The sequence below is a fragment of the Oncorhynchus clarkii genome, chromosome 32 (assembly GCF_045791955.1).
Source record: "Oncorhynchus clarkii lewisi isolate Uvic-CL-2024 chromosome 32, UVic_Ocla_1.0, whole genome shotgun sequence".
In the NCBI taxonomy this organism is placed as follows: Eukaryota; Metazoa; Chordata; class Actinopteri; order Salmoniformes; family Salmonidae; genus Oncorhynchus; species Oncorhynchus clarkii.
Genome location: NC_092178.1, coordinates 29772252 through 29831253, shown reverse-complemented (window position 1 = coordinate 29831253; position 59002 = coordinate 29772252). Strand labels below are relative to the sequence as shown.

Below are 59002 nucleotides of genomic sequence, written 5' to 3'. Positions count from 1 at the left end.
CTGTCGTCACAGACTCCATTGGGCCTGTAACTGGCCGTAATGTTTGTTCCTCCTTGATTCCAACTACTTGAGAAGGAACAATTACCATCTGGGCTGTTTTTTTCTGGAAAAGTACTGTCTGGTCAGATGCATTCTGGACAAGTTCGGCCTGGCTGGTCTCATTCTGGACAAAGTCTGGCTGGGCAGTTTTATTATGGACAATGTCTATCTCCGTGGATTCTTCCATGACAAAGACTGTTGGATTTGGGTCTGCCTGGATGAGGTCAACATCTGACTTGGAAATGTCCATTTGTACAGAGTCTGCCTGGGCATTAGCGGTGTGTACGAGGAGAGTAGAGGCGGCTTCATCCTTTCTGCACAATCCTGACTGAGCAGTGCCATTCTGGGTGGGCTGCTTAGTGTCCTGGACTGTTGAAATATTCTTTACCCGTTGAAAAATTCTGATGGGATATATTGGACCAGTGGACTGGGACTGAGGAGCTTCCTGTTGAAAGGGTGTGATAGTGTCTTATTAATAAGATTAAGACTATCAAAGGCCAGAGGTGTGATCTTAATTCAATTGAAAAAAAAAACAGGCTTCAAAAAGTTTCCAATTACATTGCATAATGCGGATATGATGAATTATTGAATTATGAATTATTCATAGCTGATCTACAATTTTTATACTTCAGATAAACGCAACACAGTAGTCATTCCAAAGTTTCCCAAAATTGTGATTTAGCAAAACGTTTAACTTTCCATTATTTACTCAACCTCCCAAGACCTAACTGAGGATACAAAACAGGACAATTGACAAACTAGCATAAAATGAGATTTGGGACACCAACAGACAGAAGATGGATTTGAGAGGAAGTAAAGAGATGGGAGGCAAAAGAGGACACATGAACTATTATGGGATAGGAACTACTAGGAGATACTATAGATAAGAGGGAAATTAACAGTAAAGACCTTTCTTCACAACTAACCATAGGGCTCTTTGGAGAGGTGGGGTCTGGCAGACATGGTGGGCGGAGTCCTCCTGGGACAGAACCAGCTAGCACTTGGTTTTGACCTCCTCTAACATGGCTCAAGATGTTGAAAAAGGGCACTTCATTACAAATGAAGACCAGGCTTCCATTGTCAAGCCTGCCCACAGCGCCAGTGGGACCAGAAACTGGAGCGCTGTTGGACAAAACCAAGTATGGGGGGACAGCCCTTACACATCCAAAGCTGGGGGGAGTGTTCACAGTACCAGGAAAAAGAGTGGCATTAGCTGGTGACATGCCCCAAGTGACGGAGTTCCCGGTGACAGGGAGTGTGAAGGGAGCTAAAACCACCTGATTGGCCGTCTTCACACTCCTGCCAACAACCAGATTTGATTGACGGCTGCCTGAAGCCTTAGTAGCTTCTTGTCCATACACTGGAGCCGTTGCATTCTGGTCTGTAATGTTGGGTGTAGCTTCTCTTTCTATGACAATGGTAGCAGCCACATCCCCAGCCTGCTTTTCAGTACCTATAGGGGGAACCCTCTCACAGGAGGAGTCCGCTGGTACCTTCAAGGGCTGCAAACAACTTCGTTTAATTTGAGGACCCACATTTTCATCCCCTGCTTTCCTTTTGACATGAAAGGCCCGGGAAACAAGTTCCACCATCAGGTCAGACTTTGAGGAGCCACCCTGATACCACCCGTGATATGGGACAGGGGTGTCCAGTGCAATCCCTGATAATGACGAGCAGTCTTTGTTTTCCGTGTTTACAGCACATCGCTGGGGACCTGTTGCATTCACAGCAGACGTAGAGGACAAGGACAGAGGGCTGTCAGAGCGGGAAGAGGATAGTGCCTGTAAAGAGGGTCCGCGAGAGTCAGGGGAAAAGTGGTAAAATGACAGTCTCTCTGGTTCATGGGGATAGGGGGAGGACCGGGGGCAGGAAAGCGAGCGCATTAGTGTTGGTTGACATTGGGAGAGGGGAGCATTTCCCGCTGACATACTGGATGTTTCCTGGGATGAAGGGGACAATGTTGAGGATGCTCTGCCGTTTCTCTGCTGTTCCAGAGAACATTTGGGAGGATTGATTTGAGTCTCTCTCAGATTTAGCCGAGCAAACGGGACCTCCTTAGTCACAATTTCCCCTGAACGAAAACAGAATGACATACACATTAATTAAGAGTGCAACTTCCACCATCTTCTACTATTTTTCTCTAAGCTGTAACAAAATCTTTCTGGCAGCATCAAGCCAACAAAAAAGCAATATCACTGCATAGAGATGTCATTATTCACAAGTGTGACAAATCTAGACGCATCACAAAAATCACATTGCTTTGATACGTACCGAAACATCCAAGGGTTTGGTGGATGTCCTGGCCACAATGGAGCTTCAGCTCCTTCATTGTAGACACTGCACTGGGGTTTTTGCCTAGAACGCCTTGCAGCTCAGAGTGGATCTATAAGGGGAAAGAAAAGGACGGTAGGAAACAAGATGGTGAGACAACTTGAGCAACTTAGACAATATGGTTGTCTTTTCCATATTTTATTGAGCAAAAGCTGTGTGCATTAAGGAAATAGACGCCTGGCTCAAATACTGAAGATGCCGGTCTTTAATAATCTAATAATGTTCAGTGATGCAAATAAATGCTGGGCTATTAATCTAAGTTTTACGGTAACAGATGAGGGCAGTAGCATGTATTCGCTCTAATGTTACCTATATATTTACCAGAGTGTTTCTTTAGTGTAATTCTAAGTTACCTTTGATCTTAGATTAGACTTTTTATCTACCCATCTTTTGCAGGATAGCAGCGAGGTGTGATCCTCACTCTTCAGGGCTTTCTCCGTGAAGGCCAGCACATACTTCTGCCTCTCCCCCAGCTTCCTAAGATGGGCCTGTCTCTCTGTGACACACTCACTCTCCTTCCAACAGTGATCCTAGGCAACAAACAATGAGACAATTACCAATCATTCAAATATAGAATGCAGCATCAAGTTATCTACACAGCTGGCTGGACACTGTGGACAAAACAGTGATTTTTCATTGGCAGGACTGGGTTGACTCAGGGAATTAAGTTGACTTGTAAATTGCATGAGGAGTAACCTCATATGAGACCTGAAGATACCTGGGCTTTAGCTCAGCAGTCTAAACATCATCTTCAGTCCCTCAGACTAATTTGGTCTACAACTTGGTTGGATCAGCAGTGAGAAAATATGAACAAAACACAAACTGGTAAAAAAAAAAGGTGCTTTACTGGTAGAGCATGTGGGTAAGGTTGCCATCTCCATACTAAAGCTAATTCGGCTTTGAGGTTTATAATTAACACCTAATTCTGAATTGTCGTCAAATAGACAAAAATGTTTAGAATATTTCTCCTATAGCTGCCGTTTCCATTACATGTCTGTTTTTTGGGGGGGGCGACGTAGCTTTTGTCGAATTAACCTGCATCAATGGAAACCTGCCAACTGACAAGAGGAATGATGTCCAATACACAGCCTAACAGGGTGAGACCCCACAAGAGCAATTAGCACAGCAAATGGTCCATCACAATGCATTGCATTATTGACATCTGTGATTTACATAATTTACATTTTAGTCATGCTGGGAGGTGCTGTGGGATTATTTAAGAAACTCTGAAGATGTAGGGTTTCAGATGTTTTCGGAAGATGGGCAGGGAATCTGCTGTCCTAGCTTCAGGGAGAAGCTGGTTCCACTATTGGAGTATGAGGACAGAAGAGTTTTGACTGGGCTGAGCATGAACCACCCTTCCGTATGGGTGGAAGGGCCAAGAGACCAGATTCTGACAATCTGATGTGTGAAATGTTACCTGCATTTCCTTGGAAAGCTGCATGGCCCTCTTCACCAGGACACTCCAGATGCCCTTGAGGATATCCTTGACCTCTGTTCTCACACTCTCCTGCATATCCTCCAAGTCAGACAGCCTGGGGGCAAAGTTCACACAGCTAGCTATGAGATTTATTAATTATTTCATGAGACTAAATGACCACAAATGAACCGATCAACAATGATAGACCCAGTAAGACTTGGATACTGTCTTTGATACAGCAGACTCCTGAACAATTGGTGTGCCGCCATCATCATTTTCATTCACGCACACCCAGACACAAACGCGTTAACAACTGACCGTCCATCCAGGTCCTGTAGGTTCTGTTGCACAGTCCCCCTCTGCATCCTCACAGTCTCGATTAGATACTGTAAGCATTTCCTCTGCTCTGGTAAAGCATCCTGGGCAAACTGGTACCTAGAGGAAATAAACAGAAATTACAGAAAGAGAGAAGATCAAGTAGTAAGTAAGTAGTAAGGTAAGGCATGAGGGAACTGATGACATCTATGGTCTCCATATGTATATTTAGAATGCCGCAGGAAGAGATGGCTGCCGTTTTACGGGCTCCTAACCAATTGTGCACTATGGGACTTCTTTTGTACATAATGTTTTTGCTACCGTCTCTTATGACCGAAAAGAGCTTCTGGATAGAAGGACAGCGATTACTCACCTCACAAAGATTCTTTCTTTAATGAGTCAGACGCAAATAATTGAATTCTGACAAGGCCCAAATCCCCATCAATCGCATGAAGAGACGGAGACAACGGGGACGTCGGTCGGGGTGCCTTGTAAGGATCCGACAGTGAGTGGGTAATCCGCCTCTACCATCAGTACTATTAGGCAACGTGCAATCATTGGATAATAAACTGGATGAGCTCCGATCAAGTCTATCCTACCAAACGGTCATTCAAAACTGTAATATCTTGTGTTTCACCGAGTCGTGGCTGAACGACGACATGGATAACATACAGCTGGCAGGGTTTTCTGTACATTGGCAAGATAGAACAGCCACCTCTGGTAAGACAAGGGGTGGCGGTCTGTGTATATTTGTAAACAGCAGCTGATGCACAAAATCTAAAATTAACTTCTTATGGCTGGGGGCGCCATTTTCACGTTCGGATGAAAAGCGTGCCCAGAGTAAACTGCCTGCTACTCAGGCCCAGAAGCTAAGATATGCATATTAGATTAGATTAGGATAGAAAACACTCTGAAGTTTCTAAAACTGTTTGAATGATGTCTGTGAGTATAACAGAACTCATATGGCAGGCGAAAACCTGAGAAAAATCCAACCAGGAAGTGGGAAATCTGAGGTTTGTAGTCTTTCAAGTGATTGCCTATCCAATATACAGTGTAAAATTTGGTCCGATTGCACTTCCTAAGGCTTCCACTAGATGTCAACAGTGTTTAGAAAGTTGTTTCAGGCTTCTACTGTGAAGGGGGTGAGAATAAGCGCTGTTTGAATCAGGGATCTGGCAGAAAGCCATTAGTTTAGTCGTGAGCACGAGCTCCGTTCCTTTTCCTTTCTAAAGACATAGGAATTGTCCGCAAAGTGTCAATACAGGACTTACATTGAATCGTACCACACCGGCTCCAATGATCGTCAGATGTGGCAGGGCTTCCAAACTATTATGTGCTACAAAAGGAAGCACAGCTGCAAGCTGCCCAGTGACATGAGCCTACCAGACGAGCTAAATTACTTCTATGCTCGCGTCGAGGAAAGCAACATTGAAGCATGCATAAAAGCACCAGCTGTTCCGGAAGAATGTGTGATCACGCTCTCCATAGCCGATGTGAGTAAGTCCTTTAAACAGGTCAACATTCACAAAGCCGCAGGGACAGACGGATTACCAGGACTGTACTCCGAGCATGCGCTAACCACCTGGCAAGTGTCTTCAGACATTTTCAAACTGTCCCTGACGAAGTCTGTAATACCAACATGTTTCAAGCACACCACCACAGTGCCTGTGCCCAAGAACACTAAGGTAACCTGCCTAAATGACTTCCGACCCGTAGCACTCACGTCTGTAGCCTTGAAGTGCTTTGAAAGGCTGGTCATGGCTCACAACACCATTATCCCAGAAACCCTAGACCTACTCCAATTTGCATACCACCCCAACAGATCCACACATGACGCAATCTCTATTGCATTGCACACTGCCCTTTCTCACCTGGACAAAAGGAACACCTACGTGAGAATGCTATTCATTGACTACAGCTCAGCGTTCAACACCATAGTGCCCTCAAAGCTAAACACTACGCTAAGGACTCTGGGACTAAACACCTCCCTCTGCAACTGGATCCTGGACTTCGACGGGCCGCCTCCAGGTTGTAAGGGTAGGTAACAACAAATCTGCCACGCTGCTCTTCAACACAGGGGCCACTCAGGGGTGCGTGCTCAGTCCCCTCCTGTACTCCCTGTTCACATATGACTGCATGGCAAAGCACGACTCCAACGCCATCATTAAGGTTGCCGACGATACAACAGTGTTAGACCTGATCACCGACACTGATGAGACAGCCTATAGGGAGGAGGTCAGAGACCTGGCAGTGTGGTTACAGGATAATAACCTCTCCTGTTATCAAGCCAAAGGAGATGATCATGGACTACAGGAAAAGGAGGGCCGAGTACGTCCCCATTCTCATCGACGGGGCTGAAGTGGAGCAGGTTGAGAGCTTCAAGTTCCTTGGTGTCCACATCACCAACAAACTATCATGGTCCACACACACCAAGACATTCGTGAAGAGGACACGACAACACCTATTCCCGCTCAGGAGACTGAAAAGATTTGGCATGTTTCTTCAGGTCCTCAAAATGTTCTATAGCTGCACCATCGAGAACATCCTGACTGGTTGCATCACCGCCTGGTATGGCAACTGCTCGGCCTCCGACCGCAATTCACTAGAGGGTAGTGCAGCCCAGTACATCACTGGGGCCAAGGTTCCCGGCATCCAGGAATTCCTAAACCTGTTTTTGCTTTGTCATTATGTGGTATTGTGAGTAGATTGAGGGGGGAAAAAAATACGTTATCCATTTTAGAATAAGGCTGTAAACGTAACAAAATTAGGAAAAGGTCAGGGGGTCTGAATACATTCCGAATTCACTGTAGCTCCATTCCCTGTATATAGCTCCATTCCTGTGTATTTTACTGTTGGGAAGGGCTCGTAAGCAAGCATTTCATGATAAAGTCTACCTACACCTGTTGTATTCGGCCCATGTGACAAATACAATTTTATTTGGAGGTGCTTGAGGGAAATCTTACTTGTGCTCCTTGTGGAAGGTTAGCTGACAATCACGGCAAGTCAGCTGATCACAAGTCACACAGAAAAGCTTCATCTGCTCTCTCTTATGGATGGGACACAAAACTGTCCTGCTGAAACCTGGAGATCGAACATTTCACGCCATCACTGACAGCTAATAAATATCCAACTGCGGGCGTTAACACTAGAGGTCGACCGATTATGATTTTTCAACGCCGATACCGATTATTGGAGGACCAAAAAGGCCGATACAGATTAATTGGCCGATTTTTTTAAATGTATTTGTAATAATGACAATTACAACAATACTGAATGAACACTTATTTTATCTTAATATAACACATCAATAAAATCAATTTAGCCTTAAGTAAATAATGAAACATGTTCAATTTGGTTTAAATAATGCAAACAGTGTTAGAGAAGAAAGTAAAAGTGCAATATGTGCTTTGTAAGACCAGCTAACATTTCAGTTCCTTGCTCAGAACATGAGAACATATGAAAACTGGTGGTTCCTTTTAACATGAGTCTTCAATATTCCCAGGTAAGAAGTTTTAGGTTGTAGTTATTATAGGAATTATAGGACTATTTCCCTCTATACCATTTGTATTTCATTAACCTTTGACTATTGGATGTTCTTATAGGCACTTTAGTATTGCCAGTGTAACAGTATAGCTTCCGTCCCTCTCCTCGCTCCTCCCTGGGCTCGAACCAGCAACACAACAACAGCCACCATCGAAGCAGTGTTACCCATGCAGAGCAAGGGGAACAACCACGCCAAGGCTCAGAGCAAGTGACGTTTGAAACGCTATTAGCGCGCGCTAACTAGCTAGCCATTTCACTTCGGTTACACCAGCCTCATCTCAGGAGTTGATAGGCTTGAATTCATAAACAGCTCAATTAACTGTAAAGTTGCAAGATTGGATCCCCCGAGCTGACACGGTGAAAATCTGTCATTCTGCCCCTGAACAAGGCAGTTAACCCACCGTTCCTAGGCAGTCATTGAAAATAAGAATGTGTCCTTAACTGACTTGCCTAGTTAAATAAAGGTATTAAAAAAAACATTTTTTAATTGTCAAATCGGCACCCCAAAATACCGATTTCCGATTGTTATGAAAACTTGAAATCGGCCCTAATTAATCGGCCATTCCGATTAAATCGGTCAACCTCTAGTTAACACTGCTTTGAATAAGGTGTTCCATTGGATTAAAACGTTTAATTGGCCAGTGCTAAATGTTTGTGGTCATAGCCTGGTCTGACAATGGCAGAAGGTTGTACCTGGAGGTAATTGGGGTAGGACATTATGGTTGCGTGTTAACTTCACCCTCTTGTGGGCTGCCACACAGTCAGAGCAGAGCGGTTCGCCACATTCTACACACCAGCCACAGACCACAGGCTCATCACAACCCCCACACTGAAAGAGAGGGGTAGTATCATATCAACTTTCATTCCATTCATAGCCGACAGGCGATTGCATGTATACATTGAGTGATAAATATTATTTTGTTCAGTCATTCACAGCAGCATCCATCCATTACCTACCCAGGGTTTTGAATCAGTGGGGAAGCTAGGGAGGAAAGGATTGTCAATGATTTCGGAAGAAGTGTATTGCCTTCCACAGACCGGACATTCTAGGAGAAAATTGAAGTGATTTTCAATTCACAGGATGGACAGGAATGCTTGTCTGCAATCACATTGCCATGTCTTGAACAGACTTACACGTTTACCACAGAAATGGTTTGATTAGTCCATGTGTGGCATATTTTAATTATTGGACAGACTGTGAATCAGAATGGTCAGAGACTGAATCTGATCCGTGGTCAAGTCTCTTCAGCCTAGTCATACTAAATGCAACCTAAATCACTCAAATTCTTAATAGTTTCTAAATAGTGTGACATCATTCAACATTGCTCACCTGTCTTGAAATCACTTAGGGGAACACACCCCTGACACACAGAATGTAGGCATGGTAGAAGTTGAGGATTTCTGTCAGGCTTCAATTCCGTACAACACAAACCACAACCATCGAGGGGCCACAGTGGTCGCACGGTTACAGGTAAGGTTATCCCCCTGTCAGCTCTCGGAGATACCATTTCACCAAACGATTATAAAACTGTCTAACCACCATGAAACAAAAACGTGAGAAGAAAAGTGAGTTAAGCATTCACCTGGGGTCACACTGGCACAGTTCGTTTACTTTTAGCATATCTAGCTAACGTTAAATGGTTTATGGCCACGTCTTATGACTTGAGATTGTGAGACTAACGTTAGCTAGTAACGTTTGTAGCAAGGCCCTCAAATCAATTTCCACGCGACACTTAGCTAGTTAATGACGAGCTCCTTAAAAAGTCTAGTCATTCGGCTTTGACTTATATTAAAACGATTGTGTTAAAATTTGCCAGCGGTAACCAGCTTACCTCAGACTCCAACACGCATGTCATGTGGCGCGAAAGTAGAAAAATAAAAACGTGTGTTATTTCTGTGGCGTTCTTGCGACTCTCAATTACCGAATCCCATTTGAAGGGCAATCTGCAGTCCAAACAATAACAACGAATTTGCCCCGCCACTATTTCGATAAACAACTGCGGGATGGGGCTGAACAAAATTCATAGAACTGCCTATGCAAGGACGGAACATCTATTATATACAATTATATTTTAAACCATGTGTTGAGGCTATACAGTGTTAGTTTACAATTACAAATGGTTTAAACACAGAGAACAACAAGCGTATACTTTGGGTTCTGATGTGGTTAGACAGTTGAACTACGATCATGAGGAAACAACGGCTATATATCATGAAATTAAAAGTGCAAAAAAATGTACGTAACAATCACATATTTGTCGGAAGAGGAGATGAGCATGCACACATTTAAAAACAATATGCAACTTATCGTTTTATCTATAAAATATTTTTTCACAACAAACTTAATTTATCGATTTATTTTGAGATCCACCCCTATAAATGTAATTTCCCTGATGAGGTGCGAGTGGAGGTCAGTCATTTAATTCATGCACATTTTCCTTACTTCCCTCTCCTCCTCGATTACCTTTGACCTTTTTCAAAAGGAGGCGAGAGAGGACGGAGGAGAGAGAACGCAGGAATTGAGCTATCAAATTGAGAAAAGGCCCTAGATGTCAAAACTCTTCTGTGAAGTTCTCAGGTAGGATACACACTATCCTCAATGAATGTTTGCTATCGAGGAGAGGATGACACTTCCATCGCCTACTAACGAATTGACATCTCCCCTCAACCACTTATCAGTTTTTGGGTCACAGAAGAGAGGAGGACAGAGGAGAAGGTGGAGAACTGACTTTTACCCAAATGAGAAAAGGTCTAGGCCTATTTGAAGTTAAAGCAAATTGCCCACAATTTATGAATTTAGCTACATAAAATGTAAATAAATAGATCCGGTTACCAGCGCTAGTTTATTGTGTGTGAAGAATAATCAATCACGTTGGAGAATTATTATTATATTTTAAACATTTCCTCTCAGATTGTGTGCAGATTGTTGCACATTGTTTGGGACAGGGCACCTCAATAAAAGGGTTGTTCCACAATACAATCTAACATGATTTTCTCACTTACCTTGAAAGTACCTGATTTAAAAAAAAATGTTTTTTAAATGTATTTATTTTTTGGAAGTAACTGATTGCCCAACACAATATTTTGGATGTGTTTTGCTTGCCTAGATTTTTGGAGTGATTTTTGGGTCATTGCAGTGACTCACACACTTCTGTATAATTTTGTGATTAAACTCCTAGAAACACAAGACACGTCTATTAACATAACACACAACTAAAATCTTAATTCCAGCAACCTTTTGGTGTCCCCTGTAATACGGGATAAATGACATGCATGCCAAATGTAATCAATTACATAAAATGTCTAAGCATGAACAAAGTCTTTGGCTTACGGATGGTGAAATTATTATAGGTTATTTGATTAATACTGTAATAATTGTAAGTACAGGCAATGAAATGTGTAATTGAGCATGATTTACAATCCATGCTGGAGTATAATTTGTTTTATGTATTTGATTAATTCTGTCATGTTTTCAATTCCACTTTGTATGCTCTACTACACAAGCCTAAGTGAAGTGAGCACATGGAATGCAAATTGTTAAACATTTTTTTCAGAATTTTGTGCTGCATGGTAAGAATATGACTGACTTATTTGTCCTGCTAAATGGCCCCTCTTGACTTATTCATCTGATTAAGTTATAAGTTAACGTACCATCATCTTAGTACATTAAACACAACAGTATGCGGACACCTTTGCACTCTCTACATAAAAGCTTCCACCCTTTGGCCCGTTAATGTAATACAGCCTTCAGTCAACAAACTCACTGCTAAGCTGGAGCTGAAACCCTTCAAAGTGGTCTTTTCAGCTCTCCCTCACATCACTGGTCACCACAGTCGTCCTGATGTCTGAGCGATGGCCTCGCTGTCCATCAGTGGGTAATATAAGCCTCAGTCCTCTACCCTTACCCTCTAAGCACAGACCCTTGTCCTCCAACAAGTCTCTGGGAAATCACACCTCTGGCACTAATATGGTTTGTGCTCCCACCTCTTCTGCCACTCCCTCCATTCCAACTGTGCTCTTTAGCCAGTCTTCGGAGGGTACAGGCACTAAGAGCAGTTTCTCCTCCTGCTACTGGCTGTCCGCTGGCTCTGCTTCTATGCAGTTCAGGTCTGTGAGGAGTAGCCCCTGCTGGGAGGCTGGGCCAAGCTGCAGAAACTGAACCTGGTTGTGGGTATCCTGCGGTGCTGTTCTGCCCGAGGGCTGTGCCTGTATCTGCTGCAGGCCCACCTGCGATTGTGTTTGCAACAGGGGGATGGACAGCTGAGGGTTGCAGTGAAGTTCCATGCCAGCTTTCACCCCTTTCTCAGGTGGCAGCGCTACCTTGACTACCAGCACACCTCCACCACTCTCAGATGCGCCACAGTGACAGTAGTAGCTGTCATAGATTTCCTGTGGCGCTCCTCCATATGTTGTGGCCTCTCCAATCTTTCGACCTCGAGCCTTCTTTGGAATTTGTCTTCCTCTTCGACCCTCTCTGTCCCTCTCATCAACGCAAGAGCTCCAAGAGCCATCATCCACAGTTCCCTGTCCACCTTTTCTTATCCGAGAGCTTCCCCATCGTCCTCTCGCCCTCTTCCACAGTAGAAGTAGTAACCCCCCTCCTCTTAAACTCCAAGTCCTCTGGCACTTCATCCATCTCAGTCTCCTCTGGCTCGGCCAGGTTGGCACCTCCTCCTGCCCTATCTCCATCTCCTCTCCAACCCCTGAATTCGACCTCCCCTGCCCTTAGCTCTGTCCCGTGAGTGAAGGAGGGTGTGTTTCAGAAGATTTTCTCTGAGGCGCAGGAGCGCATGCCGCAGCCGGTTCTCCCTCCGCCTGGCCGCACTGAGCAACCACAGGGACTTTTCCAGGCTGTCGGTGGCTCTCTCATAACGCTTCCACCACACCAGGGGACAGTGCTGAGCATAGTTGTGTTCCTTGGGCAGGTAGAAGCTGGGAGGTGGAGGGAGGCGCAGCATGTATTGCGATGGGGAATGAGGACAGGGAGAGGATGGAGAGCCAGGAAGGTCTCCGGGTGAAGCGCCTGATGGGTGTTGAGGGGGGACTCTGTGGTGTTTTGACAGTTGGCGCAGATATTCCCTGGGGGGAGGGAGGAACTGTGCCCTGTCCCATCTGGCTATTCGGTTCCCCATTGGGTATCTCAGAGCAATGAACTTGTTCTCCACTATCTATATTTTTGTCTTCAGTTTCTTGTTGTGCGCCATTCTGGCTGTCTTGTTCCACTTTCAGATAGCGGGACCTCAGAAAAAAGGGAAGATGACTATTATCACGCATCACAGCTCTGCGCTCTTCTGGGAAGGCTTTCCACTAGATGTTGGAACGTTGCTGTGGGGACTTGCTTCCATTCAGCCACAAGAGCATTAATGAGGTCAGGCACTGATGTTGGGCGTTTAGGCCTGGCTCATAGTCGGTGTTACAATTCATCACAAAGGTATTCGATTGGGTTGAGGTCAGGGCTCTGTGCAGGCCAGTCAAGTTTTCCAAACTGATCTCGACAAACCATTTCTGTATGGACCTCGCTTTGTCCACTGGGGCATTGTCATGCTGAAACAGAAAAGGGCCTTCCCCAAACTGTTGCCACAAAGTTGGAAGCACAGAATCATCTAGAATGTCATTGTATGCTGTAGAGGTAACATTTCCTTTCACTGGAACTAAGGGGCCTAGCCTGAACCATGAAAAACAGCCCCAGACAATTATTCCTCCTCCACCAAATTTTACAGTTGGCACTATGCATTAGGGCAGGTAGCGTTCTCCTGTACATTATCACCTGACCTATGGAATTCCGAGTAAACACTGCCCTCTATCAGTTGGAAGAGACACTACATACCTGACTCCTGAGAGTTCAAAATTCTCTGGGGTGAAGTGCTTAGTGCAGAAATAGATTAAGTTGCTCTGGGGGTCCCATTGCCCCTGACCTTGTGGGCCCTTGTGTTTTGCTAGGTGATGATCCATAGGTCCTGGCGTGGGGTTCTGTGCTTTGGCAACCTGGCAACCAAACAAGCTTAATGAAGACTTACAATAGATTCAGAGGGGTTGGGTTAAATGCAGAAGACACTTTTCAGTTAATGCATTCAGTTGCACAACACACTAGGTATCCCCCTTTCCTTTCCAAAGAAATACATAGCATGCACATGGTTATCAGATTAAGTAGAAGGTCAGTGTTCATGTCAAAATCTTCTATATATATATATATGACAAACATACAAATGCTTAGGGTTAGGAGTTTCCAAAATTGTGGGTTGGTAATGGTTGTTCAGTTATGAACTGGCCCAACCTCAATCATTGATCTGTTTCTGACATAGTAGGCTATTGCTTTACAAGTCACAGGAGTCTATGTTAACAAATCTAACGCAATGGTAAATCGGTAGCGTTAAAGGTTTAGAAGTGTGTCAGAATTTGTTTTGCTATGTTCACAAATGGAATTACGGGCGCAAGTAGCTGCCGGTGGCACGAAATGGCTGGGTTTTGATACATAAACAAGTTGTGGGTGTGTCGAGACTTGGCCTCTTGCTGGCCAATCAAAATGTGCTCCATGGCTAAATATGTGGTTGCTTGAAGTTGTGTATTTACATTATTTTATATATTGCATTGTCATCAACTCCAATTCGAATGTTAGTCCGTTATAGCCTAGTTTGTTAAATAGCCTGCCCCTTATTGTCTAAATATGTCGAACATGTTTGTAGTCCACATTGTTCTAATTTCATTGCTTCAATATGTTAAACATAGGCTATAGCATTTGCACTGATATTGTCACGCCCTGACCTTAGTATTCTTTGCTTTCTTTATTATTTTGGTTAGGTCAGGGTGTGACATGCGTGATTATATGGTTTTTGTCCTGTCTAGGGTTTTTTGTAAGTTTGTTTAGTCTTCGTCTTCATTAAAGAAATATGTATTCACATCACGCTGTGCCTTGGTCTCCTCCATACATCGAACGTGACAGAATCACCCACCACCAAAGGACCAAGCAGCGTGGTAACGGGCAGCAGCAGCGATCTCAGGACTCCTGGACATGGGAGGAGATTCTGGACGGCAAGGGACCCTGGGCACAGGCTGGAGAATATCGCCGCCCCAAGGCTGAGCTGGAAGCAGCGAAAGCCGAGAGGCGGTGGTATGAGGAGGTAGCACGGCAGCGCGGTTGGAAGCCCGAGAGGCAGCCCCAAAATGTTCTTGGGGGGGGCACACGGGGAGTGTGGCTAAGTCGGGTAGGAGACCTGAGCCAACTCCCCGTGCTTACCGTGGAGAGAGAGGGACCGGGTAGGCACCGCGTTATGCCGTGAGGCGCACGGTGTCCCCGGTGCGCATGCATAGCCCGGTGCAGTCGGGCTAGAGTGGGCATCGAGCCAGGTGCCATGAAGCTGGCTCAGCGCATCTGGTCTCCAGTGCGTCTCCTCGGGCCGGTGTACATGGCACCAGCCTTACGCATGATGTCCCCGGTTCACCAGCACAGCCCAGTGCGGGCTATTCCACCTCTCAGCACTGGGCTGGCTACGGGGAGCATTCAACCAGGTAAGGTTGGGCAGGCTCGGTGCTCAAGAGCTCCAGTGCGCCTTCACGGTCCGTTCTATCCGGTGCCACCTCCACACACCGGCCCTCCGGTGGCAGCCCCCCACACCAGGCTGTCTCTCCGTCTCCTTCCTACAGGTGCTCCCGCCTGTCCAGTGCTGCCAGAGCCTTCCTCCTCTCCAGAGCTGCCAGAGTCTCCCGTCTGTCCTGAGCTGCCAGAGTCTCCCGTCTGTCCTGAGCTGCCAGAGTCTCCCGTTTGTCCTGAGCTGCCAGAGTCTCCCGTCTGTCCTGAGCTGCCAGAGCCGCCATTCTGTCCTGAGCTGCCAGAGCCGCCAGTTTGTCCTGAGCCGCCAGAGCCGCCAGTCTGTCCTGAGCCGTCAGTCAGCCAGGAGCTGCCAGAGCCGTCAGTCAGCCAGGAGCTGCCAGAGCCGTCAGTCAGCCAGGAGCTGCCAGAGCTGTCAGTCAGCCAGGAGCTGCCAGAGCCGTCAGTCAGCCAGGAGCTGCCAGAGCCGTCAGTCAGTCCGGATCTGCCAGAGTCTCCCTCCAGTCCGGATCTGCCAGAGTCTCCCTCCAGTCCAGAGGCGCCACTCACTCTAGACTCGACCATCAGTCCAGTGACGCCCTCTAGTCCGGGGTCGGTGGTGAGGGTTCCCGCTCCGGAGACATTACGTAAGTGGGCCGAGTCAGAAGTGGAGCGTCCCTCACCAGAACCACCACCGATATGCCCACCCAGACCCTCCCATATAGGCTTAGGTGTGCAGCCGGGAGTCCGGGGGGGGGGTCAACTCACAAGGCTATTGATAAGGCCTAAAATGACGGTATATAACTCTAATCAAATTCTATTTAAAAAAAGAAACAGCACATGTTTTAAATAGGCTATATGTAAATACTGTTACAGACACCATAATTGCACCCCGTGGGCCTATAATACAGACGAGGCATCTTAAACTATGGAGGGTTTTACGCACATCCAAACTTTTCTTATGGCCTTGATAAAGATCCAATATAAAGACAAAGGGGGAATGTCCATTCACTGTTATACTGCTCGCAAATGTAATGTTTTATAAACATCATGGAACCATCTTACAGATCATATTTGCACTTCTCCTGAAATAGCCGTGCATTCGAGCCATCCATATGTTAAACCCATTGACGGTGAATCTTTCTAATAAGTTTGGTTCTTAATCAAATGAAACAAAAAACATGAACAGTTTTTTTTAAACCAAGAACAGTATTTCTACATAGGATCGGGTCAGAAGCATGATATAATAAATCGCTTCACTTGTTCCATGGCACTCTGTGTACACGTAGGCCTAAATATCTTTACACAAAACATTGGCATGTCGACACAAAATACTAGGCTCCTGTATCGTTGCCTATGTGCGAGGCAGATAAAAAAAATATATATATGCCATTGATAGGGCATTATAGGAGATCTGAATAGTATGGACTGGAGTGTGTCTTTTGTAATCAGAAGAGGGGTGCTCTTTGAAAAAAATGGGGATGGATAGCCTACTTGCACAAGCAAAATGAAGTTTGCTTGTTTTAAAAAAATCAAATTCAACGAAATGGGGGTGGAAACCATTCATTTTTGAATGTTTCTAAACATGAAATTCACTGGCTCAAAAGGCACTTCTATCAATCCATGGGCACAGTGCGTCATGGCTGGAAAAGCTGTGCTCCTGCTCTCAAAATACATGCCCTTATCAACTGCAGTACCGTTAAGACCTGCTTTTTGTGGGTCTTAAAATGTCCCATTAGTGCTGCATGAAGTTAGAGCCCACAGTCTTTAAGGTGCAATATGCAGAAATCGCTCCGCCATTTCCTGGTTGTTAAGATTCAAATAGTTTGCCTAATTTCAGTTTGTGACAAAACAAGCAATGTATAGTGTAGAGAATTATTGTACCATCTAAACCACTGTGAAATATGTTTTCTATAACCAAAAATATTGTATATTCACCTTGTTTGAAGCTGGTGCCAAAACCAAAAGTGAAAGACGCAAAGCGAAATGTAAGCACAGGAAGCATAGAAATAAAGCACATAGAACAGATATCCCTCTTCTTAGACTTGCTTTCAATGAGAATGACAGATCTATAACTCACATTTCAATGTGAATTTGGTCGGTCGCCCCAAAAAACATGAATTGAAATGCATTCCAGGTGACTACCTCATGAAGCTGGTTTAGATTATGCCAAGTGTGCAAATTCCAGTATTCCAGTGTTTAATTGCTATATTGTAATTACTTCACCACCATTGGCTATTTATTGCCTTACCTTCCTTATCCTGACTTGTGTTTCCTAACCCAATAACAGCTCAGATGTGCTGTACATTCCCAAGCTTGTAGAAAATGAACAGTGTGCATTGTGACTGTAGAGACACGGTTCCCTGGATGTGTTCATGCCAAATGAAAATGTAATTTTAAAATATCTGTGAATTACATATTTACTACTAGGCCCATCAGTAGCGGTATGTCAGGTAAAATCACGGGGTAAGCCAATCCCCACCCTTCCCCCAAAAAGCCATTGTTACTATCTATGTGCTGGGATAATTGCGTGGTTTGCTCTATAACCTGTTAATTAATATGCCTTGCGACCGTGATATCAAATCAAATCAAATTGTATTGGTCACATACACATTTTTAGCAGATTTTATTGGGGGTGTAGCGAAATGCTTGTTTTCTTAGCTCAAACAGTGCACTAGTATCTAACAATTCACAACAATACTCACATATCCAAAAGTAAAATAATGGAATTAAGAAATATATCAATGTTAGGATGTCGGAGTGGCATTGACTAAAATACAGTAGAATATAATACAGTATATACATATGAGATTAGTAAAATTAGCACGTTTAATACTTTTTTTGTTTTATACTTTTGCGGTCAGATGCTCGCTGGCTTCCTTTGCCGTCAACGCTACAGGCGGCAAACATGTCATACTCGTTTGGACCAGACAGCATCAGATAGATGGCCTACATGTAGAGAGACAGAGGGGCGCTGTTTCACTCGCTCAGATGCTTTCTCCTGTTAGATACATTCAGCCTCTTGTAAATTGAAGGATAATAATGAAACACAGAGAGACGAAAGATACATGATTTAGTATTTTATTTCTTTGGTAATGAATACACTCCACTGAGGCCCATAAAACAATTTCAGGCACACATAGGAAGTACCGCGAAAAAAATATGGACCCCAAATGTCACGGTATAATTCGCATTCTGGGTGGTTACACTATTTTCAAAAAAATACCATGACATTCTAGTGGTTAGAGATACCTTTAAATATATATATATATATATATATATATATATATATATATAGCAAGACTGGTTTGTCATGTCATGACTTACATATCCACATCTTTCATTGTTTTTAATATCTGATAAGCTCAGCATGATAACAAACAATCTATAGCAAAAGCCTTAGATGTAATTATTGGGAATGATATTTTGGTAAAAGATGATGCAACTAATACAAGATGAGCTGCTAAAAACATTTTCACAATATCTGTCACGTCAAAATTGTAAAGCAAATCCAATGCAATTATAATTATATTGTACTTTGAACAAAGAAAAAGCTAAAACATTATATTTTGTCTTTCTCAGTGCTTTAATGCAAAAAAGAAACCAGTGCAAAGCAATTCCTCATACTATCAATGTTACAGATTGAACAGAAACACATGACACATTTCACTCTAGTTTAATTTCACATGAATCATCTAACCATGATCCTGCCTGTGGCCAAAGGGACCATCTGAAATGCTGAACTATGCAATGCGAAGCAGTCACCAACTCGTCGCTCACCTCATTCCTTATTCACCATGACATCTCTTTAAGCCAACCTTGTCAACCGCATCATTGGTGTGATTCCTGCCCAACTCAAGTCGCCAATTCTCCCCAGCCAGCATGCCATTTCTGGAGTGGAAGACTTTTGCCAGGGAGGCGCTCATAGGAGAGGGGATGTACTCTTCACAGCGTGAGCCTCCAAGGCTGGGAGCACATTGCACTGTGTAGGAGAAGAAGAATGTGCCATATTTGAACACACAGACGTCACTCACATTTCCTCTACGCAGATCAAAGGAACATTCACCCAGGACGTCTTTGTTCCAAACAACTCTGTCTGTGTCATACACTTTGAAAGTGAGTTTGGTGTCAAAGTTGATATGGATGGGTCCGAATTCAAAGCTCTCTGGCCAAACGGGATTGTCGTCGTCTTTGATCACTTCAGTGAGTTTGACTTGTTTATCATATGAGATCTCAACAAAACCATCCGTTTCGGTTGAAATGTCCCCGTAAAGTCCCTTTGCTCTCAAACCATAGACTTGCAGCCTGGCCAGGCCTTTCCCAGCAGGGCAACAGTTGGACTTGATGCTCTGATCACTGTGGCAGACACAGGCACAGTGATCCCTTTTGCTGGTCCTCGTACCTATCTGACAGGACTCTGAGCATTTCTTGATCAGGGCGTTTTCAAGGATGTACTCCTCCACTGCTTTCTTCAGCCCAGGTTGAGCAGGATGTCTACTTTTCAACAGGAAGTGAAGGGGCTTAAGGAAGTAGTGCACCACGTCAGGGATCGTTTTCAAGGACTCCAGCCACTCTTTGTAGGCGTTTGCGTCCAACGCACCTGAGAACAGCAGGTCGCCTCCATTCAGTACCCCTCCTTTAATTTCCAAGTGGCGGTCACTGAACATGCTGCTGAAACTTCGGTTGGTGCCAAGTTTCTTCTTTAGTTCATTACAGTAGTGAAGCTCGGCGGCCAAACTAGCGCTGAATTGATATGACAAGGAGGCCTCGACATCGAGACAGTCCTTCACTGCAGTGACTGTCACTCCGTTCATAGTCGCCTGACAAGACTTGATGGAAGTTACAGCACTCACTTTCCCTCCCAGGTTGACTTGAGAGGTGAAATGAGTGCCGTATGTGTCTATCAGGTTTCTATAGGCCGGCTTAGACTTGAGATCATAAACAGTGGGGAGCTTCTTCACCGAATTCAGAAATTGTTTGTGAAGAGGAGGATCTTCGACCAGGCTATATCTGAGGAAAAAAGTGACAATGGTTTGGTTAACATTTAACAATAATCGGTTGTATTTTAGTCTTTAATAGCAGTTAAGTTGAACGCAATTGGTAAGCATGTGATGGTATTGTATGTGAACTTATCATGCAATGGATACACAATATTCATGAAAAGCATTATATTAGCCTCATATTACAGCCTCTTTAAGAATCTTTTAGTTTAGTCACTGAAGTTGAGCGCATCACCTGTAGATGCTACAATGGACTTCATGCCTGGTGAAACTGTATCTGTCCTGCTTCGACTTTGCAATGGCATATGTTGCTTCTCTGGAATCTGTCCCTCCAATGATTGTCTTGAACTTTACTTCAGGAATCTCAAGGTCCAGGCCAAGTTTCCAGTTGTTGGTCACGGCTGAAGTTGTGGTATTGATGAGGGACTCACTGGATTCATAGATGCTGCTTGAGACCTCCCGCTTGCAGTCGGTGAGGGCTCGCCAGTTTGCCATGGCTGCTGGAAGCTTCTGTTTTATTCCACCCAAATAGAAATTGACAGCTAACTCGCAAGTGTCTCCCTCCCGCTCCCAATTTTCCATGTTGATCACATAAGAACCTTTTCGCTGCATCTTCACAATGTCGAAACCTTCCCCTGCCAGGTTGTAACCAGGGACAAACTCGGCCTGCTCACATTCCTGTGGCTTGCCAGGAATCTTTCCCCTCAAACTCCCTGCCAGGCACTGGAGTGTGCCTGCCCAGCAGATCAGTAGAAGTAGACACAACTCCTTCATCACCCTCTTAATAGAAAAAAGTAGAAGTAATCAAAATCATTTAGCAGACACTTTTATCCAGAGCAATTAGGATTGAGTGCCTTGCTCAAGAGCACATCAACAGATTTTTCACCTAGTCAGCGTCAGCTCTGGGATTTGAAACAGCAACCTTTCGGTCACTGGCTCAATGCTCTTAACCGCTAGGCTACCTGCCACCACACACTGTAGTGGCACGCTGTAGTGAGCTTGTAATGGTAATGTATGAGTAAATGTGTTGTACTAATCCATTTGATCAGTGAAATGTATTGCTGTTCCAAGCACTACGTATTTATCAATTACAGTACAGTGCACATGAAATAAAGTTTTAAGAAATAGGACAATATACCTTAAGATCTGTGTGAAGAATTGTTGTCCTTCAGGTTTTATGACTAGAGATCAAAAGATAACATGTATAAAAATTGAGACTTCATATCATACCATGTGCTCTTTCTCTTGGAGATGTAAAACGAAGAGAGTTGTTTCTTGATTCTATACTGGATGAGAGAGAAGAGCCTTTAAATACACTGCTGGGTAGCTTGAGGTTTTTTTGCTGGTCATTTTCACAGAACATTTAGTGGCAAACCCCAAATTTCAATGCAACAAAAAAAAGTACATTCTCCTCTGTTGTAATTGGGTGACAAGTCAGTTGGTGGTTTTAGCATTAGAATGCAAAAACTAAGAGTTTTAGGAGTTTGATTATGCAAAATATGGTTCTGTTTCAAGTAAAAAATATTTAAGGATGCTTTCATATGGTTGAAAGACGTAGTTTGATTTTACTTGGACAGTAATATCTTCAATGATGTTCTTGCTCTGTAATTTTTTTAATCTAACACATCTTCCTTTGAGTCACTCACACACAATCTTCTCACACTTTACCCTCACTACAGCCACCATTACTGGTACAGAGCGCTGTCGTGAGACAGCTTGGGCAGCAGTGTAACCCTGTGGGTGTCAGTGACTTCAGAATGCATGGATATTGCACTGGCTTCTCCTTAATGTTGCAAAATAAACCACTTCAGCCACAAAGGCCAGAGATGGAAACTGAACTGGTTGCTGAGGGGAAGGTGGGGGAGGGCAAGCTTAAAAACTGAGGCGGCAAAAATATGTTTATCGATACTGTAGGCCTATAGTCTAGGCCACATCCAGCATTTTGAAATATGCAATGTTTTGAAAATATATGCATCCTCTTACATTTGATGATGTCCCATCTGTGTATTTTGTGTTACAGGAGCACATGTTCATAATGTAAACGTTGACATATCACATGAGGTTAGCAGTGTCGTAAATGTTACCATGACCATTATACATGCAGTGTAAATTCTCCACATTACAGTATCATCATGATCTGTTTCTTCGTATTTTATTTTCCAGCCATGAAAATATTTATTAAAAACACACTACTGATTTTGATGTTCTGAAAACACAAGACCCCATAATTACCCCCCCCCCCCCCCCCAATGCTTTATTAAATGTTGATTTAGGATGATCTAAGTCACATAGTGAAAACAAGATAAGAGCACAGAATCAATTTTGTTTGTATTTCATTGCAGCCAAGAATGCCACTCTTTCAGAGTACATGACTCTTTCCCTTTAATTTAAACCATTGTAGCACTAATGCCAAACACAAGTTTATCTTCCATGAGTTTTCACCTGTCTGCAAATTTAAGTAATTTATCTTAGCTCCAACAACACCATTCAATTTATGTCATCCCTGTAAATTCCTGTTTTCCTTTTAATCACATTTTAACAGAATGAGCAAACCTCAAGCACAAATAAACAGCATGTAGTTTTATCAGCATATCGAGATTGAAAAGTATGGCAAAGGAACGCTCTCATGTATAGACTATCAAAATGCATTGACCTTACACAAACATTTGGGTTGCTAGGTGTTCGCGTTATGCAACCAACCATCTGTCCTATGTAACCATATCAAACAAAACAAACAGTATCATACTAATTTGAGTATCCCGGATTTACATTTACTATGTCACGTCTGGTCTTGCTACATAAAACACCTTGAAATGCTTACTTACAACCCTTAACCAACAACGCAATTTTAAGAAAAAAATAAGTGTTCATTTTTTTAAAAAAATCTAAAAAAGAAGACGAGTAGGAGGCCAGTATGTTGTAGTGAACTTTTATGGAATATATTTACAAAATAATACATATAGCAGCAGTCAGCATTATACATCAAGACGAACAACTGCACGCATTTTGACTACTGGTCTTCCTCGGGCAGCGTTGTAGAGGGAAGCTGATGTGTCAGGGCAAGTAAATGTCGCATGTCAGGAAAATAAATGATGTACAAAACATATATATCACATGATCACGTTAATGTATAGAGGCAACGTGAAAAATAAATGCACAGGAATGTATACAACGGAAGTGCGTAAAGGATAATCTATCACAGTTTTGCGCGACAATACATGCACTTGTGCATCAAACACGTTCTATAAAAAACAATACGCACACCATGGAGATGATCAAAAACTCAGAGGAACAAGGGAAATACAGAGTTCATATACTAGTCAGTCTAAGGTCTAGTGCAGTCTAATACTCATTTACCTTACACAAACAATACATTCACCACCTGCAGTGTCACCACAAGGGTTGCGCCCTTGATCATGACTCTCAGTTCCATTACATTACACATACCAATCATTGGACTAAGCCCTGTCATTGAGCAATCCGGTGTAGTGTCCATTTCAATATGCCCAGGAATTCTATTTCCTCTGTGGCCTAAGAGCACATGTACACAGACAGTCGACTGTAATCCACTCGCTGTCTCCTGTGATTGATTGTTTGCACACAGAGAAACACAGCTAGCTCCTCTGAGTCAGGGGAAGGGCACCTTAACCAGACATTGGTAAATACAAAGTGGAAAATCTCTATAGATTCTAATGAAACCCTAGGCCTATATGTAGTGTCTATATGTAACCTTAGGCCTATATGTAGTGTCTATATGTAACCCTAGGCCTATATGTACTGTCTATATGTAACCTTAGGCCTGTATGTAATGTCTATATGTAACCCTAGGCCTATATGTACTGTCTATATGTAACCCTAGGCCTATATGTACTGTCTATATGTAACCCTAGGCCTATATGTGGTGTCTATATGTAACTGTAGGCCTATATGTAATGTCTATATGTAACCCTAGGCCTATATGTACTGTCTATATGTAACCTTAGGCCTATATGTACTGTCTATATGTAACCCTAGTCCTATATGTACTGTCTATATGTAACCTTAGGCCTATATGTAATGTCTATATGTAACCCTAGGCCTATATGTACTGTATATATGTTACCCTAGGCCTATATGTATTGCAGTGGCGACCTGTCATTCAGGGCAGGTGGGGTCTGTTTTGCATGTAATTTTGGCATTAGTACCTGTCACATGTCAGTTTTTAAACAATGTAAAAAACAAATATTTTATTGAGTTAATAAAGCCCCATACAAACATGGTTTCTTGAGTAAGGCAGCTCCAAAATGCAGGTGTTTAAGCCTAGCTCAGTGCTTTCTGTGGTGGTGGGGCAGCCAGCGGAAAATACCGAGTGTAGGGGTTGGTAATGTTCTCTAGTTGCATCGTGATTGGCTCAGTGTTCTGCCACTCATGGGGACACTATGTCACTGCAAAAGCTGCAGGTAGAGCTCGAAAATTCAAGCCCCTTGGGTGCTGCCATAGTTACATTAGAAGTGCCCATCCAAGAAGGCTCAAGGTCATTGGCCAAATTATGTCAAATCACGTTATAAAATTTAATCCAATTTGGTTTGTCACATGCGCCGAATCCAACAGGTGTAGTAGACCTTACAGTGAAATGCTTACTTACAAGCCCTTAATAAACCAATAATGCAGTTTTAAGAACATACCCCCCCCCCCCCCATAAAAAAATAATTAAAGAGCAGCAGTAAATAACAATAGCAGGGCTATATACAGGGGTACCAGTTCAGAGTCAATATGTCAATGTGCGGGGGCACCGGTGTCAAGGTAGTTGAGGTAATTATGTACATGCAGGTAGGGTTATTAAAGTGGTTATGCATCGATGATGACAGAGAGTAGCAGCAGCATGGGGGCGGTGCAAATAGTCTGGGTAGCCATTTGATGAACTGTTCAGGAGTCTTATGACTTGGGGGTAGAAGCTGTTTAGAAGCCTCTTGGACCTAGGCTTGGCACTCCGGTACCGCTTGCCGTGCGGTAGCAGAGAGAACAGTCTGGCTGGAGTCTTTGACAATTTTTAGGGCCTTCCTCTGACACCGCCTGGTATAGAGGTGTACTGGCCATAAGCACGACCTCAGAAGTGCCTTGAGGTCGGAGGCCAAGCAGTTGCCATACCAGGCAGTGAATCAACCCATCAGGATGCTCTCGATGGTGCAGCTGTAAAACCTTTTGAGGATCTGAGGGCCCATGCCAAATCTTTTCAGTCTCTTGAGGGGGAATAGGTTTTGTCGTGCCCTCTCGACGACTGTCTTGGTGTGCTTGGACCATGTTAGTTTGTTGGTGATGTGGACGCCAAGGAACTTGAAGCTCTCAACGTGCTCCACTACAGCCTCGTCAATGAGAATGGGGGCGTGCTTGGTCATCCTTTTCCTGTACAATCATCTCCTTTGACTTGATCACGTTGAGAGAGAGGTTGTTGTCCTTGCACCATACGGTGAGGTCTCTGACCTCCTCCCTATAGTCTGTCTCTTCATTGTCGGTGATCAGGCCTACCACTGATGTGTCCTCAGCAAAATTAATGATGGTGTTGGAGTTGTGCCTGGCTGTGCAGTCATGAGTGAACAGGAGGGGACTGAGCACGCACACGTCCTGGTAATCCGTCTGGCCCAGCGACCTTGTGAATGTTGGCCTGTTTAAAGGTCTTACTGACATCGGCTGCAGAGAGCTTGATCACACAGTCATCCGGAACAGCTGATGCTCTCATGCGTGTTTCAGTGTTACTTGCCTCGAAGCAAGCATAGAAGTTATTTAGCTCATCTGGCAACTCTCGTCTGTGCTTCCCTTTGGAGTCTGTAATAGTTTGCAAGCCCTGCCACATCCGAGGAGCGTCGGAGCCGGTGTAGTACAATTCGATCTTAGTCCTGTATTGACGCTTTGCCTGTTTGATGGTTTGTCGGGGGGCATAGCGCGATTTCATATAAGCTTCTGGGTTAAAGTCCCGCTCCTTGAAAGCGAATGTTGCCTGTAATCCATGGCTTCTGGTTGGGGTATGTACGTACAGTCACTGTGGGGACGATATCCTCAATGCACTTATTGATAAAGCCAGTGACTGATGTGGTGTTCTTCCATCGGAAGAACCCCGGAACATATTCCAGTCTGTGCTAGCAAAACAGTCCAGTAGATTAGCATCTGCTTCATCTGACCACGTTTTTTATAGACTGAGTCACTGGTGCCCCCTGCTTTAATTTTTGCTTGTAAGCAGGAATTAGGAGGATAGAGTTATATATCTACCGCAGCTTTGATTGGATTGATCATGTCAACAACATACTTTCAAAATCGGAGCTAGCAAGCTAGACAAGCAGTCATCTTCATGAATCATGTCGACAATCTACTGGCAAATCCTTTTCAATCCTAGTCATATGAAGAGAAATTATAGATAAAAAGTATCGGTGCTCCTCGGCCATTGGACATAAACATTACACAACAAGTTGGAAATTGCAAATTCAACAATGAGTGGTTTGGAAGGAATCAGTGGCTAACTGCAATGGTTGCAAAGCAATCACTAGCCTGCAATTCAGTGGAGTGGAAGTTTATTTCACCTTTATTTATTTAACCAGGTAGGCAAGTTAAGAACAAGTTCTCATTTACAATTGCGACCTGGCCAAGATAAAGCAAAGCAGTTCAACACATACAACAACACAGAGTTACACATGGAGTAAAACAAACATACAGTCAATAATACAGTAGAAAAATAAGTCTATATACAATGTGAGCAAATGAGGTGAGATAAGGGAGGTAAAGGCAAAAAAAGGCCACGGTGGCCAAGTAAATACAAAATAGCAAGTAAAACACTGGAATTTGCAGTGGAACAATGTGCAAGGTAGAGATAGAAGTAATGGGGTGCAAAGGAGCAAAATAAATAAATACAGTAGGGGGAGAGGTAGTTGTTTGGGCTAAATTATAGATGGGCTATGTACAGGTGCAGTAATCTGTGAGCTGCTCTGACAGCTGGTGCTTAAAGCTAGTGAGGGAGATAAGTGTTTCCTGTTTCAGAGATTTTTGTAGTTCGTTCCAGTCATTGGCAGCAGAGAACTGGAAGGAGAGGCGGCCAAAGGAATAATTGGTTTTGGGGGTGACCAGAGAGATATACCTACTGGAGCGCATGCTACATTTGGGTGCAGCTATGTTGACCAGCGATCTGAGATAAGGGGGGACTTTACCTAGCAGGGTCTTGTAGATGACCTGGAGCCAGTGGGTTTGGCGACGACTATGAAGCGAGGGCCAGCCAATAAGAGCGTACAGGTCGCAGTGGTGGGTAGTATATGGGGATTTGGTGATAAAACGGATGGCACTGTGATAGACTGCATCCAATTTATTGAATAGGGTATAGTAGGGTATTTTGTAAATGACATCGCCGAAGTCGAGGATCGTTAGGATGGTCAGTTTTACAAGGGTATGTTTGGCAGCATGAGTGAAAGATGCTTTGTTGCGAAATAGGAAGCCAATTCTAGATTTAACTTTGGATTGGAGATGTTTGATGTGAGTCTGGAAGGAGAGTTTATAGTCTAACCAGACACCTAGGTATTTGTAGTTGTCCACATATTCTAAGTCAGAACCGTCCAGAGTAGTGATGTTGGACGGGCGGGCAGGTGCAGGCAGCGATCGGTTGAAGAGCATGCATTTAGTTGTACTTGTATTTCAGAGCAATTGGAGGCCACGGAAGGAGAGTTGTATGGCATTGAAGCTCGTCTGGAGGGTTGTTAACACAGTGTCCAAAGAAGGGCCAGAAGCATACAGAATGGTGTCGTCTGGGTAGAGGTGGATCAGAGACTCACCAGCAGCAAGAGCAACATCATTGATGTATACAGAGAATAGAGTCGGCCCGAGAATTAAACCCTGTGGCACCCCTATAGAGACTGCCAGACACACTGAACTCTATCAGATAAGTAGTTGGTGAACCAGGCGAGGCAATCATTTGAGAAACCAAGGCTATCGAGTCTGCCGATGAGGATGTGGTGATTGACAGAGTCAAAAGCCTTGGCCAGATCAATGAATATGGCTGCACAGTATTGTTTCTTATCGATGGAGGTTAAGATATCGTTTAGGACCTTAAGCGTGGCTGAGGTGCACCCATGACCAGCTCTGAAACCAGATTGCTTAGCGGAGAAGGCATGGTGGGAATCGAAATGGTCGGTAATCTGTTTGTTGACTTGGCTTTCGAAGACCTTAGAAAGGCAGGGTAGGATAGATATAGGTCTGTAGCAGTTTGGGTCAAGAGTGTCCCCACCTTTGAAAAGGGGGATGACCGCAGCTGCTTTCCAATCTTTGGGAATCTCAGATGACACGAAAGAGAGGTTGAACAGGCTAGTAATAGGGGTTGCAACAATTTCGTCAGATAATTTTAGAAAGAAAGGGTCCAGATTGTCTAGCCCGGCTGATTTGTAGGGGTCCAGATTTTGCAGCGCTTTCAGAACCTCAGCTGACTGGATTTGGGGAAGGCTTGGGTGAGTTGCTGTGGGGGGTGTAGTGCTGTTGACCAGGGTAGGGTTAGCCAGGTGGAAAGCATGGCCAACCGTAGAAAAATGCTTGAAATTCTCAATTATAGTGGATTTATCGGTGGTGACAGTGTTTCCTATCCTCAGTGCAGTGGGCAGCTGGGAGGAGGTGTTCTTATTCTCCATGGACTTTACAGTGTCCCAGAAATGTTTTGAGTTTGCGTTGCAGGAAGTAAATTTCTGCTTGAAAAAGCTAGCCTTGGCTTTTCTAACTGCCTGTGTATATTGGTTTCTAGCTTCCCTGAAAAGTTGCATATCACAGTTCGATGCTAATGCAGAATGCCATAGGATGTTTTTGTGTTGGTTAAGGGCAGTCAGGTCTGCAGAGAACCAAGGGCTTTATCTGTTCCTGGTTCTAAATTTCTTGAATGGGGCATGCTTATTTAAGATGGTGAGGAAGGCATTTAAAAAAAAACAGGCATCCTCTACTGACGGGATGAGGTCAATATCCTTCCAGGATACCCCGGCCAGGTCGATTAGAAAGGCCTGCTTGCTGAAGTGTTTCAGGGAGCATTTGATAGTGATGAGTGGAGGGAGTTTGATCCATTACGGATGCAGGCAATGAGGCAGTGATCGCTGAGATCTTGGTTGAAAACAGCAGAGGTGTATTTAGAGGGCAAGTTGGTTAGGATGATATCTATGAGGGTGCCCATGTTTATGGCTTTGGGGTGGTACCTGGTAGGTTCATTGATAATTTGTGTGAGATTGAGGGCATCAAGCTTAGATTGTAGGATGGCTGGGGTGTTAAGCATGTTCCAGTTTAGGTCGCCTTGCAGCACGAGCTCTGAAGATAGATGGGGGGCAATCAGTTCACATATGGTGTCCAGAGCACAGCTGGGGGCAGAGGGTGGTCTATAGCAGGCGGCAACGGTGAGAGACTTGTTTTTAGAGAGGTGGATTTTTAAAAGTAGAAGTTCAAATCGTTTGGGTACAGACCTGGATAGTAGGACAGAACTCTGCAGGCTATCTCTGCAGTAGATTGCAACACCGCCCCCTTTGGCCATTCTATCTTGTCTGACAATGTTGTAGTTAGGGATGAAGATTTCAGAATTTTTGGTGATCTTCCTAAGCCAGGATTCAGACACGTTGTCACGTTCTGACCTATTTCCTTTGTTTTGTATTTATTTAGTATGGTCAGGGCGTGAGTTGGGTGGGCAGTCTATGTTTGTTTTTCTATGTTTTGGGGCATTTCTATGTTTCGGCCTAGTATGCTTCTCAATCAGAGGCAGGTGTCATTAGTTGTCTCTGATTGAGAATCATACTTAGGTAGCCTGGGTTGCGCTGTTTGTTTGTGGGTGATTGTCTATGTTAGTGGCTTGTGTCAGCACAGGTCTAATTTGTAGCTTCACGGTCGTCATTTGTTTATTGTTTTGTATGCAGTGTCAGTACTTTCTTTATTAAAGATTTACCATGGACACTTACCACGCCGCATATTGGTCCTCTGATCCGTTTCGCCTCTCCTCTTCAGATGAAGAGGAGGACGACCGTGACAGAATCACCAACCAAGGACCAAGCGGCGTGGTAAAAGACAGCGACGACAGCAGCAGCAGCAACAACAACAGCGGCCGGCTTCACAGGACTACACAACTTGGGAGGAGATAGACAGATGGGCGATAGACCCAGGGAGAGTGCCGGAGCCCGCCTGGGATTCGATGGAGCAGTGCAAGGAGGGTTACAGGAGAATGAGGTTGGCGAAGGCAGCACGGCAGTGCGACAGGTACGAGAGGCAGCCCCCCCAAAAAATTTTGGGGGGGCACACGAGGGGTGGAGCTAAGCCAGGTAGCAGACCTGCGCTCACTCCTCGTGCTTATTATAAGCAGCGCGTTACTGGTCAGGCACCGTGTTATGCGGTTAAGCGCACGATGTCGCCAGTACGTGTCCATAGCCCGGTGCGCTATAGGACAGCCCCCCGAGAGTGTCATGCGAGCGCGGGCATCGAGCCAGGGCGTATGGTGCCTGCTCAGCGGGTCTGGTCGCCGGTACGCAGTTTTGGTCCAGGGTATCCTGCGCCGGCTCTGCGTGCTGTGTCTCCGGGGCGCTGGGAGGGTGCAGTGTGTCCTCTGCCTGCGCTCCGCTCGTGTCGGGCAAATGTGGGAGTGGAGCCTAAGGGAGAGGCGCGTGTAGTAAGCACTAGATCTCCCGTGCTTACCCACAGCCCGGTTCAACCTGTGCCTGCACTCTGGAGGGTCCGGGCTAGAGTGGTTATCCAGCCTAGGGAAGTGGTGCCAAGGTTGCGCACCAGAGCTCCAGTGCTCCCCCACAGCCCGGTCCTTCAGGTGCCTCCTCCTAACCCCAAGCCTACTGAAGGTCTCCCCAGCCTCGTGGTTCCTGTGGCAGCCCCACGCACCAGGCTGTCTCTCTGTCTCCTCCCTGCAGGTGGTCCTGTCTGTCCGGCGCTGCTGCCGGAGTCTCCCGCCTGTCCGGCGCTGCTGCCGGAGTCTCCCACCTGTCCGGGGCCGCTGCCGGAGTCTCCCGCCTGTCCGGCGCCGCTGCCGGAGCCTCCCGCCTGTCCGGGGCCGCTGCCGGAGTCTCCCGCCTGTCCGGCGCCGCTGCCGGAGCCTCCCGCCTGTCCGGCGCCGCTGCCGGAGCCTCCCGCCTGTCCGGCGCCGCTGCCGGAGCCTCCCGCCTGTCCGGCGCCGCTGCCGGAGCCTCCCGCCTGTCCGGCGCCGCTGCCGGAGCCTCCCGCCTGTCCGGCGCCGCTGATGGAGCCTCCCGCCTGTCCGGCGCCGCTGCCGGAGCCCCTCTGCCCAGAGCTGCCGCCCCTCTGTCCCGAGCTGCCGCCCCTCTGTCCCGAGCTGCCGCCCCTCTGTCATTTGAGAGGAGTGGCCATGGTTAGGAAGCCACGGAGGCGGACAATGAGGCGGACTAAGACAATGGCGAAGTGGGGTCCGCGTCCCGCGCCAGAGCCGCCACCGCGGACAGACGCCCACCCAGACCCTCCCCTATAGGTCAAGGTTTTGCGGCCGAAGTCCGCACCTTTGGGGGGTACTGTCACGTTCTGACCTATTTCCTTTGTTTTGTATTTATTTAGTATGGTCAGGGCGTGAGTTGGGTGGGCAGTCTATGTTTGTTTTTCTATGTTTTGGGGCATTTCTATGTTTCTGCCTAGTATGCTTCTCAATCAGAGGCAGGTGTCATTAGTTGCCTCTGATTGAGAATCATGCTTAGGTAGCCTGGGTTGCACTGTTTGTTTGTGGGTGATTGTCTATGTTAGTGGCTTGTGTCAGCACAGGTCTATTTTGGTAGCTTCACGGTCGTCATTTGTTTATTGTTTTGTATGCAGTGTCAGTACTTTCTTTATTAAAGATTTACCATGGACACTTACCACGCCGCATATTGGTCCTCTGATCCGTTTCGCCTCTCCTCTTCAGATGAAGAGGAGGACGACCGTGACACACGGCTAGAACATCCGGGTTGGCAGAGTGTGCTAAAGCAGTGAATAAAACAAACTTAGGGAGGCTTCTAATGTTAACATGCATGAAACCAAGGCTATTACGGTTACAGAAGTCATCAAAAGAGAGCACCTGGGGAATAGGAGTGGAGCTAGGCACTGCAGGGCCTGGATTCACCTCTACATCACCAGAGGAATAGAGGAGGAGTAGGATAAGGGTACGGCTTAAAGCTATGAGAATTGGTCGTCTAGAACGTCCGGAACAGAGAGTAAAAGGAGGTTTCTGGGGGCGATAAAATAGCTTCAAGGTATAATGTACAGACAAAAGTATGGTAGGATGTGAATACAGTGGAGGTACACCTAGGTATTGAGTGATGATGAGAGAGATATTGTCTCTAGAAACATCATTGAAACAAGGTGATGTCATTGCATGTGTGGGTGGTGGAACTGAAAGGTTGGATAAGGTATAATGAGCAGGGCTAGAGGCTCTACAGTGAAATAAGCCAATAAACACTAACCAGAACAGCAATGGACAAGGCATATTGACATTAAGGAGAGGCATGCTTAGTCGAGTGATCATAAGGGTCCAGTGAGTAGTGAGGTTGGTTGGGGTAACGGTGATTCTGACAGCTAGCCGGGCCATCGGTAGCAAGCTAGCATAGGATGGAGGTCTGTTTTTAGCCACCTCGTGCGTTTCCGTTGGTAGATTAGTGGGGTTCCGTGTGGTAGAGGGGATCAATCCAATTGGCAAAATAGATATAGTTATAGTGACCCAAGAAAATTTGTCCGATAGATTTATTCAGATAGCAGCCAATAAGTTAGCTAACGATTAGCGGGCCGCAGATGGGCGTTCAGGTAACGTTGCGACGGAGGGGCAAGTTGGATAACTCCCTCAGGCAGATAACGTCAGTAGACCAGTCGCGAAGGCTCCGCATTGGCAGTAAAACGGGTCCGGATAGGTGATTGTAGCCCAGGAGTGGCTGATGGAACTCTTCAGCTGGCTAGCTCCTGAATAATTGATGTTTGCTCCGGGATCAACGTAAGCCAATAGTCACACGGATAGCAGCTAGCTAGCTGCAAGATCCAGGTGTAAATGTCCAGAGCTTTCAGTTGAAATCCGGGGATATGGAGAGAAAAATAGGTCCGGTATGTTCTGGTCTGAGTCACGTTGTACAAAACTGACAATAGCTTTTCGAGCTAAATGATAGCTGATGACCATCAACCGTGGTTAGCTGAATACTAACGTTAGCCAGTAAACTGGCTAGCTTCTGGTTAGCTTCTGGCAAGCTTCTGGAAGTGTGGTCCAAGTTTGTGTTTAAGTATATTTAAAAGCAAATACTTTTAGACTTTTTCTCAAGTACTATTTTACTGGGTAACTTTACTTTTATTTGAGTAACTTTCTATTAAAGTATCTATAATTTTACTCAAGTATGACAATTGGGTACTTTTTCCACAACTGCTAATTATGACGTTTCTGCGCTAAACTAGGTTTAATATTTTCTTAAATAGAACTCCCTTCAGTCCAGGATCCCGTAGTTCTTAAGTTGATTTCTCTCGTGAATTATTTGATTAATCTCTAGAGAATTGGCACGTTGGGCTCACAAAAATACAGAATTAAATGGAATTCAAGTAATGGAACCAATGTCAGTCAATAATCGCACAGCACTATTTATTCAAGGCACAATGATCGCAATTAGGCCTATACTGTCTCTTTTGAATAACTGCTTTTTCTTCATAAGAACACGTCTCAATTGCCTCTAAGAGGCCAGTATTTTACTGCATGTTTTACTCCACCAGGTCCTTAGGCTATCATCACATTGGTCACAGCAGAGTGACATTTGAATCCACGACTCTATCCTCTCCAGAAATGTTGTTAATATGAACAACTGTGCACTATAGCTGTGCACTGTAATGTTAGAATACACTTGTTGGAAGAAATATTACATTTCTCAATACTACCCCACTTTTCCTGAACGTTAACCATTGATGCCCATTTAACTCATGAATTCAATTTCTTATAAATTCCTAGACACACTCCCTAGAGTACCAACTATTCTTTGTTGTCTTTATTAAGGTTAAGTATATTCTTATATTCTCTGCTATACTATGTCATGGTTAGCTTTACCTTCTTCGTTATCTGGTTAAATTTGCCTTGAGTTATCACAGTCAAACAGTCACGTGTGTCCAAGAGCCAAACGTAACCGTCTTTGTATATAGCAACCACACCCCAGGAACCCTATTTGCCTATTTGTTGGCGATGATGAATGCAGCAGAAAGACTCTAAAACCCTTCGAGTGTTACAATGAGGACCTTAAGATTTTCCCTTACCTTCATCCTCCAGTTGTCTTTGACCCCAAAGCCTTATGTTACAGGTGAGATAAATACACTTCCTCTTCGACAACATACATTTATTTGTTTGGGATATTCATTGGGTGTGTATGTTGTTTTGATCTAGTCTAGAATTATACTTTTTTCCCCCAGATTTTTGTATGTATTTTTTTTACAATAGAAATGACCTGACCATGTCAGTTGTAAATAGTCCCAATAGTACCATCCCCGAAATATTAGTTTTTTGTTGTCTAGACAGTGGTCGGTTGAAGAGACATATTTCAGTATATTCTGTGCCAGAGAGTCACATATACTGTAACAGTACACACTGAGCAAAACACAAGCATCAAAAAGGATGAGGGCATTGCTCATAACCTTGCTTTACCTGAAAATATATAGGGTTATATTGCATAGGCTTAAAGCCGTGATAAAAATTTTAAAAAGAAGGAAATTACAATGGGATCATATTATATGCTATTATGTCAAAATGGGATACGGCTCGCTAAATTTCATTCAGCTAAAGTCAATTTGACCTGAAGTTCATTGCATTAATTTGCAGCTGCTAATGGGACTTTGACCAAATAAAAGTATACAGTAGCAGTGTTCTTTATGTCTGAGCTAGCTCCAGCAAAGCGACAGCACACTAGACAGAGCCTATATGCCTTATACTCACAACAAGAGGTATCATGTGAGTTTTTGGTTTAAAATGCTTGTAATGTCTGTTTGCAAAGGAGTGGACTGGGAAACTCCGAATGTGGCATTTGAGTCCAATACAACTGATAGGTAAGGTATCAACAACATTTTCAAAACTTCTGTTCACCAGCATTTATTTCCAAATGTGTTTTGAATGCAGTTATTTGAATTGTGTAACGTGCATTATAGATTTTTTTTCAATGTAGTATTTCAATGATCCAGGTTTGATAAGCATCATTGGGTGTAAAACTTTTTAGGACCTTTGTAGCATAATCCAAATAACATGCCTAAATCACCTTGTTGAAAATGAGGAACTATGAAGATATTGTTCTTTTTTTCTAACCAAAGTTTTGGTTTTGTCAGGTACATACTGCCATCAACTGAAAAGACTCCACAGGACCTTGTCTCCTCACTAACATACACAGATACTGCATTATCCAGTGCTGATTTACATGAGCATGTCAAGCCACAGAAAGCCTGTGCAGTGCCCAATAGTGCCAAGTTGTGGCCCGTGAAAGCCCTTATCACGTCTGAGTCACATTGTAGGCTGTTTGGAAATGTCAGTGTTAGCCATATTATACCAAGGAGGGACTGTGAAAGTGGTTTGAAAAGGATTTGGTCCCTCTTTCAATCTGAAGCTACTCGTTTGGTGGTGAAAGTAATAACACCTTTATTAGAGGTTGTCACAATGTCTTTACACTTGTTCTCTAGTCTTTTTAAGACAGTTACACCACAATCATTAGTCCAGATTGACTCTGATAGAATTGATCAACACAATACTGTATCTGAGGTAAATGTGTCCTATGGTCATAATGTAAATGTGAGGGACATGTGGATTTATTCTGACCACCAGAATATAGTGATCCTGGAGGATGACCCTGTAGTGATGGAGTCAGCCTCCTTCCTCTTTGAGAAGCGCCCCTCTGTTTCGACTCTACTGAAGTACCACAAGGGGGCGCTGAAAGTCCTCAGGGGCTCTCAGACCCTTTTGACCAGAGACAGTCGTGTCGTACTGGTGGGTCATGGCAGCAAGGGCAGTGATGGTGTGGCCAGACTGGGAGGTTATGGGCCAGAGGAGCTTGCCAAAGTTGTGGTGGCCATGAAGATAGAAGATGGGCATCTGCACACCCTCAGCCTGGTGGGCTGTGCACTAGGAAAGGACCTCAAGTTTGCAGAGCGGCTGCTTCGAGCGCTCATCTCACTCAACGTGGAGACCAAACTGCACCTGAGGAGCTCAGCACTATCCGTCAGGCCCAACGGAGAGAAGGTGACCAGAGAGGAGGGGGTCTGGAGGCATAAAGACGGCAGTAAGAAAGTAATCGCCCAGCTGGACCAGAACGGTAACCTGCTGACCAGAGTGGAAGGAGATGACAGAGGACAGGTCATTCCCAACTACCAGGGGCACGCCCTATACATACAGACTTTAGAATGGCCGACCCACCCTCAAATGTTTGTCTCAGCAAACTTGCGTAAGAAGTACACCTCGATTGACTGTTTAGAGGGGCTTACATGGAGCCTGTTTTTTGAGGAAAATGAAAGAAGGCGCGCTCCAGATTACATCCCAGTGCACAAACAGGGGAACCTCACGTCCGTGTGGCTGGCTGACCACAAACCCATGGAAGACATTCCCATCAAGCACCTCACCACCATTCTCGATCTGCTGGTGGAGATCAGGTACAATGCCAGGGAAGACACTGACTTTGACTTGTATTACGTTCTGAACGACTGCATCTTTAAGGTGCAGAGGAGAACCTTCTACGCCTCCCTGGTGGGGAAGTACATTCATTCTAACCATCTGGAAGAAATTGAGAAATTCACTGATGCTTTCAGGCACCAGAAGGAGGACTACTCCCTCCAAGAGCTTAGACAGGGCCTCAAGGCGTCCGAATTCAACAACTTCTGCCGCCAGACGTTCCAGCTGCAACGATGTGTCCAGGACTGTGAACGCTGGGGCCACTACTTCATGGCTGCTGTGTTCTCTGCATCTGTCCGAAACTTCCGCACATTCTCACTCTTCCTTATGAGTGTTATCGCTTGCGAGGTGGGCCGATCCCAAGGCTCTGACAGCTCACTCTGTACAGCCTTTGTTGGGGATGACCACCCTATGGTAGGGGACGACCCTTGGCTTGAACGCAGTAGACGCGGGTTCTATGGCTGTACGGTGGGCAAAGCTGAGGAGATGATGACCAAACGAGACACACTCGACTGGCTGGATCAGGTTGTTTCCAAGGAGAATGCCCTCTTTGCCAAGTCCAAGCAGATGATGAGTGGCGTCGACCACGACCAGGAGACAGAGCTTGATATCTTTGGGAGGGTCAAGGTCATGAATAAATATGTGTTTTCATCTTACCTTGAATTCTTTCGAGGAACGCCAGAGGGGAAGAAGCTGGCAAGAGGATGCAGAGCTTGAGGATAGTACATGGCTGCTAGATGACCTAAACCCTATTCAACGAGATTGCAAAATTGTAATCATTGTTACTGGCTAATATCTGTTAAATATGGGAGGCAAAATTATAGTTTAATTAATGTCTAATTAAGCAATATTTTCCAAGGGGGTGTGGTATATTGACCAATATTTCACGACTAAGGGCTGTTCTTATGCACAACGTGAAGAGGAGTGCCTGGATACAGCTCTTGGCTGTGGTACAGTATATTGGCCATAAACCACAAACCCCTGAGTTGCCTTATTGCTATTATAAACTGGTTACCAACATAAATAGAATAGTAAACAAGTATTTTTGCGTCATAGCCGTGGTATATTGTCTGATATACACACACACGGCTAAAATGCTGTTTCAGCCAATCATCATCTAGGACCCAAACTACCTGGTTTATAATGAATGCCTCATGTCTATGTTAATCTCTATGGGCAAAATGCTGTTTCAAGAAACATTTGTGTGTGGCATTTAAGTCCATCTCCACTTATTTCACGAAGTAGGCCTAATTGTGATTGGTGTGGTGTGTGGTTATCAGTTATGGGCAATTATCCAAATAATGAAACATTCATTAACATTTAGGCCATCAAGTTTCCAAACCTGTAAGGAATGTTGTTAAATTTAGCACCATTTGCTTTTATTTAGCACAAAACTATATACATCCGAATATGGTTCTAGCTAGTATTGGTACAAGCTAATTGACACAACAATGTACAATCATTTCTGAGGGTAATTTCTGTACTATCTATTAAATATTCACCCATCCGGGAATTCATTCCTTTGAGTACAGTTCTGGGTTGGTGTGTTGGCTAGGTTCCGTAAGGAATACAAAGGCCTAAGTAAGTAAGTTGCTGGGTTGGTGTGTTGGCTAGGTTCCGTAAGGAATACAAAGGCCTAATTAAGTAAGTTGCTGGGTTGGCTTTGTTATTTGAATAATTGTGAAGCATAATGTGACTGTAAAAAACTGTATTGTTGACTTAGGAAGATACCATTGCTTTTAGCATTGGGGATTGTAGTTCAGAATTTTAGAATGGCATTCTCCATACAGGGATTCACTGGACCTGCTAGCACTCATGCAAAACATAATGCTTCTAGTAGCTGTCATGGATGAATGCAAATCTACAAACTGTGAACGTTTAGATAAGACATTCCCATTGAACGATTCAAAATGAGCTGATTCATTAGACAATGTGATGTTCAGAGGTATGAAAATGTGTAATAAATGCCATTTGCCCAATAGACTTATTTTGCCAAAATGATAATACTGTAGTAAGAATGTAACAATTACACACTGAATACAATGTGTGCTGTATAGTTGTGACAACTATACACCTAGTTCATACATTGAAATATGTATATGATGATTTTTTTTGTTTGATCACAAAATGTATTTTGTGAAATGCTTATCTGTCGATTAATGATGAAAGTGCTAATTCAACCAAAATAAATCATAATAATGGAGGTCACCATTGTTGCAATATTTTATTAGAACATTTTTGGTCATGTTTTACGATGTTATTACAATGGCCAGTATAAAGAGAATTACAAAGTATAAATACAAAACTGCAATACCACAGTGGGGAAAACATTGTTTAAGGAAACATGCTATGGGGACACTGCATCACCAGCACTGTATGTATGAGACTACTGGTGGCTCAAAGGTGCTTTCCACTAATGTGTACTGCCATATGTAAATTCATATTTATTTCTTGCAAAGCACCTAAAGCTGGCTCATGGTTTTCTGATTTCACTTTGGGTCATATGTCATCTAAGGATTCTTTGTAGTGGTTACACTGGTAGTAGGCCAAAAGGAAAGCCGTTCAGGGTTTTTTGGATGGAAAGACCACCACTTATAACACTCAGGGAGTACAACAAAAATCCTGTAAACCAAGTGGTATAGAGCTAAGAGATGAGCACTGCTGGCACTACCAAGCATGGGAGATGTACATAAAAAGGCCTGTCGTGGAGGGGGTGAGTACTATGTGAGTGTCCAGGTCTGGATGGGAGCAGTACGGTGAGAAGGGGTACTGACACTGGGTGGGATACTATGAGGCTGTCTGGTTCCCCCTGGCTCACACCACCATCAGAAGGCATGGACCTCACAGGAGCACACAGCTGCACTTGGACACCTTCTCGCTGCTGAGAAGACCATGCTGCGTGGTGGCCAGTGACTGGATCAAGCCCCAGAAGTGTTTGAAGGTGATTCCCTCGCCGTCCGACACACCCATCTGTCTCATCACCTCGCCCAGGCCCTGCTCTGAGCCTCCAGTCTGGGGAAGGGAGGGAGCACAAAAACAACTCTTCATTATATGGACACAGTATTTTACCTATTGACAGGTAATAAGAAATAAAGTAATCATGCATAGACATGTATTAGAAGCAAGTTAGCAATTAGTCTATTGCACTTTTGAGAGTATAACATTGTTGCCTACGTTACTCAGTAGGTTACGTTCATAACAGTACTGCTATTCCAAGCAGTAATTATTCTATCAATAATTAAACTGAATAACTACTGTCAACATGTTTGACTTCAAAATCTACTATTGGCATCTCTTCAACTGTATGCAGCTGTATAAATACAGCATGTGAGTACTTTGTCAACTAACTGTGTCACGTTTCAGGCTTTGTTACCCTCTAGTGGTTATAAACATCCCTTTTTCAGGACCCTGTCTTTCAAAGATAACTTGTAAAAATCCAAATAACTTCACAGATCTTCATTGTAAAGGGTTTAAACACTGTTTACCATGCTTGTTCAATGAACCATAAACAATTAATGAACATGCACCTGTGGAATGGTCGTTAAGACACTAACAGCTTACAAACAGTAGGCAATTAAGGTCACAGTTCTGAAAACTTAGGACACTAAAGAGGCCTTTCTACTTATTCTGAAAAACACCAAAAGAAAGATGCCCAGGGTCCCTGCTCATCTGCGCGAACGTGCCTTAGGCATGCTGCAAGGAGGCATGAGGACTGCAGATGTGGCCTGGGCAATAAATTGCAATGTCCGTACTGTGAGACCTCTAAGACAGCGCTACAGGGAGACAGGATGGACTGCTGATCGTCCTCGCAGTGGCAGACCACGTGTAACAACACCTGGACTGAGGGCTTGTAGGCCTGTTGTAAGGCAGGTCCTCACCAGACATCACCGGCAACAACATCGCCTATGGGCACAAACCCACAGTCACAGGACCAGACAGGACTGGCAAAAAGTGCTCTTCACTGACGTGTCGCGGGTTTGTCTCACCAGGGGTGATGGTCGGATTCGCGTTTATCGTCGAAGGAATGAGCGTTACACCGAGAACTCTACTCTGGAACGGGATCGATTTGGAGGTGCAGGGTCAGTCATGGTCTGGGGTGGTGTGTCACAGCATCATCGGACTGAGCTTGTCATTGCAGGCAATCTCAACGCTGTGCATACAGGGAAGACATCCTCCTCCCTTATGTGGTACCCTTCCTGTAGGCTCATCCTGACATGACCTTCCAGCATGACAATGCCACCAGCTATACTGCTCGTTCTGTGCGTGATTTCCTGCAAGACAGGAATGTCAGTGTTCTGAAATGGCCAGCGAAGAACCCAGATCTCAATCTCATTGGGCACATCTGGGGCCTGTTGGATCGGAGGGTGAGGGTTAGGGCCATTTCTCCAGAAATGTCCGGGAACTTGCAGGTGCCTTGGTGGAAGAGTGGGGTAACATCTCACAGCAAGAACTGGTAAATCTGGTGCAGTTCATGAGGAGGAGATGCACTGCAGTACTTAATGCAGCTGGTGGCCACACCAGATACTGACTGTTACTTTTGGTTTTGACTCCCCCTTTGTTCAGGGACACATTATTCCATTTATGTTAGTCACATGTCTGTGGAACTTGTTCAGTTTATGTCTCAGTTGTTGAATCTTGTCATGTTCATACAAATATTTACACATGTTAAGTTTTCAGAAAATAAACGCAGTTGACAGTGAGAAGACGTTTCTTTTTTTGCTGAGTTTAGATGTCTTAAAGTAATGATGGAAAGCATTCCAGCTGACTACCTCATGAAGCTGGTTGAGAGAATACCAAGAGTGTGCAAAGCTGTCATCAAGGCAAAGAGTTACTACTTTGAAGAAACTCAAATATAAAATATATTTGGATTTGTTTAACACTTTTCTGGTTACTACATGATTCCATATGTGTTGTTTCATAGTTTTGATGTCTTCACTATTAATCTACAATGTAGAAAATAGTACAAATAAAGAAAAGCCTTGAACGAGTAGTTGTGTCCAAACTCTTGACTAGTACTGTCAATATTTACAAAAACATATATGGGGGATTGGAAATGAAGCAGACAATTACATTGATGAACGCTACAATCTATATTCAATATTAAAGCTGATCTAGCCCCCCCCCCCAACAAAAAAAGTATAATAAAAAATATGACCTAAAACATTGTAGTTACTCCACAATACTAACCTAAATTACAGATTGAAAAGAAGGATGCCTGTACAGAATATGCATCCTGTTTGCAACAAGGTACTTAAGTAATACTACAAAATATGACATTGAATGTTCTTGAGTGGCCTAGTTAGACTTAAATCGGCTTGAAAATGTATGGCAAGACCTGAAAATGGATGTCTAGCAATGATCAACAATCAAAAACAAATGGATCCATTTTGAATTCAGGCTGTAACACCACAAAATGTGGAATATATTTTAATTCTGAAATGTGATAAAGCTGCCAGCCAGGCACATGCAAACACAGTGGATATTTCTGTCTGCTGGAAACAATAGGAAATTGATTTGGGAAAATATTTCCTGTCCTGAACGCTGCACCACAGCTGAGACAATATAAAGAGCTGTTTCCTGGAATCCCATTTAAATGATGTGATCATTACTTTTCCTTTGAAATAGACTCTGGTTTTGGATAAGTCTAAGACTGGACATAATGAAAAACATATGGACTTGGTAATTAAACATAATTTTCACTTCAACAGTTGTGTATACTGCCCCCTCCTCTTGACCTCAATTGCCTCTCACAACAAATATGTCCTAGCTGTTGTGGCTAACTATTGTGTAGCAGAAACACTGTACTTGGTTGTCGCGTTTATGGTGGATGAAGTCGACTTGGTGCAAGGAGTCATATTACAATAAAACAATTTTCTGCTCTTCATTAGGAAAACAGTTATTTATTTATCTGTCAGTTTGTTTCACCCCCTCTAGATGAAAGATCAACCTTGAGCCTTCCTCACTTGCTCATGTATTTGAACCGGCCATTTCCTGTTTTTCAAAAGCATAGCTATCTTTGTCACCCTCTGGTAGATTCAGACTCGTCCTGGAAAACCGCCTTGGGCCTGAGACAACTAAGCAGCCAGTTCCAACATGAATACATGGCAAGATACATTGGCCTTTTCAGTGATTGAAATAAAGCTTGTTTAAAACTCAATTGGTGACTGAAGCACAGTAGATCACATAAATCGTGGATTTGTATTGAACCTGGCAACCAACGCCTACAGGCCTTTCCTGAGTGTTTGTTTGGGAGTCATAGGATGTGGCGTGTACTGTATGTGTGTGGTTGAGTGGGGGGGGGGGGGGGGGGGGGTAGTAAGAGCCAGAGTCATGCCCTACTGGTAGAATGGCAGGTGTGGCCGGGGAGGGCGAGGGCAATGTAGCCGACAGTTGCAGCTTATGTACCTTGACTAAGTTGGGCAGCTGGGAGGAGAGGAGGTCTTTGAACTCTTTGGTTTGGAGCGTGGGACCTTTATTGGCCGCAGCGGCATGGAACTTTGTGACCAAAGTGTTGATGGCCTTTTCCAGGTCGGAGTGCTGCGCCAGAGGAGGAGAAATAAACGTGTTAGGGTGGGGGGTTCAAATAATATAACAATAAGAAAAGCATTATCTGACAGTACTTTGAAATTCATTATGTGACGTTTATTATTATAATAGATCATTAAGAAAGAAAGTTAACATATTCATCAGACAGACTCCCCAGGTGCGTGCCGAAGTGTACCGACCTCCACTCAATTTAGTCCCAAATACCAAAACAATCAGACACACTCACATCCGCCCTCAAGTGCATATCCAGCATGCCTCCATGCGTCGGAAGTTTACACAAAGACGACACTCCGATGTTTAACCCTGTCCTTGAGTGACTGTTCGAACAACACTGCAGCCTTCTTCTCCACACAAATCTCGTAACAGCTCCATTCAGTTAATTAACTTGTGTTTGTATTGCACCTTTCACGAGTATCAGTGTTACTGAAAGCTTACTGGTTAACCAAAGAATTGTGAGAAACAATACGAGAACAGTTATACTCCAACAAGATCAGTTACACTTCCAGGTTGCAAATGACCTATTTGAAAAGTAGACCTTATGTTTGGCAGTGGAATATGAAACTGTGTCACACAGACTTGTTATGTTGGTTATTGTGAAGGACATCATTCCATACTCTCTTTAAACCAAGAACCAAACACCCAATCTATTGTAACTGTTGGGTTTTTTGTTCATACTACTTTTTATTTATATTCTAAATCACTAACATTAAATAACTGTTCAGGGACTTTGCTATGTCACTCACCCCTATTCAAATAGATATTTGAATATGCTATTGAAATGTGAGCATCTGTGGGTGGGTCGGTAGGAGAAGCTTCAGTAACGAGAGACTATTGGAAGGCAAATTCAGACAACTTGTCTACATGTAGAAGGTACTTGAAATACCTGCAGGTTGGTAGCTACAGTATGACAGCTCAACCCCTCACTGTTGATTTTCAGGGTGTGCCAGGGGCGGAGTCGCCATCTGGGCCAGATGGGCTGTTAAATTTTTAGCCCATTGGGTCTGTCTAACTTAGATTTTTCACGCAAAATGAACTTGCTAATAACGGGGGCCTAACGGAGGAAATGGCCCAATGTGGGGGCCTCGAGGAAAAACTTGGCCAGTGTCTTAGAAATGCCAGGTCCGATTTATGGTCCGTGCCCGATTCGTGCATGAGAGGCTTGGGAAACAGGGTGAGGAATCAGTGGTGACTTCAAACTGTATTCTCCCAAACACTAAAACAAATTCGTTGACACATCCAAAAACAAAGTTGTTGTTTCAGTTGTCAGGGTAGGAAATAAAGTAGAATAAAAAGCCTGACTCACTAGGCCACCATAAAAATCTCGTGGTAGGCCTAATCCTACTACAGTGTTCATTTTATAACGTTTCCACAAATAACGTTAGCTCACAGCAGCCAACAAAAGTCATAAAATGTATACAGTAAGTAACACCGGTACGGCGCTTGCTAACCGACAGTAAGTATCTCATTGTCTATCTGTATTTCTGTTCGTCTAGCTGTCATCCCTCACACACTGGCCTATATTCAAAGAACGTTTCTGTGTCCTAGGCCATGGGGACAGAATCTGAATGGACTGATTGCCACCCCGTGCTTTCCATTTCCATACACGGTCTCTGTCTATAGACACAACTGAGAATAGCTCATTGCTCCCTCGTCAACATATGGCCTAGATTAATTTGTTATTGGCCATATTCTTTGATGCTGTTCTAGCATGCACACTGATCAGTGCATTGAAATGATAACTTGTAAACTCGCGTTAAGAGTGCATAAAAAGTAGGCTATATGCAAACGCGCCTATAAAAATAATACGATCTCATGGACTGTGACATGATATAAATTGGATAGCATAATATGTCAATGGAATTTTGGTTAAACTACATCTTGTGCCACTTCCAACGGTAATCAGAACGATGCGTAGAAGTTGGGGGAAGTTATCACCAAAAGAATGCAACAACTCCATTCCTTGCTTCTAGGACGAGATAAGCCACCATCTCTTCAACTGCCACGTTTTGACAAGTGCTGATTTTAAAATTGTATAGTAGGCCTACCTGTTCAGCCATTTGGATCGTTTTGTGCTGTCCTTTTTCAAAGTAAAGTTTTCTCTCCGCGACGTTCGGTATGCTAATTGTTACTTTTCTCGCTCAGTGTTCCATTGCTTCCTAAATCCTCCCACTCCCCCAAAAAAATCCAACTGCAATTCGATTCCACCTTCCGTGTCAGTCGAGAAAGATATGGGGAAAATTATAGTGCGCTCAGTGTAACTCGATGCATTGGGACTGTAAACTTCACGAGGCAAAAAGTCTACATGCAGTCATATAGGCCTTTTACCACCCTTCTTTAACTATTATTGCGAAGTTCTCTTTTGTTTCGAAGTGTTCCACATTTTGCAGAGAGTAGCCTACAGAGTTGTGCGTTTAAAATGTAGGCTATTCAAGAATAGAGCCCGCGAGTGCGTCACTAAACATCTGGAAACATTTAGCAAAAGTTGAAACAGTCTGCAAGTTTAGGCTGGAGTTTTTCTTTATTGTTGCAAATTTTAACCCCTCATATAAGCCTACCTATTTTTATGCAGTTTCTGTAAAGCTTTGAATATCCACCAAAATAATACATTTCTCAATGTTGTAAGAAACCTTTATGAACCATGCATGGACGGTCCCCATTGGACATTTTTTTCGAGGACGTTTATAACAAACGTCGTTTGTCACTGTCCGTTCCAATTTCCATTAGCCCTACATTCACTTTGATAAGTCATCAGAGGTTGAGAAGGAAATGCTGGGAAAAGCGATGCGCTCACAATGAACAGGCGCGACCACATTCTTGAAAGCCGGTTTCCTGACTATAGAGACAGAGGGGTGGGCAAACATGGGACTAGACAAAACTGGATATATCCATTGCCTTTGTTTTTAGGCCATTGTTGAAATGATAGATCCCTTTAATGAGCATTTCTCCTCTGCCAAGTTAATCCATCCACCTGACAGGTATGGCATATCAAGAAGCTGATTAAACAGCATGGTTATTACACAGGTGCACCTTGTGCTGGGACAATAAAAGGCCACCCTAAAATGTGCAGTTTTGGTACACAGCACAATGCCACAGATGTCTCAAGTTTTGAGGGAGTGTGCTATTGGCATGCTGACTGCAGGAATGTCCACCAGAGCTGTTGCCAGATAATTTAATGTACATTTTTCTACCATAAGCCACTTCCAACATCGTTTTAGAGAATTTGGCAGTACTTCCAACCAGCCTCACAACCTTAGACCACGTGTATGGTGTTGAGTGGGCGATTCCTTTGCTTATGTCAAGGTTGTGAACAGAGTGCCCCATGGTGGCGGCGGGGTTAGGGCATGGGCAAGCATAAGCTACAGACAACGAACACAACTGCATTTTAAAATCGATGGCAATTTAAATGCAGAGATACCATGACGAGATCCTGAGGCCCATTGTCGTGCCATTCATCCGCCACCATTTCAGCATGATAATGCATACTCACCAGACATATCACCCATTGAGCATGATTGAGATGCTCTGGATCAACGTGTACGACAGCGTGTTCCAGTTCCCGCCAATATCCAGCAACTTCGCACTGCCATTGAAGAGGAGTGCGACAATATTCCACAGGCCACAATCAACAGCCTGATCAACTCTATGCGAAGGGGGTGTGTCGCGCTGCATGAGGCGAATGGTGGTCACACCAGATACTGACTGGTTTTCTGATACACGCCCCTACCTTTTTTAAAAAGGTATCTGTGACCAACAGATGCATATCTGTATAATAAGTCATTTGAAATCCATATATTAGGGCATAATTCATTTATTTAAATTGGATGATTTCCTTATATGAACTGTAACTCAGTAAATTGTTGCATGTCGCGTTTAGATATTTATTCTGTATACTTCCAGTGGCTACGGATCGGTGCATAAATTGTCATAGGCCTACTGAGGTGTTTACATGAAAACCAGTTAACCAGGATTTCCATTATGCTACCACAATGGAGAGATCTAAATCTAGCCTAAATACTGGATCTGCACAGTCGGGTCCAAGCCAATGATTTATAATAGATGACTGATACGGGGCGCTGTGTTGAATCCACAATACCTCCATCTTTGCACTCCCCCACTTTGTAAAAAAATTATTACTAACTATTTTGGAAGCTCTAGAAATGCACGTCAACAATAATTCTTGCCACATTTATTCTATTACATATACTTTAATGCATACTTTTAAATTATGTTATGTGAGCTAAACACAAAAAAAATGTAAATACATTTTAAGAAAATACCCTTAAACTATTGAAATTACTAATGTTGCTGTCCCCATGACAACCCCCAAAATGCTTAAAACCATTTAATTTTGTCCTCGAAACATTTCATTGAAATCCTGTAGAATAACATGAATTCCTATGGAGGACTGCTCCAGCTGGGGAGCGCCAATATGGCTGACCGGTGGCTTCAAAGCCTCTCGATGGCCAATACATAGAATAATCAATCCAGGGTTTATAAACATCATTGGTCCAAACCCATTGCTTCGCACTACCACCCACCTCTGTTAAACACATGCTTGTAAAAACGAATTAATGTCATAATCGAAGACCACAGTAAAACGCTTAATGTCTCTAGAATGCGCAGCTGTTTGGTTTCACATGCGGGTTCAATAGCGACTGGTATCCCTGGGGAGAAAGGGTGTGTCCTCCCTTTAGAGCTTTCAAGCATTCGAGCCATTCCTCCACGTTGTCTTCCAGAAAAACAGACACCACGCCCAAATTTGAGAAGACACGGGATCAAGTGGATTTAAGAGCCTGATTAGCCCTAACTGAGGTACCTGTCAATGTCTCTGGTACGATGTCTCATTGCAGAGACGTTTAGGCCTATGTTGAAATGACACTGTTCAGGAGACTAAGGGATGGCCTACACCAGGGCTATTCAACTATATTCTAACATGGGCCAGACGTAAAAAAAGGTTCATTACAAGGGGGCCGGACATTTTCCACTTCCGATTATTCTTCGGAAGAACTGTTTAAAAAAAGCAACGCGCACACACCAATACAGCACTTTTATTAACATTAAATGTTGCTAAAAGTATTTAGGGAAGAAGTGGAGGCCTCTCAACCAAAGTGACTCGAGGTGCACCCAAAACAGTTGATAATAATTGAAAAGGAAAAGGCACAAATGCTCGCTCACTGTTTTTTAAATGTAATTTAAACAACAATTACAAGCGTATTAAAACGAATTAGGTCATTTTAAATAATTTGAAAACGAAGCATTTCAATAAATAATGCAAAGTCATATCAAATCAGGTAATGACAAAATCCAATCTGAAGGAAGTATGCTTTGAATTCATTTCCTTCAGTCATTATGTGTGTTTTTTTTTGACACAATTCCTTCCAAAGAGTCATTGTGAGCATAAGAAGGGCACATGAGAAGGGCACATAGATGGGTTCCTGAGAGTCGTAGCATTCAGGAAGAGGGTCATAAGATTTTGTACAAACTTTAGAGCCAAGTTCATGTGAAGAAAAAACATACTAGGAGATAAAATGATATTTAATGACCTTAAGATTAAAAACTCCCTAAGAAGGAAGGAAAGTAGAGTATGAGTAAATAACTTATACAAGCAACTTCATACAAGACACACACACACACACACAAAATTACTCATATACAGATATGATTTTGGGTAGGAAACAGGCACACACTCTGGAACAGGCAATTCAGTGCAGTCTTACAGTCTTCCACATAATTCACTTTCAGACAGTCATGCCCTTTGTGTTGCAATAGTGTCACTACTAGATATCACTATCTGTGGTCTCATTCCAATGTCTCTGCATGCATTGGTCTGTCTGTCTGTCCGTCCGTCCGTCTGTTACTTGATAAGTCTGAAAAGAGCGATTTGAACTGTTTGGACTACCTTTCAGTTCTTTGACGAAGTCTGTCTGTGCTTGTATAGTCTTGAGTCCTTAACTGACTGAGTCTCATAGATTAAATATGGTGCAGCAATTTGGGGGCGTCGTATCAAACTCTTGGTCTCATGCTCAAAGCAAACAGGCTGACCACAGACCCAGTATTTGTAACTTTTTTGGTAGTTCTGGTTATGTGCTTACCAGGTTATTCAAATATGTAAATATTTTGATTGCTTCCACAAGGACATCATATCACTAATATTTTAAATCAGAATTATGTTTCACTATGAAAGAGAGAGAGAGAGATACTGTTAGATTTTTTTCAAGTGAACCCAAAAAACAACCAGCCAAACAACTTTTCCTCTCCCTTCAGTCACCTCATTATTACGGAATGCCAGAACCTGTTAAAACTTGCAGCACAGTGAATTCACTATGTTCCGGTCTTGTTTGCATACTTGGCCATAGATATCGCTGCAACTTATGTGTGGCTCAACACCCTGTCATGAGGTGAGGCGCTGATACAGCTGATGAGAACCTGGTAGGATCCCGTTTCGCAGGCAGTCCAATGGATGAGTACAGTGTAAGGGTGCGTCTCAATAGTCAGAAGGGGCTTCCCCTTCTTCCTCTCCAACAGGAATATACTTTCACCTGTTTTTCAGTGTAAACAATGAAGACTTTGAGAGGAAGGCGTTTTAGATTATTGAGATGCACTCGTAGATTTAATGCTACCCTCATCCTCTACCCTTGAGGAAACATCAGGCACCCGACAGGGCATAGAAGGTAGCACAATTTAAATACAGAACAAGCAGCATCATTCCGGCTGGTTTTTATTTTCCCCTGTACCTGATTGATTAAGCAATAACTGTCCCGAGGGGGTGTGGTATATTGGCCAATATACCACGTTTTTTAGGCAGAACATCAACCGGAGTGCCTGGATACATCCCTTAGCCGTGGTATATTTGCCATACACAACAAACCCACGAAGTGCCTTATTGCTATTATAAATCAAGTCAAACAACATTTTATTTGCCACATGCACCGAATACAACAAGTGTAGACTTTACAGGCTTACTTACAAGCCCTTTCCCAACAAAGCATTTAAAAGTAAGAAAATTAGCAAAAAGATCAAAAGAAAATAGTAAAACAATAAAATAACAATAACAAGGCTATATACAATGATTTCTGGTTAAGGTTAGGGGAAGGATTATTTCTGGTTTGGTTAAGTGATTGATTCAAGTACTTTGTACATGTTGGTTAAAAGTAGAATGTCCAGGTAGCCATTTTATTAAATGTTCAGCAGTCTTATGGCTTTGGGGTAGAAGCTGTTCAGGAGACTTTTGGTCCCAGACTTGGCGCTCCGGTACTGCTTGCCGTGCGGTAGCAGAGAGAACAGTCTATGACTTGGTGACTAGAGTCTTTGACAATTTTTTGGGCCTTCCTCTGACACCGCCTGGTATATAGGTCCTGGATGTCAGGAAGCTTGGTCCCAGTGATGAACTGGGCCGTACGCACTACCCTCTGTAGCGCCATACGGTCAGATGCCGAAGGTAATGGATAAGGGTGTAATGGTTCAACAAACCCATGGTTCGGTACCTATTGCGGTTTTGGGGTCACGGTTCGGTTTCAGTACAGCGGGAAAATGAAATGCCAACAGTTACTGTAGTTCATTTTTGTTTATTTAAGAAAATACAAAGTGTTGGCATTTCTGATTCCATATATGATCATGGGTCATATAATGCCTGATGAGAGCTCAATCAGGAATTCCAACTCTTTGTATTTTCTCAGACATCGTGTCGGCCTATGCTATAATGTTTTCTTACAGAGAAAAATATGCTCACTTGTGTAACTCTCACAAAGGTGAGGTGTCTGTAGCACTCTACTTTTTTGGGCGTTTCCCTCTTCCTCCGGTGGTAGGAATACTAGGGTGATGTATCCGTAAATGTGTCAACATGTTCGAGGCATCAGGTAGCTGCGTAGGTTGTTCTGGTTGAGCAGTGCCAACATACTGTCCACCGCCATTGTAATCTACTGCAAAGTCAAACATTTCCCAAATTTGAGATTTAAATGATGGAGAATCCTTCTGGTTAATCAACCCCACCACTCACCATCGTACAGAACTAGTTCCCGACAGCGCCTCACAAAAGGACAGCTTGAAATGTGGCAATTAAGATTAGAATTTTGATTGCAACGTGGGCATAGCAGAGGTCTTGACGGTTTCAACAGACGCGAAATTCCGAGATCCGACCCAGGACTCGAGCAGGTCCGACGTCCTAAATTCAGACTTTTGTCTCGGACTCGGGTCGGGTCTGATATCATTGTAACGGGTCTCGGGTATGTGCAATTAAAATGTATTTACCGACTGGACCAATTGCAACTCCATAAAACGTATATAGCTTATGTCCAGCTGAAACTGGTTCTGGCTGCTCGCCAGAGGAGAGAGAGAGTGAGAGAGAGAGCGAGAGAGAGAGAGAGAGATAGTGAGAGAGAGAGCGAGAGAGTTAAAAGAGTATTGGCCTAGGCTACTTTTGATTGCGAAGACGTTTTTCCTTGAAATAAAATGAAGGTTAGAGGAGAAAGAGTATAGTGAAAAGAAGCCGACAAGGGGAATTTTTTAATATTGCTACTGCAGGCCTATGAAGGCATTGTGCACCGACACTCCAAACGAATCTGATAGTTGAACTTGAGGTGAGGAAGAATGTTTTAGGCCTACCAGAGTTACTCCTTTAATCAAAAAATATAATGCTTAACTTTATATATAAATATTTGGATCGAAATTTCATGAATTAGTCTTCTGTAAGCCTATATCTGTATATTTCCACTAGATGTTGGAACATTGCTACGGGGACTTGCTTCCATTCAGCCACAAGAGCATTAGTGAGGTCGGGCACTGATGTTGGGCGACTAGGCCTATATGCATTTAGCACTCAAATCTCAGCTGAACCGTGAGGTAAACAATTATTGTTTTAGTAAAGTAAAAACCAATTAAACAGTAGATTATACAATTTTGAATATGCTACACATCAAAACAACTAAAGGTATATTTTATATAATTTGTTATAGACAGTTTTTAAGGACACGTAACTGTGGATCATTTGGCCAATATTGCTTGTTTATTGATGGCACTGGCAGTGCCGAGTTGTAGGTTTCTTGCTCTCTCTCTTTATACTCTTGAATCTGAACGGGTCTCTCGGATCCCTACCAGCACAGGTCTGTTTGGGTCTGTTTTCCACGGTCCTTTTCGGAACTGGTCTGAAGGTGATTGGGTCCATTCGGAACGGGTCTCAGTGAAATATGTATCTATTTATGCATAATTGGGTCGGGTGGGAAAGCCACGGATCCATTTAGAAACGAGTGTCAGTGTCACCGAAGGAGGAGTCTGACCGATCCCCGGATGACCAGAGGAGGGAGACGTGTGGGCAACTGGTCACGGACAGCAGACGCCCAATGGGACACTGGAGGGGAGCGGGCTCTGTACGCAATGCCTGCTCAATGTCCTCATCCAGCTCCCACACGACCTGTGCTACCAGGCAGGAAGCCGGGAGTATGGAAGTCTGATCCATAAACACAAAATGGTTAAAGAACATGGCCCACCTTGCCTGTTGAGGATTCAGTCTCCTCGCTGCCCGGATGTACTCAAGGTTGCGGTGGTCAGTCCAGATGAGGAAAGGGTGTTTAGCCCCCTCAAGCCAATGTCTCCACGCCTTCAACGCTTTAACCACAGCCAACAACTCCCGGTCCCCCACATCATAGTTACGCTCCTCCGGGCTGAGCTTCTTCGAGAAGAAAGCAGAGGGGCGGAGTTTCGGTGGCGTACCCGAGCACTGTGAGAGCACGGCTCCTAGCCTCGGACGCGTCCACCTCCACTATGAATGCCAAAGAGGGATCCGGATGGGCCAGCACGGGAGACAAAGTAAACAGAGCTCTTAGCTGCCCCAAATCCCTGTCCGCCTCAGCTAACCACTGCAACCGTACAGGACCCCTCTTCAGCAGTGAGGTAATTGGAGCAGCAACCTGGCCAAAACCCCGGATAAATCTCAGGTAGTAATTGGCGAACCCTAAAAATTGCTGCACCTCCTTTACCGTGGTGGGAGTCGGCCAATTATACACGGCTCCAATTATACACACTCTCCATCTCCACCCCTGATGTGGAAATGCGATACGCTAGAAAGAAGACGGCCTGCTGAAATAACAGGCATTTCTCAGCCTTGACGTACAGGTCATGCTCCAACAGTCGTCCAAGTACCCTGTGCACCAAGGACACATGCTCGGCGCGTGTAGCGGAGTATATCAGAATGTCATCGATATACACCACTACACCCTGCCCGTGCAGGTCCATGAAAATCTCGTCTACAAAGGATTGGAAAACTGATGGAGCATTCATCAACCCGCACGGCATGACGAAGTAGAGGGTCGAATGTACCCCTGACGCAAGGATTCAGAGACAAATGTCTCCATAGCCACTGTCTCCGCTTGCAACAGGGGATACACGTGACTCCTGGGAAGTGCAGCGTCTGCCAGGAGATTTATCGCACAATCCCCCCGTCGATGAGGTGGTAATTGTGTCGCCTTCTTTTTACAGAAGGCGAGAGCCAAATCGGCATATTCTGGGGGGATGCGCACGGTGGAGACCTGGTCTGGACATTCCACAATGGTAGCACTAAAGGTAACCCCTACACACCTCCCGAGCACTCTCGCGACCACCCCGTGAGAGCCTTCTGTTGCCAGGAAATGGTAGGGTAATGATGAGCCAATCAGGGAAGGCCTAATACCACAAGAAATGCAGGAGAGTCAATGAGGAAGAGGCTGATTCTCTCCTCGTGATCCTCCTGCGTCACCATGGCCAAGGAGATGGTGGCCTTCCTGATTAGCCCGGAACCTAATGGTCGACTATCCAGAGCGTGTACCGGGAAGGTCCTAACTACAAGAAAAATTGGGATCCCTAAACTAATGGCTAATGCTCTGTCGATAAAATTACCAGCTATGCCTGAATCGACGAGTGCCTTATGCTGGTAATGTGGGGAAAATTCAGGGAAACAAACAGGTACAAACATTTGGTCAACAGAGGACTCTGGATGAGTGTGGTGCAAACTCACCTGAGGTAACACCAGAGTGCCCTGCCTGTTACCTTGACTCCCAGAGAAACCGACACGGCACCGACCGGCAGTGTGTCCTTTGCGGATGGTGCACGTGATGGCTCCTCCTCCAGTCTACCTACGCGCAGCCACTCTCAACTCCATGGGCACCGGAGCGGGGGGTGCTGGAGGATGACACTGACAGAGCTCCCTCTGGATGTCCGCGTGTGACCAGCAGGTTATCCAACCGGATGGACAAATCCAACAGTTGGTCGAAAGAGCTCTCGTCGGACGTCCTCTTGCAGGCTGCACCGATATTGGTCGATGAGGGCCCTGTCGCTCCAGCCTGCTCCAGCGGCCAGGGTCTGGAATTCCAGGGCGAATTCCTGGCTGCTCCTCGTCCCCTGCCTCAAATGGGAGAGCCGTTCTCCCGCCACTCTCCCTTCGGGCGGATGGTCAAAAACGGGTGAACTCCTCAAAGTGGTCCAACACCGCGTCATCTTCTCCCAATACGGCGTTTGCCCACTCCAGAGCTCTCCCTGAGAGACATGAGACGAGGGCTGACACTCTCTCCCTTTCCGATGGAGCTGGGTGCACAGTGGCCAGGTAAAGGTCCAGTTGTAATAAGAATCCCTGGCACTGACAAAGACAAAACAAAAGGATATATGAAAAATGGAGCAGCGATGGTCTAGAATGCCGGTGATTCCAATCGCGAACGCCGCCCGAACAAGGAGAGGAGCCGACTTCGGCGGAACGACAACGAGTCCAACCTTTTGGACCTGTAAAGACCTCTATCACATAGGCTCTAGTGCATGGGTGTCAAACTCTGGCCCGTGGGCCAAATTTGGCCCGCGGGGTAATTATATTTGGCCCGCGAGACAATACCAAATTACTACTAGAGCTGGCCCGCCGGTATTATACAGCGCATTCACCACTAATACTACGAATCCCATAATGCTCTGCTGTTTTCGCGCGCCAATCAGGACAGGACCCAGAAACACTCTCTCCTCTGTGACAGTAGTCATAGCAACATAGACGCTACAACTGTCAGCGAGCTAACCCTTCCCAAAAATGGCGAAAAGAAAGGCAGAAAACAGGAGCTTTCTGGACAAGTGGGAGGCAGAATATCTGTTTACATATGTAAAAGACAAACCTGTTTGTCTTGTTTGTGGAGTCAACGTGGCTGTAAGTAAGGAGTACAACATTAGACGACACTATGAAACGAAACACCATGACAAATACAAGGACCTGAACATGACTCAAAGGAGCCAGAAAGTAGAGGAGATGAAAAGAAGTTTGGTTTCACAACAGAATATGTTTAAAAAAGCCACATCACAAAGCGAGGCTGCTGTAAAGGCTAGTTATATAGTGGCAGCAGAGATCGCAAAATCAGCCCGGCCCTTTAATGAGGGAGAGTTCATGAAAAAGTGCATGATGAAGGTTTGTGACCTCGTATGCCCAGAGAAAAAACAAGCATTTTCAAACGTGAGCCTGAGCAGGAACACAGTAGCTGATCGCACATGTGATCTTGCCACCAATCTGTATGACCAGCTGATGGAAAAGGGAAAAGATTTTGTTGCGTTCTCCCTCGCTGTGGATGAGAGCTGCGACGCATCTGATACTGCTCAGCTGTCAGTCTTCATCCGTGGAGTGGACTCAAATCTGTGTGTTACGGAGGAGCTATTAGGATTCAAATCAATGCATGGCACAACCACAGGAAAGGAAATCTTTGAGGAGGTTTCCAAATGTGTAACTGAAATAAAGCTGCCGTGGGATAAACTCGTTGGATTAACGACAGATGGTGCGCCAGCGATGTGCGGTAAAAAGAGTGGACTGGTGGGCATGGTTCGGGAGAAGATGCGGGAAGAGAACTGTGCAGGTGAGCTAACTGTTTACCACTGCATCATACATCAGGAAGCACTGTGTGCCAAAGCCCTAAAGATGGAACATGTTATGACCACAGTAACACAGGTAGTTAACTTTATAAGAGCCAAAGGTCTAAATCACCGCCAGTTTAAATCTTTTCTGGAGGAGTGTGGCTCGGAATACGCAGACGTGCCGTATCACACAGAGGTGAGATGGCTAAGCAGAGGAAAAGTACTGAACAGATGTTTCGAGCTGCGTGAGGAAATATGTCAATTCCTGGAAACCAAAGGGAAGGATACAGCAGAGCTCCAGGAGCAAAAGTTCCTGTGTGAGCTGGCCTTTCTCTGTGACATCTCAAGCCATCTCGATGCGCTGAACCTGCAGCTTCAGGGGCGGGGGCGCATCATCACAGACATGTACACTGCAGTGAGGGCCTTCAAAACTAAACTGTGCCTGTGGGAGAATCAGAAGCTGCAAGGAAACCCTTGCCATTTTCCCTGCTGCCAATCCATAAAAGCTCAGATCTCTACCGCCGTGTTCCCATGCGCACAGTTTGCTGAAAAACTCAGTGTTCTTGCCGCTGAGTTTAGCCGGCGATTTGCCGACTTCGATGCCCAGAAATGCAAGTTTGAACTGCTTAGTAATCCCTTCGCAGTTGATGTGGAAAATGCACCAACCAACATCCAAATGGAGCTGATTGAACTCCAGTGCAACGACACGCTGAAGTCAAAGTATGATGCTGTGGGCGCCGCACAGTTTCCACGGTTCATCCCTGACACAATGCCTCAGCTCCGCACCCAAGCTGCTCAGATGCTCTCCATGTTCGGCAGCACTTATCTATGCGAGCAAATTTTCTCCTCGATGAAGATGACCAAAACAACTCACAGGAGACGTCTGACTGATGAACATCTTCGCTCGATACTGAGGATTTCTTCAGCTCAGAGCTTGAGCCCAGACATTGATGAACTAGCATCCAAGAAGAGATGCCAGGTATCTGGCTTGGGCACATCAGATTAGACCAGTGTGCAATAATTAACGTTTTCTTTATGCACTTTTTCTTGCTACAAGGCATGGGCTTGAATGGTTGATTGATTTATTATCATTTTATTTGTAAAATTATTAGCCAGTGGAAAAAGTTTATTTTGGTATTTAAATCAGAAGGCTGCAAATAGAAAAGAGGCATACAATTTTTATTTAAATTTTATTTATTTAATAAATGAATGCCATTGATGTGTTTTTTCATTTGAAATTCGATTTTGCATGTCTCCACTATTAAATTATATATTGTATGGTAATAAGCGATGCTTGTTCCATATTCAATGTTAAAGCAAAACTTGTTTGGGTCCATATTAAAAGGTTAATTTGTTCAATGTTGGCCCGTGACTTTGTTCAGGTTTTACATTTTGGCCCACTGGGTATTTGAGTTTGACACCCCTGCTCTAGTGGGATTAATGAAATAGGCTGAAATGTTTTTGTTTTTTTAGCTTAGATTTACTCAAGAAACATACAACGCAGTGTAGGCCTAGGGTTTTAATATTTCTTTATGTATTCATTTGGCGTTTACAGTGTGGACTAAACAGAGGTCCCCTTATGGAACGGTTTAGTCCGAATAAGTGTAACGTTGCACTCCTAGTAATGGGCTAAGGGCTATACTCTCTCAAGCAATGACGTGAATTGGCCATAAAAAAAGAATGACATGCCAATTGGCTATAAAAAGTGACAGAAGATGCCAACTTTGAAAATTCACGCCCTTCACCCCATTTTAGCTAAAGTCCTGAAATTCGGTACAACCCAGAAGCCAGCCGCACAAATGTGTCGGAGGAAACATCGTGCACCTGGCAACCTTGGTTAGCGCGCACTGCACCCGGCCCGCCACAGGAGTCGCTGGTGCGCGATGAGACAGGGATTTCCCTACCGGCCAAACCCTCCCTAACCTGGGCGACACTAGGCCAATTGTGCGTCGCCCCACAGACCTATCGGTCGCGGCCGGTTACGACAGAGCCTGGGCACTAACCCAGGGTCTCTGGTGGCACAGCTGGCGCTGCAGTACAGTGACCTTAAAACCAGTTAGAGATAGGGGGCAGTATTTCCACTTTGGATGAATTGCGTGCCCATAGTGAACTGCATCAAAATCTGTCCTAAATTGCTAATATATGCATATTATTATTAATATTGGATAGAAAACACTCTGAAGTTTCTAAAAACCGTTTGAATTATGTCTGTGAGTATAACAGAACTCACAGAGCAGGCAATCTTCCAAACAAGTTTTGAAATCCTGAAAGTTGGGGCAACTTTGACGTCATCGCCCCCTCCCTTCCCAACAAGTTATGGATCTGGAAACACTTCCTACGTCTTCCACTAGATGCCCTCATTCAGTAGAAAGTGTAATGGAGCATTTGCTGTGAACTTTGATCCAATGGGAAGGAAAGTAGTCGGTGTCGCAAAAGAATGCCATTTTGTTGTGGCGCGTTTGTCTGTGATTGCTACGGCTGTTCCAATCAGCCCCAGATGAAAACGAATGATCCGGTTGGAATGCTATTGGGTATATATGATTATAACATCCTGAAGATTGATTCTGCACTTAGTTTGACCAGTTTCTTCGACCTGTAATATGTCTTTTGGAAGTTTTGGAAGTTTTCATGCAAATTTATCCTGGACCAGAAGTTATTTTTTGGCCATGTGAGCTGAAAGTGATAGCAAATGCTGCTACTTGGACACTAGAATTGAACATTATGAAACAAAATGATTTATTGTTGAACTAGGACTCCTTGCACTACATTCTGATGAAAGATCATCAAAGGTAAGGGAATATTTATGTTGTAATTTTGTATTTCTGTTGACT

General features: G+C 44.3%; 3 protein-coding genes and 1 pseudogene across 3 annotated transcripts in view; all 4 read right to left on the bottom strand.

Annotated features, from left to right (window-relative positions):
* The window catches only part of LOC139392135 (tripartite motif-containing protein 66-like), a 15138-nt gene extending 5958 nt beyond the window's left edge, over positions 1 to 9180 (bottom strand). Inside the window, exons 1-10 of the mRNA XM_071139866.1 lie at positions 8979 to 9180; positions 8606 to 8694; positions 8342 to 8477; positions 7069 to 7186; positions 4109 to 4225; positions 3791 to 3905; positions 2754 to 2900; positions 2311 to 2422; positions 966 to 2110; positions 1 to 484 (exon numbers count right to left, since the gene is read on the bottom strand). The exon at positions 1 to 484 is cut by the window's left edge and continues 767 nt beyond it. Of these exons, the coding sequence (XP_070995967.1) occupies positions 1 to 484; positions 966 to 2110; positions 2311 to 2422; positions 2754 to 2900; positions 3791 to 3905; positions 4109 to 4225; positions 7069 to 7186; positions 8342 to 8477; positions 8606 to 8694; positions 8979 to 9156 (2641 nt within the window). The 5' untranslated portion in view covers positions 9157 to 9180. The remainder of the gene's footprint in view (positions 485 to 965; positions 2111 to 2310; positions 2423 to 2753; positions 2901 to 3790; positions 3906 to 4108; positions 4226 to 7068; positions 7187 to 8341; positions 8478 to 8605; positions 8695 to 8978) is intronic.
* A 2215-nt stretch (positions 9181 to 11395) lies between these two features.
* LOC139391951 (uncharacterized) lies at positions 11396 to 13600 on the bottom strand (annotated as a pseudogene).
* A 5252-nt stretch (positions 13601 to 18852) lies between these two features.
* On the bottom strand, positions 18853 to 21425 carry LOC139392136 (perforin 1.8). The gene is made up of 3 exons (XM_071139867.1): positions 21404 to 21425; positions 20409 to 20953; positions 18853 to 20183 (listed from the first exon to the last, which is right to left on the bottom strand). Exons 1-3 carry the CDS (start codon positions 21404 to 21406, stop codon positions 18962 to 18964), a joined length of 1770 nt encoding a protein of 589 aa, XP_070995968.1. The 5' UTR covers positions 21407 to 21425; the 3' UTR covers positions 18853 to 18961.
* A 17571-nt stretch (positions 21426 to 38996) lies between these two features.
* On the bottom strand, positions 38997 to 45771 carry LOC139392137 (S100 calcium binding protein V2). The gene is made up of 3 exons (XM_071139868.1): positions 45377 to 45771; positions 43191 to 43322; positions 38997 to 39797 (listed from the first exon to the last, which is right to left on the bottom strand). Exons 1-3 carry the CDS (start codon positions 45386 to 45388, stop codon positions 39627 to 39629), a joined length of 315 nt encoding a protein of 104 aa, XP_070995969.1. The 5' UTR covers positions 45389 to 45771; the 3' UTR covers positions 38997 to 39626.
* Between the last annotated feature and the right edge of the window lie 13231 nt (positions 45772 to 59002).

What these genes read in the sequence shown, in the direction of transcription:
- LOC139392137 (XM_071139868.1), bottom strand. An exon ending in AGCTGCCCAACTTAGTCAAG is followed by an intron (nt 39,798 to 43,190) that starts GTACATAAGCTG and finishes TCCCTTCCCCAG; the next exon opens with ACTGGAGGCTCAGAGCAGGG.
- LOC139392136 (XM_071139867.1), bottom strand. An exon ending in GTCCATTGTAGCATCTACAG is followed by an intron (nt 20,184 to 20,408) that starts GTGATGCGCTCA and finishes TTTTTTCCTCAG; the next exon opens with ATATAGCCTGGTCGAAGATC.